The sequence below is a fragment of the Lampris incognitus genome, chromosome 10 (assembly GCF_029633865.1).
Source record: "Lampris incognitus isolate fLamInc1 chromosome 10, fLamInc1.hap2, whole genome shotgun sequence".
NCBI classification, from domain to species: Eukaryota; Metazoa; Chordata; class Actinopteri; order Lampriformes; family Lampridae; genus Lampris; species Lampris incognitus.
In genome coordinates, this window is record NC_079220.1 from 18,206,876 (window position 1) to 18,278,610 (window position 71,735).

The 71,735-nt window shown below is 46.6% G+C and overlaps 3 protein-coding genes across 3 annotated transcripts in view; 2 read left to right on the plus strand and 1 right to left on the minus strand.

Annotated features, from left to right (window-relative positions):
• The first annotated feature begins 924 nt into the window (after window positions 1-924).
• On the plus strand, window positions 925-33,835 carry prr12b (proline rich 12b). Its single transcript, XM_056288080.1, has 19 exons — window positions 925-1,007; window positions 7,921-8,078; window positions 8,966-9,127; window positions 9,334-11,652; window positions 11,761-14,138; window positions 14,350-14,562; window positions 16,057-16,131; window positions 17,087-17,927; window positions 18,137-18,491; window positions 18,624-18,882; window positions 20,735-20,851; window positions 21,428-21,561; window positions 24,050-24,709; window positions 24,983-25,095; window positions 29,680-29,799; window positions 30,311-30,408; window positions 31,100-31,231; window positions 33,004-33,099; window positions 33,701-33,835. The coding sequence occupies exons 1-19, from the start codon at window positions 925-927 to the stop codon at window positions 33,833-33,835; spliced, it is 8,448 nt and encodes a 2,815-aa protein (XP_056144055.1).
• Window positions 33,836-37,924: 4,089 nt separating this feature from the next.
• Window positions 37,925-56,427, minus strand: si:ch211-195b15.7 (synembryn-A). The gene is made up of 14 exons (XM_056288357.1): window positions 56,338-56,427; window positions 56,104-56,151; window positions 53,305-53,322; window positions 51,669-51,764; window positions 51,096-51,378; window positions 50,723-50,957; window positions 49,586-49,721; window positions 49,192-49,380; window positions 43,187-43,281; window positions 42,152-42,302; window positions 41,815-41,910; window positions 40,771-40,915; window positions 38,164-38,437; window positions 37,925-38,069 (listed from the first exon to the last, which is right to left on the minus strand). Exons 1-14 carry the CDS (start codon window positions 56,425-56,427, stop codon window positions 37,925-37,927), a joined length of 2,001 nt encoding a protein of 666 aa, XP_056144332.1.
• Window positions 56,428-68,243: 11,816 nt separating this feature from the next.
• Window positions 68,244-71,735, plus strand: part of scaf1 (SR-related CTD-associated factor 1) — a 17,301-nt gene continuing 13,809 nt past the window's right edge. Inside the window, exon 1 of the mRNA XM_056288340.1 lies at window positions 68,244-68,373. The gene's annotated coding sequence lies outside the window, so the exon portion shown is untranslated. The remainder of the gene's footprint in view (window positions 68,374-71,735) is intronic.

Sequence of the window (71,735 nt, forward strand, 5' to 3'; positions counted from 1 at the left end):
GCAGACAGGCAGCGTGTGTGTGTGTGCGCGCGCGCGCGCGCGTGTGCGCTACATGGAGAAAATGGGTACGGGAGGGAGTGCGGGAACGCGCAAGCCAGCCAGCCCAGTCATTCGCTCTTAAAAATGGCGTCTTCTGAGCAAAATGAACGAAAATAGCTTTACTAGGGCCTTCGTGGCGAAATCCTGGCAAAAAAAAAAAAAGGATTACGGATTCACCGCGAACAACACTCCTGTCATTGTTCCACTTCTCGGCCCGTGAGATGGCGGAGAAGCACAAAATCAAATTAATGACCCCTCTTTATTGACTGCGTCGTAGTTAATAAAGGGGAACAACGAGAAATGATGCGCGGAGATTCTTATAGACAATATACACAAGGGCTAGTTTTAGCCTTTTTTTGTTTGGGCTGGCCTTCCTTATTAAATCTACTAGAATGCGGGATTGGCTCGGCTACGGGGGCTATTACGTTGTAACCCTTCAATGGAATGTGGGAGCATCTAATATTTTACCCTGCAGACTGATTTACGCTCCGCCAACAGCTGAACCAGTGGCTTTGCCGAGGAAGACAATAGACATTGAAATATATAGGGGGCGAGTGGAGGGAGGGGAGGAAGAAACCGGATTTTTGTGGTAGTGGTGGTGGTGGTTGGTGTGACCCCCCCCCCTCCCTATCCAACCCCTCCTCCCCGCTCTGTATCCTCCATCTCCCCCTCCTCCTCCTTCTCCTCCTCCCCTCCATTCCTCTCCCCCTCCGCGTTGGTCCCAGTCTTGAGGACTTGCTCGTGAAACGGCAGAAATAAACAGAAACCTAGCAAGAGAGAAAAGGGACAAGAGTGAGTGATAGCGTGCGAGAATCCAAGACATATCCTCCCTCCCCTCTTTCCCCCTTCGCTATCTCTCCATCTTTATCCCCAGTCTTTTCTTTAATGGATAGAAATTATCCTGGCACAGGATTCGGTGATTTGGGCGCTGGTACGGGATGGAGTTATGAGAGATCGGCGAAAGCAAGGTAAGTATTTGTGGCCGTGCATGAGCACCCACAGTCTTCACTGGATGCATAAATATGCTTAGCTTGCTGTAACAATGCCCATGCCTGTAGAGGCAATGCAATCCGTGCTCCCTCTATCGCTCCTGCTGCATTCACGTAGTCTACACGGGTCTGTTACATTGTTAGCAAGCCTCAGGTATAGCTATCCGTATTGTCATTAGCGAGGAAGGGGGTGTCTCGAAAATGCGAGGAATGCGATCGGGGGGTTAATGCGTGATACGGAAGGTACACCGAGACAGCGGAGGAGATGGGCGAAAAGAGGGGGATGGGTTGGTGGATACCGCCTGCAAGCGTATTGTCAAAAATAAAAATAAATATCAAGATTGATTATGGCAATGAAATTTGTTCGTTTGCCTCCGTTCTTGCTTTGTCTCCATATGCACTGTTAGCTTTGGAGATTCGTTGCATGCGTGCAGTGCAAGGCTCATTGGTAGCTTATTAATTAGCTATACAAATAAAACATATTTGGCAATGCGATGCATACTGCTACTGCAATCTCGGTAGCTGGTTAGTACGGTAGCTAGCTCACTGTTTAGCAATGCAATTGCTTTATGATAGAAAATATGACCACATCGCTGCTTTCTTTTGCTGCATTGAGTCCCTTTTTCCGGTAAAAATAAGAGTACTGACGTGAAGATAAAGGAATGTACAGAGCCCGCAGAAACAACTGTTAATTTTGTTACCTAATCTTTATTAGTGAATTTAAAATTTGCCATTATTTCCAGCTGTGGTTCAAGTAATAACGATGGGTACGTTAACGTGCTAATAGAAACCAGTTGCATGAATTGAACTGATAAGACTGCCAAAATGTGGTTGCGCCCAACGAGTTATAAACTTGATTAGTCTCGAGTCCGTGTTAGCGCTGTAATCTTAGCCCAGTTGACGTTACAACAGTCAGCGGTAACACGTGTGACTTCTGATAGTATCGTAAAATTCAGAGCAATGCAAATCAGGCAGGATTTGGGCAGCCTAAAAGCGCCACATAACATTAAAGTACGGTGGTTAACGTTTGGTGGGTATGCCATGGAGACTAAAGTTAACGTTAGCCACTTGACGGTAGATGTCATTCAGCATTAGCTAACGTTAGCCAACAATCTAAACAGGCTATATTACCCAGCAGGCTGTTTGACTTTTACCTTCCAAGATGATTCTGCATATTGACCGCGGCTATACTGCAGCTCTTACACAGATAATATCTCTCTCTGTACATATTTGTGTATCACCAATAACACTTCAAACACCGTCAACCCCACTTTAACCTTTTGAGAGTGCGCCGCTACGTCGCAAGCATTAATGGACAGGCTAATTAGCGGACTAACCAACGTGAGTTAGATGACGTTAGCGTCAGTGCTAGCGGAACAGCTAGCCGCTTAAGCCGCTACCTTGAACCTAGCTTTTGTGTAGCTTAACAAATCAACGTCCATCGCACTGCTCCAACCGCCTATACAAAACGAAACGGGTGTTTAGTGTTATTTTCCATTTCAACCTAACTGTCGTGCGTGTGTTGAAATAAAGCGCGGCCTAGCCGAGCTAGCTCCACGTTAGCTGCACCTGAAAGGCGACTCTGCCGCACGGCACCAGTCGCCTTGACAACCCGTTGAAAGGACATGGACACGATGTTTAAACAGGGCAGCGTGTGCTTGCCTCTTTAGGGTATCTTGTTTTAATTAATTTCTTTGTACTATATAGCACTTAGATCTTTTTCATATATGAAAAGATATATATTTTTTTGTAATTACTATTAATAACAACAGCAGTAACAATAATAACGCCCAAATGCAAGCGCACCTCCAAGCCCAGAGATAGAAGAAAAAGGTGGATTCCACCTGTTGTCTCAGTGATATAGTCTATTTGTGTCGGTATCAGATGCCCTCAAACGCAAAATCTCAACAATTATCCCCCCCCCCGCACTGAGTCATAATGTATGGATTTTACTGCCTTTATATTGTCAGAGAACCACTTTGGTAATATTAAAAGGGATTGCCACTCATTTTTAGAGCACCGGTTGCATGCTATTACTTGCACTGTGTTAGCCCCAATATTTGAGAGTTGCTCAATGTAGATAAGAAACTCATCTACAACTAGAAGCAAAGCAATCTGTTATATTGTGTCATGCTAACATACAACTCAGAACTGACTGAATTAGACTGAACGTGAACCATACAATATATTAATGTTTTAGTGATATGTAAAATAAACTTATGTTAATCACATTCTCAACTTCCAACCAGAAAATAATCAGTCCTCAAAAAGTGGAGGACAACTGACAAATATGACTTTTCTGTGTTTGTGCATTTGTGTGTGATAACTGGAAAAGAGCATGAGAATAACCAGCCTGATCATGGACATTAAACCGGTCAGTGTTGTGGACAGTTTTCAACAGCGTCTGAAAATCATTTTGCACAGACAGGCGTATTATTGATGTCGTTGTGTTACTGTATTGTGTGTTAATTTGTTTAATATCTGGGTGTTTGCACTGACCTGTGAAATATTTTATGACATTTGCTTTGCAAAGATGCTATATGACATTTTGTCTTCCTGCTTTTACTCATTAACCACGTCAGTGCTGAAATCCAATGGTATTGTTTCTTAAAGTGGGTATTTCCACAAAAAAAATACATGAGCATGATGACAAAATATTCATATCTCATTGTGGTGGCACGATTGCCTGTTTGTGTTTAGAGAAGAGAGAAAGGGATGCCTTAAGTACCATCCTTCATTATCCTACAATAAACTGTACAGGACACACAATAGCAAATCTAATCTTAACAGACCATGAAAATTATGACAGCATAACGTGCATGATTTCATGAATACATAATGAATCAATACACAATGGAGGATGTTGCATTTTAAGCCAGATTCTTCCATCAGCACTCACTAAATAAAATTTATCGAGCCTCCAGATCCCTCGCCAGGTTTCTTCATCATCCCATTGATATGGAAGTTATTTAAATACGAGCCCTGGTACTGAACTGACTGGCAGAATTTCAAACTGAGATTGAAAGTTGATAAATTAGGGTGTCTCGCACCATCAGCATTTATCTTACCTGTTATGGCGATATCAAGAGGTGGAAAATGTTTATTCATGAGCGCTCCAGTTATTAAACAATAAATGTAGTCTCACTTCCCTATTTGAGCAAAATGTTCAACGTTTAAGACCTCAGCACCCTTTATTACCGCAGGATCTGATTGTAAAAGAGGCTTGGTTAGACTCAGGGCACCAACTGGAGCAGCAATGTGAGGAATGAGGGAGGTGGTGAAGGTAGAGTAGCAAAAAGAAGAATTGGATGGCTGCACAACAGAGAGAGAGAGAGAGAGAGAGAGAGAGAGAGAGAGAGAGAGAGAGAGAGAGAGAGAGAGAGAGAGAGAGAGAGAGAGAGAGAGAGGCAGAGGCAGCTGGATGAATGCAAGATGTCTGAGGCGTTCTCCTGATCTTCTCTCCCGGTGCTTTGTGGTACAGGGCTGAGCGGAGGAGAGATGAGAGGGAAACAAGGGAAAGGTGACGCTCAGAGGATAGGTAGGGTTAAGGAACAAACCGGGAAAAGCCTCTATTAGTTGAGCGTAAAAAGGGAAGGGAGGCAGAGAACGGAGCTGCACATGAGTCGTGACCCAGAGACGAGATGAAAACCACAGTAGAGAAGGTGTGTGCTTTGCAGATTAGACTTAAACAAAGTGCACGATGGCATTGATTCATTTTCAAAACTGATGTGCCAGTGTCAGTCAGTCAGTCAGTGCAGTGATAGGGAGAGCAGGGGCGGGGGGGGGGGGGGGTTCAAACTGATTTGACATGGATTGATTTAGTTTTGTAAATGTAATTTTCTGTATTTCAATTTGGATCCCTTTATAGACATCGGTTGAGCACCCCTTTAAATTGCCCCCCCCCATTCCATGGTCTCTCTCTCTCTCTCTGTCACTCTCTCTCTCTCTCTGTCACTCTCTCTCTCTCTCTCTCTCTCTCTCTCTCTCTCTCTCTCTCTCTCTCTCTCTCTCTCTCTCTCTCTCTCTCTCTCTCTCTGTCTCACACACACACACACACACACACACACACCGCATGTCCTGGCCAAGAGCTCCCAACAAAGAGCCCAAGGACAGGGGCAGTATTCAAGAAAATCAGGTATTATTCGGCTCTCTGCTTTTCAAGAAACAACGGCAGCCTGTCACTGTAGTTCCTCTTTTCTGAGTGCTTGTCAATTTCTTGCCTGTGCAAGTGTGGGCTCCCTTCTTCAGTAAAAAAATGTATTGACAGGCGTTCGGACAATGAATGATGACCACGTGAATTAATTTGGATCCCCGTGCTCTCATTGTGTACGAGGTAACGAAAACACATGGTTTTTGTCACCACAAAGGCTTAATCAAGACGATAAAAACCATCACCTGCCACTTAAAACACACATGGCACTGTGTGGTGTTTGTGTGTGTTACAAAGACCAGTGCACGTGTTGTGTGCTTATTTGTGTCTGAGTGGGGCGATGATCCCTTATATAGGCATGTGTGTGTGTGTGTGTTCATGCATACATGCATGTGTGTTTCTGTGAAAGAGAAAGTAAGAGAGAGAGAGAGAGAGAGAGAGAGAGAGAGAGAGAGAGAGAGACAGACAAAACGTGAGAGTCTTGAAGACTCTGATTCAGGAAACAGAGATGGTGCACATGGTCTCGCACACACACACACAAAGACACACACACACACACACACACACACACACACACAGAGGAAAAAGGCTGAGTCAGAGGGACAAGCGTCAACAGTGCTTGTGACTAAACTTAGCCCAGCTCTCGTGGCCGAGGCAGGAAACACTCACAACGTCTTCATTAATGAAAAATACCTGTGACGTCAACGCACCTCTGGCGAACACGCAAAACTACATTTTGGAAAGAGGTCAGCAAAGGTCAGAGGCTCTCGGCCGGGTGGAAGAGTTAACCGTTCCAGTCTTGTCGCCGAGGCTTTCGTGTTTATGCACGCTCCACACTCTTGCAGACAAACGCATCACGATTCAAACAACCTGTACGACCGTCTGACCGTACAACCGTCTATTTAGTGTGCGAGGTCTTCACGGCGCTGGAGGAGTTTATTGAAAACGGGCTGGACTCAGGAGGAAAATGAAATGATTGAATCGGATGCCAGCGATTCAGTTCATTATGAATATGCAGTCAAGTGTGACTCACTACTAAAGCAAACAGCAGCTCCTGTGTTGTGTTGCTGCAAATAATGGGCTTACTGCAACAGTGTAGGCACGTAGTCAGCGTAGGTCTGTAACTGATGTTACCGGAGACACGGAAATAATTGGAGCTCCGTTCGTCTACGATCTGCAGTGAAAGTGGGGAAAAAAATCCCTGTTTTGATTTCTTGTGTTGAATATTAATGTCTGAAGGCAGAATTTCCGATAACAAGGGCCTTTTAAAATCACATTTAAAATCCGTTTGCATGAACGCTTTTCTGACATTAAAATGTGTGTGTTGCATATATATACTTTGCTCACAATCTACAGACGAGAGGAAGAAACACGAAAATCTAATTTTATTAAAAAAAAACTGACAGAGACGATACCTGCTCTACTTAGGCCCCGCCTCCTCTGCTGTTGTATTGGTCATCGTGTGTGTGTGTGTGTTTGTGTGTGTGTGAGTGTGCTTTTGCATGCCTATGTATGCAGCACCTGAGCGAAACGCATATTGCGGCATACGTTTCCTAAGCAAAGGTTTTTAGTGTTATAATTTTCAAATGACCCACTCAGGTTTTTGATATAATTTTCACTTTCTGTAGCTTATTCCTTCTTCTGCAAGGCACAGGTATTGTTAAAAAAAAGAAATTAAATAAAAAATTAAAAAAAAACCTCATCTAAACCTGCCGTTATGCTTAGGGCTCATCTCGCTGCATATCTCTCGCTCTGTGGGATGCTGTTAGCCTCCCTTATTTTATGTTCCAGAGTTTGGTGAAGTAAATAAGGACCCCTTATTAAAGTGTATAGGTAGTTTAGCGAGGCAATCCATCACACGTTACTGAGAGAGCCGCTGCACTGTGGTTGTTGATACCTTGACTTCTGAACCATTTTTTTTTATCTGAATGGGATTTTAGAGAGCTGTGTTTGTATGGTTTTTGAATTACCCTCTCCTCCATGTTGTTAACGTAAGGGACAGACGTCTTATATGTCTACTCACTCGAAAGTTTATTACCACGGCCTTCCTCGATTCGACTTACGCATTATTTCTCTGGGATTCGTGATGGTGGTATAGGAAATTGGGTTGACGTAAGTCGATGAAATGCTTTGTCGTGTCTCACAAAGAGTCCTCTTTCAAAACGCACGGGCTTTGTGTCACTTTGCGTAACCAGTAGATCGGCGACGTCCCCTAAAATTAATTTTTACAGCAAACCATTCTGCAGTTGTTGCATCCCCCCGGTAATGAAGCCTGGTATGACGAATGACAAAAGAACTTTCCTATACCTTAAAATGTCCTCTTACATGCTGTCAGGAAAGAAAAAAAATGTGTCGACAAGATCACCATGTTAAATTAATGCACGACTTCGAAAACAAGTTAATTTATGCATAATCAATGATCATTTTGTATGCTCTATTTGAAAGGAAAATGAATGTTGAGAGGCTCGCTGGATACTTCCCTTGCTCATGATCTCTTCATTGGGTTCATTAATTTCTCTGTCACGTACTCTTCCGTTCTTGATAATGCATAGCTTGACTGGGAACTCTTCTGCGAAGACGTAACCTCAGCGACATATTCCACCAAAACACACCAGATTGTGTAAAATATGAACAGCCAAACTGACGTATAGCAGTCTTCTGGCCTTCAGTATGTATACTTTCAAACTTCATACGGAAATGACCCCTTTTCTCCCCCCCCCCCCCCCTCACTGGCCATCTCAGCCTGGTGTATGGGAGCTCCAGGTCCTCCCATCCAGACTCGGAGCTGCTCCATCGCCAGGCTTATGGCACACCCCACCCCCTGCAGGGCTATGCAACCAATCACCACCCAGGGAACTCTGGCCAGGGCGGAGCCTGGGGGGCAGCTGGGCGGAGTCTAGGTAAAGCTTTATAAATCTGTATTGTATCATTGGAAATACTACCTCTGATTCTTAAAGTTGTTGCCTAGTAACAGTAGCTACTGGTCTGCCAGTGTGCAGACCCCGAAAAGAGATTTATTCAAAGCTACAATAGAGAGATGTGTTACGTTGGTGCATGAGAGGTTTAACATTTTATTCTGTAAGATAAGAGGCAGGTATAGATGTTTCTCAGTATTACACCGGGCAGTATTCCAAGACATCTGAAAGCTGCATAATATCATAATAGCAGTATTGTAAATATCAAGTAGATTCAATTATGGCTGTAATTTGACTGAATGGGGATGAAAGAGTATATAGATGAAATGGTGGCTACACCAAACATATCAGTGCATGTGATCAGTGTGATGCATAGTTTCAATCGCTGGACCCCAAAAATGAATAAATGTGGTTAAATAGGAAGACAGTTACAGCTTCTTCAGTTTTGAAAAAAAAAATCAAAAGAAGAAAAGTTGTACTGATTCAAATTGTAATGTGTATTAGCCAAATTGCAATATAATTAATAATGCATGAAAAAATATTTTGAGTGGACCTGAAAATGAGACAGAAATGCTCTTTAACCGTAAATCCAAAAGGCTACATCTAGTAAATATTAAAATTAATATTTTTCTTAAGTTGTACATTTTGAAATGTACAATTTGGGTCGGTGCAAGAAATGCGGAAATACATGCAAAAAGTTATGGCCATTATAGCCCCGCCTCTTCTCCTTTATTTTATATATCTATTTATCTTTGCTTCAGGTGCAGCTGTTTTAAAATGTTTTTCTTAATCTTAATCTACTGTACGTGGGCTGTGTTAACATTAAGTAAAGGCTATTGTTTGTTGTTGCTCCTCTCCTCATCTCCCCTTAGGTTTGTCGGGACTGTTTGATGCTGGCCTGCACCATGCTAGTCCCTCAGGCCCTGACCCGTCCGTCATGAATCTGATTTCAGCACTTGAGTCCCGGGGTCCGCAACCTCCCCCCTCCGCCTCCTCCCTCCTTTCCCAGTTTCGCACCCCTTCTTGGCAGACTGGTGAGTGTGTGCATGTGGAGTGGGGGTGGGGTTCCCATTTTTCTGTCTTCGAAGAAAACATCAATATAATTTCAGGGATTTGTATAACGGTTATCAACTGGAGGTTTATTTTTCACATTTTTTTAATAGAAATCATTACAGCAATATCATCTGATACTGTAAGAAATGTTTCATTTATACCCCCTTTCTGACTCTGTGTCCTACAGCAATGCACACACCAGCCCCAGCTGAGCTCTTCATCTCGGGAGCCCTTCCGGGCTCAGGCTCCTTCCCTTCATCGTCAGCCCTATCTGCCTACCAGCATCCTGCCTCCTTCTCTGGGCGTTCATTTACTCCGTCACTTTCCCTCCAAGACACGCCCACCTTCAGCCCAACATCCAATGGCCTGCTCTCCCCTCATGATCCATTATTGCACATCAAGACGCCCTCCCAGTCTAGCCTGGGCTTTGACCGATTGCTCTCCTCACAGACTGCAGCCGCTGCCTACCGCAGCACGCAGGAGCCCACGGGCCCCCCTCAGCCCCAGGCCCAGACCACCTCCTCCAGTCGTCACCTGGGCCCGCCCCAGTTTAACCTCTTGTCCTCTCAACTCCAGGACCAGTCCTCTCAACTCTACAATGCCTCCATGTTCTCCTCTCCGCCACCCCCAGCCGCCCCTCAGCCCCAGCCCCCTCAGGAAAGGGCCATTCCGCGGCAGGACAGTGTGATAAAGCACTACCAACGCTCCTCTCCAGCCCAGTCACAGCTTTCTGCTTCAGCAGCACACCCCCTGCAGCACTACCTCAGCTGTGGGGGAGCGTCGGGCTACCAGCAGATATCTGCCACCCACCACCGGCATGCAGGAGTGTCCTGTAGTCCCCTGAGTGACCAGAGCCCCTCCTCAGACCCAAAGCCCTCCCCCCGAACTGAGACGCAGGCATATCGACCAATCATTCAACCTCCCTATAGCTCCTCCACCACTTCCTCTGCTCCCTCCTCCTCCGGCCCCAAGGGGTCCAAGAGTTCAAGCTCCAGTAGCGGCTACTCCTCTTCAGGCTCAGCATCATCCTCCTCCCGCGCGCCTCACACGCCTCCTTCAGCCTCCTCCACTTCCTCCTCCTCCTCCTCCACTTCATCCTCTTCTAATGCCAACGCTGCCACTGTCTCTTCATCTGCACCCTCCCGGCAGCAGCCTCCTCCTCAGTCGGCACCTCCTCCCCCTCCTCCTCCACCCCCACCTGTGGTGTCTTCCACGCCTGTCCAACAGGCCCCGTCCAAGCCCTGCCTCTCCACGTACAGCTCTCCAGTCTCTGCTGTCAAGTCCAGCGGTGGTCTGCCGGGCCAGACACCTCCCCAACAGCAGCAAGCCCAGTCTTACTCCCCCAACCAACCTCCATCCACACACATGGCCCAACCTTATGGAGGCTTCAACTCACCCCAGGCCCAGGACCTGAGCTCTGCAACAGGGGTTGCTGGGGGGAAGGGCTATGCAGGTTTGGGGCCTAGTGGACGCTCCTTCTCGGCTGAAGTCTATGGGGCAGACTCAAGCTTTGGCTCCCTGCCAGCTTCTCTTGGGGGAGCAGGTAGTCCCTCCTTGGGATATGCAAGTGCTGGAGGGTCGACGGGCAGTGGGGCTGGACCTGGAGCTGCTGCGACCAGCACTGGAGGTGTGTCTGCAGGATCTGGAAGTGGAGCTGCTGGTGTTGGTAATGGGGGCAGCAGTTCATACCATTTGTCTGTCTCCAGCCCCTCCCCCTCCAGCAACACCGCTATAATCCGACCAGGGCTGCATTCCCCTGCCCCTGCCCGCCCTGTACAGTCCCCTGGAGGGGCAGGGGGCAACAAATACCTCTCTTCTGTCCTATCCCCTGCTTTTATGTCCTCACCACAAGGTTATCCTGACAGCCGGACAACCCAGAGCCAGTCCTACCACCCCACACACCCCAAGCCAAAATCGGAGACCAACATGCTTGGAGTTGAGCGCTCACAAGATGAGGAGGATGATGATGATGATGATTTCCTGATCCAGCATTTATTGCACTCCCAAAGTCCTGCTCCCCACCCATCCCAACATCACCCACAGCCGCCCCCACCGCAGCCACCCCAGCCTCTTTCGCAGGCCAGGGATGGGGGGGCCAAGGGGCTGACCTATGACATGAATAAAGTCTCCGAGGAGCGTTACCATCTTCAAAGTGTCATCCGCACCAACAGTGCCACCAGCAACACAGGTCCTGGAACGTCAGCTGCTGGGGCAGGTGGCGGCTTGGACAGTCAACTGGAAATGTCACTGAAGAAACAGCAGCAAGTCAAGGCAGAGCGAGCCATACCTGGTTCAGCATCTGGAGGAGCAAGAGGGGGTGCGGATTCTCTGTCACACACGAACCCCCACTCCCATGCTGCCCACCCACACCAACAGCAGCATGACTCCTTGAGCTCAGTGGTCCATTATGGGAGGGGAGACCCCTACTCGCACCCACACTCACAACACTCCCATCACTCCTCACATGTGTCTGCACATCCCCAGCAACATGCTCAGCACTCCCAACATTCCCAGCACTCCCAGCAACACTCCCAGCACTCCCAACATCCACAGCACTCCCAGCAACATTCCCAGCACTCCCAGCAACATTCCCAGCTCTCCCAGCAACACTCACAACACTCTCAGCAGCATTCCCAGCAACACTCTCAGCACTCCCAGCACACCCAGCACTCTCAACATGGTCATACCCATTCCCACTCTCACAGCCACCCTCAAATGGAGCTCAAGAAGGCTACAGATGCATCAGACATGCCTTACCTGCGTAAGACACCTGATTTGCAGCAGCAGGCTCGACAAAGCCAGGCCTCCCTCTCCCTGATGGATTCCCCACCAGAGCAGCCACAGAAGCCCCACATGCTTCAGTCTGTCCTATCCCATACTACACGCACCAAGATGGACACCCAGCAAGCCCCCTCACAGCAACAGCAGCAGCAGCAGCAGCAGCAGCAGCACCCTATGAGCCAGCAGGCCATGATGGGTTCAGCCAGAGGCGCAGGGCCTGCCGGGGTAGACCCCCATTCCCAGAACCAGTCCTCACAGCTGCAGCTCCAGCTCCAGTCTCAAGCAATGGACACTCACTATGGCCGTGGAGCCCAATCCAGAGAACAGAACCAAAGCAGTCAGAACTCAGTGTCTCCATTGGACATGCTGGAGCGATCCCTCTCACGGGCAAACAGCAGGGACAATGGAGGGCCTTCGGAGAGAGGTGGCACGGTAGGGGTGGGGGTGGCTGTTGGAGGAGGGGATGGGGGCAGTGGAGACAGACACAGACAGCAGCAGCAGCAGCAGCAGCATAGACTTCCACCCCACCATCAGTCACATCATCCTCCACAGACAGCCTCTGAACTCCATGACTTCCTCTCTGAACCAGACTTGGGCTTATCTGCCTCATCACATCTACACCACCTAAACCAGCCTCAAACACATACACACCCCCATGCGCACCACCAACAGCAAGCACACCCCCACCACCAGCTCTCTCACTCTCATGTTTCCCACTCGCATCCCCACCAGCTGGCATCCAACTTGGGAACTCCCCAGCAGCAACAACAACAGCCCCAACCAAGGGAGCCAGAGTCCCAGCTCTCACACTCCCAACTGGACCAGCTCAAAGAGCACCAGTTTGACACTGTGAGCCCCACAGGCAAAGCCGGACAAAACCAAACTCAACAGCAGCAACAGCAGCAGCAGAGGTTTGTGCCAATGACCTCCATCTGCTTCCCAGACTCCTTGTTGCAAGAAGAAGACCGTTCTTTCTTTCCCGGGATGGAGGACATGTTCTGCTCTGACGATTACAAGTCCAGCTGCACTGGTGATGCTGGAACAGGGCAGACTAGCCAAGAAGAAATTTCCCAGGCTCGTGGGCAGGGTCAAGATAGCATTGAGGCCTTGAAAGCTGGTGGAGGCAGAGGTGGTGGTTATGATATGATGGGTCACCATGGTGATCAAGGATACGGGCAGTACTGTCACAGTCTTCAGGAAACGGGAAATGGCAACATGCACTTGGATCTTGAATCTTTGAAGACCCACGAGCTTCCCTCCACCGTGAACACAGAGCAGCTCGGTCTCATTCAATCCCAAACTTCTGGCCTGGGAATGAGTGGCTCAGGAGTTCCAGCAGATGGCTCTGTCAACAAAATGATGGGAAATACCAGTGTAGGTGGAAACTCAGGCACTAGTGGTTTGACTTCCCCTATCTTTTGCTCCTCCAGACCCAAGAAGCTCCTGAAGACCAGCTCTTTTCACTTGCTCAAACAGCGACGGGAACCACAACCACAGACAAAGAAAAACTATGCGCAGGAGTATGAGTTTGAGGATGACGAAGACAAGGCTGATGTCCCGGCTGATATTCGCCTCAACAGTCGCCGCCTTCCTGACCTGCTGCCTGACTTGGTGTCTAGTTGCAGGAAGGCTGGGGGGGCACCAGGGGTTAGCGGCCTCAGCCCAATGATGGGCGACATGGACTTCTGTCACTCTTCGGGTTACCCCTCCCTCGGACAACCACCACAGCTCCTTCCCCACGATGGTCCCAAGAAGAGGGGTCGGAAACCAACTAAACCAAAACGGGAGGGTCCACCCCGTCCACGGGGTCGACCCCGAATACGTCCTCTCCCAGAACCCCCCTACTGCAGGGGGCTGATGGGCTCAGTGGGAGGAGAAAGCCGGAGAGGCCGTGGTCGAGGTCGAGGGCGAGGCAGGAGAGAAGAAGGGATGGTGGAGATGCATCAAGACATGAATAAACTGCAGAACCTCCCGTATCATCAACAACAGCTTTCGCAGCAGCACTTCCAACAACAGCAGCACCCACACCAACACCACCAACAACAGCCACACCACCTCCAACCACTGCCACAACAACAACCACCACAACAGCAGCACCATCATCCACATCACCAACATCAACAGCAGCATGTTCCCTATCCTCACCATCAGCATCAGCAACAACAACAGCCTCCATCCCAGCAGCATCAGGAGCCTATCAGGCCAATTAAGGTAACAATGAGTGGAAACACAAAATGGGGCCCTTCGATACAAAGCATCACAAATAACTGGCTTGTCACAGATATTTTTTTGTCATGCTAGTAATGTCTTAATATTTATCTCAATTTAGTTTTTTCTGGCACTCCGCTTACGCTCCCATCTCTCTGTCTCTCTGTCTCTCTCTGTCTTTCTGTGTCTGTCTTTCTATCCTTCTGTCCTTTAGATCAAGCTGCCCATCCCCTCCTTGCCTCCATCAGACTCCTTGCTTAGGACCGATTCCCTGTCCAGTACTGAGCCGGTCCTGTCGGATGGCTCAGTGGGTTCAGCCCCATCCCTCGGTCTGAGTCCAGGCCCTACCCCTGGAATGGACATGAATAGAAATGACCTGAACCAGGCCCAAGAGAAAATGATGAACCAGCAGCAGAAACCTCAGGAGGTGAGTGGCTAAATTCTAGCTCATACTAAACAGAAAGAGGTAGACCTTGAAAAGTGAAACAGGAATTACCCAGCAAAAATTGAATTCCTTTAAATCTTTTTCTTCTTAGATGATATACTGGCTAGTCGCTCAGTGTTTATGTTAATAAGTGGTAAATATTGTCATGTGACTGTACAATATTCTCATTTTGAGGAGACACCCCCTCATTAGTTGCACTGGCATATGCTTTTGGCAGAAGCTTCCTTTTAATCTGTCGTCTCTGTGATGAATGTTGGACTCGTCTTTGCTGTGAAACAACAAACCTGTTTGAAGTGTAAATTTATTTCAGTCACATACTGCCAAGTGTTATTACTTTCAAAGTTTTGAGACGTTTGACAATAATCTCTCATGATATCATTACAAATTTTACAATGCAAATTTCAACAGACTATGACCCTAGCTGAGAGTTTTCTCATTTCCTTCATCAAATTGTACTGAGCAGCTTGATAAGAAGCACTTCTCTTTTTTTTTTATAGAGGAGACAAACTGATAAATGTCTTGCAATATCTTGTAAAAGAAAATGATTTTAAACGGGAAAATGGCGGAGAATTTTTTAAAAACTTTTTTTTAATTGAGAGAGGAAGACTTTTTAATGCCTTTGTCTGCTTGTCTTAAAAGGGCTGTTGAAGATTTTGTTTGGGGGTAGAACCTTTTATTTGAAGGTAGTGTAGAGATGTAGCATGGGGGTCATGCAGTAACTATATTGCTCACTGAACTATTTTCTCTATTCCATATGCCTTTTATTTCATCTATTCAGATCATCAGGTTGGTTCCTGTGCATTTACATTGCTCAAATTGTTCTTCAAGTACTGGTTGCTGAAAAACATGGATTAAAGTAACTGAATCTGCAGAACAGTGTAACTGAAGTCTGTAAATGCTTCTCATAAAGCACATATCTTTTTCATTGCAGTATTTCTGTTCAGTCAATTAAAAGCTATTTGCCAAACAAACAAACGCAGGATGTGCAGCTGCTAGAATTGTGGATGTTCGCAGGGCTGCAGAATATCTGAATGCTGCTGCACAAAAACCCGAGTTATGTTTTTTGAGTAAGATGGTGGTTTGTTGCCTCAGCAACAGTGAAGCATATAGTCCTGCCATCATCTTACTTTGGATTTAGAAGAGAACAGCTTACAAATTTCCTGCGAGATTTTGGCATTTCCATCAAACGAAGCTGTTGATATTTCGGTTCCTCATAGATGGAAACCAAAGAGATATGAATGATATTCATCACTCTCTGTAACCCCTCATGCATTAACCCTTTAAAAAAATAAAAATAAAAAAGGTTGATGTCTTTGCATGCCGTAAGTAAACCACACAACTTTGTTGGTGGCTCTACAAAAAGCAGCTTTTAAGACCCTACTGTCTCTCTCAGGAGACTGACATGGTCTCATCACCTTTGATCGGCCACTCCAGAAATCGGTTTATTGAAAATAGTTTTCTCTGATGTCGCCGCAGATGACTTGGGAGAGAGACATTGACGAACAACTGAATCCAGAAGCCTGGGCTGCTATGCAGAAACTCTCCAGTTCTGTAAATTCAGTAAGTCCCGCCACATAACTGAAAATAAGACAGAGGATCATATTTAATTCATGACTCATATATTCAAACTCAGGGCTGAGGTCCTCTTAGTTGTAGAGACAGAAACCCACGCCACACCTTACTCACATTTCAGGTGCCTTTAGCTGTCCCGGGCAGGGTGATTGAATAAAAACCGGAGGTAGTTGCATCTTATAAAGCTTTTTAAAAGACTAACGGGGAGTAAATCTTGCATAACCTTAAGTTCCATGAGGACAACAGACACAATGTTGATGTAATGGCTGCCCATAGAGGGCGAGATTGAGACTCTTATCTTGACTGACAGCCAGCTCTTTCTACTGACAAAAGAGAGAGAAAGGGTGAGAGGAGAGTGAAGGCTGTTGCCAGGGTAGCTGTTGCCACGGATACTCAATTTCAATGAAGGGCCCTCGGCTGCCCTCTGCTGTCTGCTTAAGTTTACTACCTCCACTGTTAAGGGATTTAAACACTCAATAGGGAGAATCCAGGAAAAAGTCATGCATAATAGGAGATGCATTAGTGATAGTATGGAACAATCAGATGAAATTAGACTTCATCATGACATGACAATCTATTGTCAAGTCAAGTCAATTTCATTTGTATAGCCCAATATCACAAATTACAAATTTGCCTCAGTGGGCTTTACAGCAACACAACATCCTGTCCTTAGACCCTCTCATCGGATAAGGAACAACTCCATAAAAAAAACCTTTAACAGGGAGAAAAAATAGGAAGAAACCTCAGGAAGAACAATAGAGGAGAGATTTCTCTCCCAAAACAGACAACGTGCAATGGATGTTGTGTTTACTCAATTTACGTCCAATTTGCTACTTAATGTTCTTTTGTTTCCTCTGCGCTCATTGTCCGGTATTTATCTGGTGTCTTATGTATTTTAATTTTCTCATCCTGTGCTGACTTTTTGCCCTTGCAGGCAGATGACAAGACTCAGGAGCTGAAACCTGGCTTCATGGCCTCTTTCCTGGACTTCCTCAAGACAGGTAAGAAAGAGTCAGGCCTCGAGACGGATGCTGAGGGAGGGGAGGATGAAGCCGTTGAGCCGTGCTCCTCTCTCAAGGGTGGGATTAGGCCGTTGTCCCCACCACCCCCACCTCCACCTCCTCCCCCACCCCCGCCTCCGCCCCAGCAGTCCAGTACAGCGACCGGCGCCTTCGGCGAGGAGGGGGAGAATGAATCGGGAAGCCTGGGGCTCAGCAACTGCCCGAGCCCCTGCAAGCGGCTGGACGAGGAGCTGAAGAGGAACCTGGAGACACTGCCGTCCTTCTCCTCTGACGAGGAGGACTCAGTCAGCAAGAACCAGGACCTGCAGAAGAGTATCTCCTCAGCCATCTCCGCCCTCTACGACACACCACACTCGCTGGCCGCTGCCGTTGCTGCCGCTGTGGCCCAAGCCCCACCCACACCGTCGCCGCCCCTTAGCCCACCCCTCTTGCCAACACCTCCTCTTGTCCCGACCAACAGGAATGAGGAGGATGCAGAGGAGGAGGCTCGTGGTTATATACACCATCACACGCGAGTGGAGGAACAACCAACAGATGGGAGCTCCCTGCAGTCAGACAAAGAATTGGGAGAGGAGAGGGGGGAGGAGGAGCAGGGAGGAGAGGAGGAGAGAGGCGGGGAGGAGGGGGAGGCTGAGAATGAAGAAAGTATGAGAGGGGAGGACAATCTACAGCAGAGAGTCCTGGAGGAGGAGGAAGAAGAAGAGGGGAGAGGAATATCTGATTTCCAGATGTTAGAAGTTCCCAAAGTTGAAGGTAATCTGATTTATGTATGTATGAACACCTGTTTAACCTTTTCATTTTGTGCAATTTATTTTTATTTACATTTGCTTCATAAAAGTCACTGCATTTAAAATTCTCCTATAATGAACCATTTTTTTATATTTTTGAACCGAAACTAGCAGTGTTTACCAGGTAACTGATCTACTCTTTAACACCTTATCCCCACGAAACCCTCCCTGCAGATTCACCATCGGGACTGCCCCTTGCCCTGGCACCTCCTTCCCTGTCACCATCCCTCTCCCCCTCATCACCCAGCTCCTCCTCTCCCTCTCCACTGCCTCCCCCACCCCTCTCTGTGCCCTCACCACCCTCTCTCCGACAGAACGAGGCCAAAGAGCATCTGGAGTCCCCGCCCCGGCAGCAGACCTCCTATCACCCACCGGCCACCACGGCCACCCCATCTGCAACCTCTCCACCCCCCTCAACTTCCCCTCCAGCCCTGCCCTCCTCACCCCTCTCCACCCTACCAGCGGCAGCGTCAGTGCCCCCTCCATCCACCACTCCTCCTCCATCCTCCTCAGATCAGGACCAGGACCAGGAACAGGACCAGGACCAGGACCCGGTTCAGGATGAGGATGAGGATGAGGAGCAGGAGCAGGAGCAGGAGCTGGAACTGGAACAGGAGCAAGAGCAGGAGCAACAGCAAGAGCAAGAGCAGGACCAGGAACCTGAGGCCGGGCAGCCCTCCCCTTCCTCCCCTTCTTCCTCATCCTCCTCTTCACCCTCATCCTCACCACCACCATCGCCCCCCACCCCAGAGGAGACCACAGCATCCCAGCGGCTCACCTCCCTGCACCTGGCTAAAAAGCAGGCAGATGCTGCAATCGCTGGCGAGAGTGAAGAGGAAGATAGTGAGAGTGGAGGGGAGGGCATCTTCCGCGAGCGTGATGAGTTTGTGGTACGAACCGAAGACATCGGAACGCTTAAGGTGAGTCAACCAACTGCTTCTGTGTCTGCTCTAAGGTTCTCAGACATTTTGGACCAAGCACCACCTCTGATCAAACCAAAACATTCAAATAGTTACCACCTTGAAGCCGCCAATTTACTAAGCCATGGAAAACATCATTAGAAAAGTAAAAAAGGGGTCCGCGGTGGTGTAGCAGTCTGAGCATCGGCTTTGTGTCGATGCAGTTGCCCACTGGGGACTGGGGTTCGCGCCCCAGTCTCGTCAGATCCGACTATGGCCGGACTCGATGAAGCTGCAATCATTGGCAACGCTGTCTTCGGGAGGGGGGCGGAGTCGGCTTGTGTTCGTCACGTGAATGCGTCTCTGTGTGTGTCGGAAAAAACAGTGGTTCGGCCTGGAGTCGCCTTGTCACGAAAGTGGGGAGGCGGTCTCCTTCGAGACTGCCGGCCGGAGAGATGCAGTTGGCGAATGCATGCAGTACGAGGGTGGGTGTTTCAATTAAAATAGGGATCGATTGGCCACGAAATTGGGAGGAAAAAGGGAAAAATCAGAAATAAATTTATTAAAAAAAAAAGAAAAGTAAAAAAGGACAAATGTAAATGGATTTCTTTGCTGGTAAATACAATCACATCTCCAACCCAGCAAGCTACAGTACTGTCTGTACTATAGTAGTATAATACTATGATTGTACTCGTTGAATAACTCACAAATTCAGAATACTTAAATATTAACAAATTTCCCTGGTCAACTGGTGTGCGTACCATTGGTGGTATGCGTACGACAGTTAAAGAACCTTGCCAAGTCACTTCCTTGCTGACAAAAAGATTAGCTTAAACGTCTTGACATTTACAGCTGGTCATGTTGGGGAGAAACTGCCGGACAAAGCTGCTGGCCTATTTCATACAGGTTGTAAGTGCTTCGGAGGAAACTGGTTTGAAATGCTCAGAAGAATCTTGAGTTTAGATTTTCTTAGCTCAAGACAGACATTCTGGTTTCATCAAACTGGAAACCAGCTTGATCAGCTTCAAGGGAAAACTCACCAATTTTCAAGCTTTCCTCTATCTGTCTGCAACAGGATAGCATATGTAAAACACCTGCAGTTGTTCGTGATCAAATCCTTATCTCTAGGGCGGCAGTGAAATATCTTTTTTCTGTCTGTCAAGTGACGTATTGCAATGTCAGATGGCGGATGAAAAAATTACAGCCTAGTTGGGTCTCTAATGTCTGTTATATTCTACTCTAAAGGTGGCGTTCACAAAACACATGTGGAAATGACATCTCGCAATATTAGTGCTGAAAATTGTATAATTGATAATGGAGAGGCTTATTTGGAATGCATGCTGGTACCTGTAGGCACTGTGGAAACATCAATTTCTCGGTCAATAAAGTACATAGTGCAGATTTTATTGCTTCAGTCGATGATGTTACCCATTGGTAGTGACTGCACATTCACAAACCCATTGGTGAACTTTTCCTTCAAACTGGTCCTGGCTGGAATTTCCTGCAGGGTTGGCATTTAGCTTTGTCATGTTGATTCCCTCAATTACCTTGCAAAATTTGCATCAAAGTAGCTAAATTTGCATCATATGACTTGTTGTTTTGTTGTTGTTGTTATAGTCATTGAAATATACATTACAGCGGATAGAATATACAATAGAATGTGTACAGGGGTGCACAGTGGATAGAATATACAGTAGAATGTGTATAGGGGTGCACCAGCTCACAGGAAGTAGAATGTAGTATGACTCAGCAGGTGTTAGCTTGAATGAACTTATGGACTGGGGGTATGGCACTGTGGTTTCCTGGCAGGATGAATGTATGACACTTTGATAACACTCTATCACTACTGATATACACTGTGTGTGTCTGTCAGATGGCTTTGCAGACTGGCCGGGAGCCCCCACCAATATGGAGAGTGCAGAAAGCCTTGCTACAGAAATTCAGCCCAGAGATCAAAGACGGGCAGAGGCAGTTTTGTGCCACCAGCAATGTGAGTGTTCTTGCTTCATCCCCCTAAAAGAGAGGAGTCATTCTACTTTGCTGCCAGGGGGAATCAAGCACTGCTATGGGCCCCTTTAATCTTGTATAACTCCGCTAAGATTAGAAGTTGCAGATGCCCACTTATTTACAGGTAGAAAGACGCTGTATGGGCATCCGGGTAACGTGGCGGTTCGAATCCCCGTGTTACCTCCGGCTTGGTTGGGCACCCCTACAGACACAGTTGGCCAGTTGGCCGTGTCTGCGGGGCAGAAGCCAAATGTGGGTATGTGTCCTGGTTGCTGCACTAGTGCCTCCTCTGGTCGGTCGGGGTGGCTGTTCAGGGGGGAGGGGGAACTGGGGGGAATGGCGTGATCCTCCCACGCGCTATGTCCCCCTGGTGATCGGAGGAAGCATGTGGTAGTCTGCAGCCCTCCCCGGATTGGCAGAGCGGGTGGAGCAGCGACCGGGACGGATCGGAAGGGTGGGGTAATTGGCCAAGTGCAGTTGGGGAGAAAAAGGGGGTGGGGTGGGGGGGAGACGCTGTATCTTTAGTGCAAATGCTCACTTTAAATTCTTTGTCCCTCAGTATCTGGGCTACTTTGGTGATGCCAAAATGCGATACCAGCGTTTGTATGTGAAGTTCTTGGAGAACGTCAACAAAAAGGATTACGTCCGAGTGTGCTCACGAAAGCCCTGGCATAGACCAGGCCTTACTCTGAGGTAAGGAACATTTTGGACATGAATTTGATTTATTCTGTCTGGCCTAGTATATAATCTGATCATCCTCACAATGAAAATGTGACTTGACAGTCACACGAAGGTTTAAAACAATATTTTTCATTTTACTTTTCCATAGTATGGGCATAAATGACTGCCGGTTCTAGTTGTACCTGTACAATAAGGTGTGTAATTGTATCATATGACTTGCAAAAGGAAATATTGATTAATATCAAACTCATTCCTTTTCCAAAACGTATTTGACATACTTGCAGATATAAGTTGCATCACCCCCATACATGCATTTTGCTCTTAAAGTTTACAGACCAGGGTGTGTCTGGGTAGCATGGCAGTCTATTCTGCTGCCTATTAACACAGGGATCGCTGGTTAGAATCCCCATGTTACCTCCGGCTTGATCGGGCATCCCTACAGACACAGTTGGCCATGTCTGTGGGGGGGAAGCCAAATGTGGGTGTGTGTCCTGGTTGCTGCACTAGCGCCTCCTCTGTTCGGTCGGGGCGCCTGTTCGGGGTGGAGGGAGAACAGGGGAGAATAGCGTGATCCTCCCACGCGCTACGTCCCCCTGGCGAAACTCCTCACTGTCAGGTGAAAAGAAGTGGCTGGCGACTCCACATGTATCGGAGGAGGCATGTGGTAGTCTGCAGCCCTCCCCGTATCGGCAAGGGGGGTGGGTGGGTGGAGCTGCGACCGGGACGGCTTGGAAGGGTGGGGTGGTTGGCCGGGTATAATTGGGGAGAAAAAGGGGGAAAAAATCCCAAGAAAAAAAAAAGTTTACAGACTGGAGTACATCTTTGTGTTTGTCTCATGAGTTTGCAAGTTAAAGTGCAATCCCATGCATTTCATAATGAAGTATGCACCTTATTATATAGGTACAGGTAGTATTGGCAGTAATTTATGCCCATACCCTTCCTTCAACAGAGTTTATTTCACTCACCGATCCACATGTCCCAAATGTATTGTAAATTAACAAGTCCTAAACGATTACCTTCCAGTATTCCCCTCAGTCTCACTTCGGCTTGAGAGAAATTGCTGCGTAACTCCGTGAAATTCCTTCCTGCTCTGCCTCTCCGTCTGACTGACCATGTAGCCTACCCATTTGTATTGTAATAGATGATAAACATTATTTGGCTCCATCAATACAGAATCTTTCAAAATGTTGACGCTATGAAGCAAAACAAGAGAGGAGGCGTGAATGGAAAAGGGAACGAGGAGAGAAAACAAAACATGTCAAAGATCAATCCCAAAGATTCCGGGTGGGTTTTTTTTTAATTTTATTTTTATGGAATACCCTTTCCAAGAGTCATGTCGACAACCCGATAAGATCGAAACTGAACACAGGGCGTTTGTCCCGCCTATCCTCTCTCGTGAACCTGACTGATAACCAAGCACGTTTGTTCTTATTGTCTCGCGTCAACGGCATTCCCGTCCATGCCGAAGACACAAAACTTTTCCAAGGGTAACAAAAAATTAACAAGCGAAAATATGTTGACTCCAATAATTTGGACCTCAAACAATGTCCTTCACTGTCGTCAGCTTAAGGTTTATGACAGCAGAGCCTCGTCTGAAAGGGCCACCCGCCGCTTGCTGGTAAAAGCTTCTCGCCAGTGTTTGAGCATCAAACACCGTGGCGGTATTTAAGTCTCAATGAAAGGTGGTTTTATTTAGTACAGCTGGCTGTTCCCTTTTCGTCCCACTATACCTTCCTTTGATTCCCTCCAGCGTTATGATTTACTCTCCAGCCTTCCCTGGTGTCGTCCAGGTGCTCTCACATCTATTCCCTCACACATGCACCTCTTTTGTTGTTATTATTATTTCTGATTTTCCCTGTTTCTCACAATATTAGTGGCCAATCGTTCCCTATTTTAGTTCAATCACCCACCCTCGTACTGTATGCGTTCGCCAACTGCATCTCTCCAGCCGGCAGTCTCGGAGGAGACGCCTCGCCACTTCCGTGACAAGGCGAATCCAGGCCGAACCACTGCTTTTTCCGACACACACAGAGACTCATTCATGTGACGAACACAAGCCGAGCCGCCCCCCCCTCCCGAAGACAGCGTTGTCAATTATTGCTGCGTCATCGAATCCGGCTATAGTCGGATCTGACGAGACCGAGGCGTGAACCCCGGTCCCCAGTGGGCAACTGCATCGACACAAAGCCAATGCTTAGACCGCTACACCACCAGGGACCCTACAGGCATCTCTTTTGAGCATAACTTTTGACTATTTGGTGCGCTGTAAAGCATTTCTGATCACCCCTGAGTAAGGATTTTCTAGAGGGGGCGTAACCTTTGCAGGGAACTTTTCTAATGAACAATTGATGATGAAATGCATGATGATGAAAAACAATGAAAATAAACTACCAAATGTCACCACATGCAAACGCCTTTGCTGTTCCACTTACACATGTAAAACACAGATGGGTAGGAGCTTCGTTCACCACCGTCGCCTTTTTGACCTTCTCCTCAACAGGCGCCAATCACTCCCTAAGCCACCGCCGCCCTCGCTCAATCAAACGCCGCCGCGAGTGGAACGGGACGAGAGGGAGAAGGAGAGACAGAGGGAGAGAGAGCAGAGAGAACGAGAGAGAGAACAGAAGGAGAGGGAGCAGAAGGAGAGAGAGGAGAGGGAGCAGAAGGAGAGAGAGCAGAGAGAGAAGGAGAAGGAGAGACAGGAGAGGGAGAGACAAGAGAAAGAGAGACAGGAGAGAGAACGGAGGGAGAAAGAGGAGAAAGAGCAAAGGGAAAAGGAGAAGGAGCGCAGAGAGAGGGAGAAGGAAAAGGAGAGGGAGCAGAAAGAGAGAGAGCGGAGGGAGAGGGAGAGAGAGCAGAAGGAGAGAGAACGGAGGGAGAAGGAGAGGAGGGAAAGGGAGCAGAAGGAGAAGGAGCAAAAGGAGAGGGAGAGGAGGGAGAAGGAGAAACAGGAGAGAGAGCAGAAAGAGAGGGAGCAGAGGGAGAAAGAGCGGCGGGAGAAAGAGCGACAGGAGAAGGAGCAGAAGGAGAGAGAGAAACAAGAGCGGGAGCAGAAGGAGAAGGAGAGGAAGGAGAAGGAGAGACAGGAGCGAGAGCGGCGAGAGAGAGAGAAGGAGCGAGAGCGGCGGGAGAAGGAGCAGAGAGAGAGAGAGAAACAGGAGCGGGAGCAGAGGGAGAAGGAGCGGCGAGAGAAAGAGAGGGAGAAGGAGCGGGAGCGGAGGGAGAGGGAAAAAGAACGGGAGAGGGAGCAGAAGGAGCGCAAGGAGAGGGAGCAGCGGGAGAGGGACAGACAGCGGGAGAGAAAGGAACGAGAGGAGAGGGAGAGGAAACGCCAAACCTCCCAGGGGAGGAACAGCGGCGGGGCAGAGCGCGGGAAGATGAGGGAGGAGAAGGGAGGAGGAGAGAAGCAGGTGGAGCGCTCCTCCAGAGGAAGGACTGTGAAGGAAAAGGCAGAGCCTCCACCCAAGAAGAGGAAGAAGTGGCTCAAGGAGGTGCCCTCCTCTTCTGACTCTGACTCCTCTCCTGACCTACCAAGTGAGGACGAAGGTGAGGCTGAGTGTGTGTGTGTGTGTGTGTGTGTGTGTGTGTGTGTGTGTGATATTCGTGGAGATGGACTTGGGTTTTGGGTACAAAATACTGGAGAATGAGGATGGAGAAACTTTGTTGAAACCGATCTTAAAGTTAGGGTTAATTTAAAGTTTGGAGACCAATGGCACCAGTGAAAAGCGAAGCTCAGACTTGTGAAGTAGTTCGAATAAACGGGATTCAAACCGAGAGCCTCAGTGTCGGGACGCTAGGCTAACGGCCTGCTGCGTCACCCGAGCATGCCTAGGATACTCCCTTGTAAAGCTGGCGTCCGTGATTTCCCCGACCTCCCCCCTCCCTTTGGCAGCGAGAACTATAAACTGGGTGTAGCAGCAGTTGTCGTTTGTGTGCCATCAGCTCAGCAGTAAACACGTCCCGCGCTTGTAAAAATGACATGCTGTGACCAAAGCTAACGCAGCTTTGGTCAATGTATTACCAACGGCATCAAACTGTATGGGAACACTGTTGTACTATAGTGCTGATGTGCAACAAAACAATCACCACATTGTCATGACATTTCACTCCCATGTGTTTGCCGCTGTATGAGTGTTTATCCTACCAGGTCAAATATGTCTTTTTTTGGGACCCCCCCCTTTTTTTTTCTCTCCAATTGTTCCCGTCCAATTACCCCACTCTTCTTAGTCATCCCGGTCGCTGCTTCACCCCCTCTGCTGATCCGAGGACGGCTGCAGACTACCACACGCCTCCTCTGATACATGTGGAGTCGCCAGCCGCTTCTTTCCACCTGACAAGTGAGGCGTTTCGCCAGGGGGACGTAGCGCGGGGGAGGATCACGCAATTCCACCCAGTGCCCCCTCCCCCACTGAACAGGCGCCCCGACTGACCAGAAGAGGCACTAGCGCAGCGACCAGGACACATATCCACATCCGGCTTCCCACCCACAGACACGGCCAATTGTGTCTGTAGGGATTTCAGACCAAGCCGGAGGTAACGGGGATTCGAACTGGTGATCCCCGTGTTGGAAGGCAATGGAATAGACCCCGCTATGCTACCCGGATGCCCCCAAATATTTCTACATTGGTGTATGGAGAGTTTCCCCAGCCATGGTAAAGATGCCAGGTAGCATTATGTAGAAACTGGACTCCATGGGCCAAGTGGATAAAATAATGGGGAAGAAATCCTGGATTCCAGCTTCAACCCAGAGTTAGAATTCATGTTTTCTTCCCGCCACTGATGCTGCAGTAATTTTTCTATTATTCTGACAAGAAATGTGACGTTCGTCTCATTCTCTGCCTCGTGTTTTGTTATTTTTGTGAAGTAAATGCTCGACTTTTAGCTATGGAGTCAACCGACTGTCACTAACAGATGCTGTTGGTATTTTGTGACAGAGACTGTGACGATGTTCTTGCCAACTATGGCTGCAGATGGATGATAGACAATCGCTGTGCACACTGTTTTATTAACCCCCCCCCCCACACACACACACACACATATTGCATCACCTTCTTCTTTCAAGCTCAAACAAGAGTCTTTCTCACTTTGGCTGGTTTACGCGGCTCAACTTCTCTCCCCACCATGTCCCCTCATTGGCATCAGGCCCCAGTCTCTGTGTCAGGCGAGAGCACACAGTTTAAATATAGATTCATTAAAATTAATGGCTCATTATCATAACTCACAGCAGGCGTGTCGACTGGGCCAGTAGAGCCACTTTCAGGCTCCCTGCCATACAAATCAAGGCCCCGCCGTCCCAGTGACGTCGTGCAGTACCTACATTAGTTTAATTTCATCGCTGTGTGGAGTGAGTTAGGAAAGACATAAACTGGACTCATTAACAGCACTGGTATGTTAGGGTCTCGTTTTGGGGTTGGACCCAAGTGCGGAAAACAGCAGACGGAAACCAGGCTTTAAACAATTATTCAGTCTTTACGTGACTTGAGAGACAAAATCAGGAACAAACAAAAGGTAGTAAACCAAATAACTAAGAATATCTAAACCAGGAAGAAGCTATAAACACTTGGGGGGAAGGTCTTAAAGACACTACTCAGACTACAAACGAGAAATGCTTGCAAGGCAAGAAAACCTATGAAATTTGCCTACGATGAAGTGCTGTTGATTTTGCTGACGTCAAATATGACAAACCAAGGGGTCGTCCGGGCGTAGCAGTCTATTCCATTGCCTACCAACACCGAGGTCTCGGTTTGAATCCCCGTATTGCCTCCGGCTTGGTCGGGCCTCCCTACAGACACAATTGGCTGTGTCTGCGGGTGGGAAGCCAGATGTGGGTATGTGTCCTGGTCACTTCACTAGCGCCTCCTCTGGTCAGTTGGGGTGCCTGTTCGCAGGGGAGGGGGAACTGGGGGGAATGGCGTGTTCTTCCCACGCGCTACGTCCCCCTGGTGAAACTCCTCACTGTCAGGTGAAAAGAAGCGGCTGGCGACTCCACATGTATCGGAGGAGGCATGTGGTAGGCTGCAGCCCTCCCCGGCTCGGAAGAGGGGGTGGTGCAGCAACCAGGACGGCTCGGAAGAGTGGGGTAATTGGTCAAGTGTAATTGGGGAGAAAAAGGGCAGGGGGAAATCCAAAAAAAAAAAAAAAAAAGACAAACCATAATTTGTCCACAACCTTGTTTCCATCCATGATGAACACGAATTGATAACTAAACAAAAGCTCACCCCCGATACTAACGGCAGTTCAGATATCAGGCAGGTATCAAATCTCAATCAACATATTAAGCCAGTGGGGAGGATGTACATGTCTGCATGTGTCCTGCTATACAGCTGCAGGTGTGGAGGGCTCCACCCACAGCTGTCTGTCCCAGTTGTGCAGGTGACTCCTGCAGCCATACTGGTGCAGGAGTCACTATTTGCAATGGTGAGACTGTTTAAAAAAAGATGGATGACACGGTGTCCCAGGTCCTTTCTGTGTGGCGTTTGCATTTTCTCTCCGTGTCTGTGTGGGTTTCCTACGGGTGCTCCGGTTTCCTCCCACCATCAAAAAGACATGCATGTTAGGGTTAATACTACTGTCTGTGCCCATGAGCAAGGCAATGGGAAGAAGAACTGGGGTTGGTCCCCGGGCGCTGCAGCTGCCCACTGCTCCTGTACAATAGGATGGGTTAATACAGAGAACAAATGTCATTGTAAGCATACAATGACAAATAAAGTGGATTTCATTCATTTCTGAAGGGACAATTGAAACCAAGAGTTTGCCTTTATGTTCGCTGCCATCTTGTCAGTTCTTTGACACATAAAATCCAAATGTGAGCAGCAGGGTTGACCATGGGTGAAGCCGGGGTGAAACCTCAGTGGCAGACAAATTGACAGACCTGTCAATCAAGGCAAAAACGCCCTCAACGTGCCACTTTTTCCTCTTTAACAATTTTTATTGATTTTCGCTATACATTTTCAAGCACATACACGTGAATATATATGGAAGTACATAACCATAAATGCATTATGCCTAATCCATATACATAGGTTAGTACACAGATTGCACATATATCTTGCCATACATATTACTCATAATACACACCTGCATAGAAAAGAGAAAAAGGAAAATAAACAGACAACAAAAAAAAGTTTTTATTGATTCCCCCCCCCCGCTTTTCTTCCCCAATTGTACTTGGCCAATTACCCCACTCTTCTGAGCCATCCTGGTCGCTGCTCCACCCCCTCTGCCGAGCCGGGGAGGGCTGCAGCCTACCACATGCCTCCTCCGATACATGTGGAGTCGCCAGCCGCTTCTTTTCACCTGACAGTGAGGGGATTCGCCAGGAGAACGTAGCGCGTGGGAGGATCACGCTATTCCCCCCAGTCTCCCCCCCCCCTACAGGCGCCCCGACTGACCAGAGGAGGCGTTAGTGCAGCAACCAGGACACATACCCACATACGGTTTCCCACCTGCAGACATGGCCAATTGTGTCTGCAGGTAAGCCCGACCAAGCCGGAGGTAACACGGGGATTTGAACCCGGATCTGCGTGTTGGTAGGCAACGGAATAGACTGCCACGCTACCCAGATTTTTACCCACTTTTTCAACCCTTAATATCTTCTTAATGGAACAATATTTTTTTCCAAATAGCCACCCTCATGCTGTGTTCCATACTCAAAATAGCAAACGAGACCCTTACTCCTTGTTGAAAAAAAAATGTATTGGCTTTGTATTTGAAGGTAAGTGTTGAGAGTTCTCTTATTGACTTACATTGGACTGGACGTTTTTTGGAGAACCGTAGTAGAACTGCAACTTCAGCCACGATGGTTGCTGCTTGGGTGGGACACATGACCCCTATTGGCTCTTCACCCAGGAGCATTGTCAGTCCAGATCCTGGTAAAAACTGGACTGAGCCAGAGGCAACACTGGGGTTCAAACTGTGAACCTCAGCATGGGAACAGTATTGCATTCATGACAGAGCTTTGATTTAGTTATTTAATTTTTTTTTAATTTAGAAAAGTTTGTTGAGCTATTTTCATTGTATTTTGTATTTTTGTTAATAAAATTAACACTGCTATGTAGTATCATCCTTACATTATGTCCATACCATAGCTGCACGTGTTTCTCTTACAACTTGTCTCTGTCTGGCCCACAGGTCCTGTGCGAGGTGGGGTCAACAGTCGGGCCATGAGGGAGATGTTCAGGAGCTATGTGGAGATGTTGGTCAGCACGGCGCTGGACCCTGACATGATCCAAGCACTGGAGGACACTGACGGTAAAAAGGGACAGGATTAGATTCTGGGACAAGGGAAAGACATATGTCAGAATGAAGGAAGAAAAGACAAAGGTCCCTTTCATGCTGGTCATAGCAGCAGAGTAACGCCATACCTTCCTTAATCACATCCCTGTGTCAAATATCTTTCGCCTGTACTTGCTTTAATAAGCTCTTGTCTTGAAGACAAATAGCCTTTGTTCCTTAGTCTGTCTTGTTTGTTTGTCTTGAAGTTTGTCTTGAAGACAAATATCCTTTGTTCCTGCCTTTGCTCCTTAGTTCATCCTCCCCTGAACTCCTCCATCATGCATCATCATTGTATGGACGGAGGAAGACTTGTTACATTTATTGTCAGTGTCGTGACTCTGATCATTTCGCCTCTTCCCAATTTATGTGTGTTGGCAGTCTAGAAATGTAGACTTCTGCTGCAGCCACTGTAAGTCACTATGGCCGACAGTATTAACTACATGTTAAACGAGTGTTAAATGAAGGCCGCGTTCCCTTTGTGTCCCAGATGAGTTATACCTGCCGCCCATGAGAAAGATTGACAGCTTGCTAAATGATCAGAAGCGGAGACTGTTGAGGAGGGTCAACATGAATGCCCAGCACCAGGTAAACGTTTGCAAAATTGTTCTGGAAAATAACTCACAGTAATCATATTGTGAGTTTCAGTGTTGGCTAACATATGCTGTCGATCATGTGGCGATAGTGGAAGGTTGTTCACAAGGGCGTCCAGGTGGCGTGGCGGTCTATTCCGTTGCCTACCAACACGGGGATCGCCGGTTCGAATCCCCATGTTACCGCCGGCTTGGTTGGGCGTCCCTACAGACACAATTGGCCGTGTCTGCGGGTGGGAAGCCGGATGCGGGTAGGGGTCCTGGTTGCTGCACTAGCACCTCCTCTGGTCGGTTGGGGTGCTTCAGGGGGGAGGGGGAACTGGGGGGAATAGTGTGATCCTCCCACGTGCTACATCCCCCTGGTGAAACTCCTCACTGTCAGGTGAAAAGAAGCAGCTGGCAACTCCACATGTATCAGAGGAGGCATGTGGTAGTCTGCAGCCTTCCCCGGATCGGCAGAGGGGGTGGAGCAGTGACTGGGACGGCTCGGAAGGTTGGGGTAGTTGGCCAAGTACAATTGGGAGAAAAAGGGGGAAGAAAAAAATCCCCCACAAAAAAAAGTTGTTCACACTTGAGGCGTTTTCATAATTTTTGCAACCATTCTGTGATCGCACAACCTCGAATAGTCAACTAAAATATGAGCCTGACTGAATTTCTTTGATTATATTCTGTCCAACTCTTGCCAGGAGGCTCTACATATATTCCCCAAAATGACAGCAGACCCCCTGGATTCTGGAGCAGTCAAAGTGCACCTCGGCGGTGAGGGTTACAATCGCAAAACCCTAAACCGGGTCAAGAGGAGCATGCCCAAGCAGCAGGTGAGAAACCCCGTGTGTCTCCCATAGCTGGAGCTGAGACTTCAGCCTGACTATTACCCATGTATCCCCACCTCCTCTTACACAAGGAGCCATAGCCAAAACAAAAAGCTGCAGGATAATCTTGCAAAAGAGTAAAAACACAGATTAGACACCCTGTAATTGTGATCAGATGCTTTTAAAGATATCGAAGACAAACTTCAGGAAATGTTTTTTTTTTCCAAAAAAAAGGTTCATATGGTATTTAAAATAGACCTCTGAAAAGTCAGAGATGGGGTTTTTTTCAGGTCTTGGCTATTTTATGATTTTAGATGCTTTTTGAGGGGTTGGCAGCCCATTCACTTCTAATGGAAATTTCCTGTTTTCCTGCTTTGCTCCCATTCTTTCCTGCCTATTTTTGTTGTCCTGATCACATCCCTGTACTCTGTAGCCAACTGAACTTGGAAGGACACATCAGCCAGTGATACTAGTTCACTAAGCAACTGGTTGTGCTGCAGGTATAATTTTGATGGAGGAATACCCTCTGCTCTGTTGACATGTGTTTGGGGAAGAGATGTGCTTTGTGTGTGACTTTTTAGTTTTTGAAGGATTCAAATTGCAAAAGTGGTTTCCCACCAAAAGCAGCTTTGGCAGGACCATGCAGTCTGAACAAAAGATCTCACAAAGCAGATCCACAGCTGTTGAGTGGAAGGCTAAACGCTTTTAGTGTTATTTTGACTTTGATGAATCGATACGGCCGCACTAGGATTAATCTCGCATTCTCCCAGAATCCCCGACCTTCTTGCTGCAAATTCACCGTCAATCAAAAGCAGAAGTTAATTGCTCATTGGTGACTCGGATAACTGCACCATAACTTACTTGTGCAGCAATGATAGCGGCCAATGGGGAAGACCTTGACAAACTCCCGAATGAGTAGGAATGAGGATTAAGTCTCTGCCTGTTTTCATTTACATTACATGTTGACTGTTTCTGTCAGTTCATGAAATAAATTGACAATCTCATTTTAAAAACACTGCATGTCTGGGGCGTCTGGGTGGCGTGGCGGTCTATTCCGTTACCCACCAACATGGGGATCGGCGGTTCGAATCCCTGTGCTACCTCCGGCTTGGTCGGGCGTCCCTACAGACACAATTGGCCGTGTCTGCGGGTGGGAAGCTGGATGTGGGTATGTGTCCTGGTCGCTGCACTAGCGCCTCTTCTGGTCGGTCAGGGTGCCTGTTCAGGGGGGAACTGGGGGGGAATAGCGCGATCCTCCCACGCGCTACATCCCCCTGGTGAAACTCCTCACTGTCAGGTGATAAGAAGCGGCTGGCGACTCCACATGTATCGGAGGAGGCATGTGGTAGTCTGCAGCCCTCCCCGGATCGGCAGAGGGGGTGGAGCGGTGACTGGGACAGCTCGGAAGAGGGGGGAATTGGCCAATTACAATTAGGGAGAAAAAAAGAAGCCCACTGCAGGTCTGTATAGTTGGGGAAAAAAACATTACTGAAGTTCATTATTCGATACCTACATGTACGATATAGAAAATAAATTCTGTGAAAATGTTATTTTAGCTTTTTTTTGCAGTCTTGACTTCCCATTCAGCTAAAATGTGCACTGCAATTGTGTTATATTTTGCATTTTTTTAATTTGGTAATTGTTATTGTTATGCTTCTCAAATGATGACTTTAATTTTTTTTTGTTTTTTGGAGGCCTGGATTTATCTTTGAATGACTTAATTTCCCCCCCCCCCCACCACTTACTCCACCCATTCCCTCTTTGGTCTTTAACCTCAGGATCTCAAGCTCTCCACGGAAACATGCCGGATCTACAGTCTTTATCATTCCCTTCACCACTACAAATATCACACCTTCCTTCATTGTAAGAAGGAGGTAAGGGCTGCCGCCGCTTTTATTAAATGACCTTCAGAAGCTTCCTTCATCACTCGCACGGCCTCTCTGCCATGCTCTCCTCTCCAAACTGCTCCTTTCCTCCATCTGTCTTTACCATCTTCATGTGTACTTGCTTTATTTTTCACAACGGGTGCATGGAGACACCCCCCCCCCCCCGGTCCATGTGAATCAGCTTAGTGCTTAACACAATGCAGAATGCAGAAGCGTATTTATGGTCCTAATGCTGGAAGGTAACCATCCTCTCTGTGATTTGCCGTCTTTGTTGTAATGTCACGTCATCATCATTTAGAGGACGGTACCGCCAACGCTCAAACCTCGAAACTGACCATAATGAAATAGACAGCAACGCATAAATTCTCTGTCTGTGGTGCATAATTGTTGGGAGTTGTCCCATTTATAAAGCCAACTAAAAGCATTTGTGTGTGCGCGCGTTGGCATATTCACAGTCCCCCTGGCCCCTTTTTAGACAAAGAGCAAGGTTGTTGTTTTTTTTTTTTGTGTCTCCATGCGCTAAAGAGCAATTTAGATGTTTGGTTTTTTTTATTTAAATGAAATCTTCATATTTCTTCCCCCTGCTCAGACGGACAGCATTGAGCAGGCAGCTGAGGACCCTGGCCAGGAGGAGGTGGTGCAGCAGTGCATGGCCAACCAAGGCTGGCTGGAAAACCTCTTCAATTCCTTTATGGAGCTGCTCACCCTCAGCGCCAAGGCCTGAAGGTGTGTGTGCGTGTGTGTGTGTGTGTGTGTGTGTGCCTGTGTGTGTGTGTGTGTGTGTGTGTGTGTGTGTGTGTGTGTGTGTGTGTGTGTGTGTGTGTGTGTGTGTGTACGTGTGTGTGTGGTGAGGGGATACAGGAGGATGAGACCGCAGCAGTGTTTGAGGAAACACAAAGATAACCACAGTATTTTGGAGTCCACAGAATCCAGCCTCAGTATTCATGAAACAAAGGAATACAAATATAATACATGACACGGGGGGTGGAGAGCCAGCGGTGGATGGATTCTCGGACCTACGCTCGTTCCTCTCCCCCAACCAGAGCAGCCAGTGTTGGGTTTTGTTTTGTTTTTTTATTTTATTTTTGTGAGGAAATGCATTTTGACTGGGGGGGAAAGAAAAAAAACCCAATGCATTGTTTCCATTATCACTGAGTTCTTTCCCTTTTGAAGCAACTCTTGGATTTGACGGGAAGGGTAGAACGGAGGGAGGGACTTAGTGAATGAACATTGTGAATGTGCTGAAAGGCGGAGAAGAAGAAGACGAAGACGAAGAAGGGGCAGCGGTATTTTTTTGGGTTGGCACTACAAAAAAAAAAAGAGAAGAGATTTCTGTCAAGAATTGTATTGACAAACGCGCGCGTGCACACACTTACACACACACAAACACACACATTTAAACACTATATATATATGTATCAATAACTAAGGTTTGTATAATTTATACAAGGACATTTTTAATAAGTACCCCCTCCCCAAGCCGGGATTGTTTGCTGTTATTATTTTTGAATAATAATGTTTTATTGGGTGTACATCAAATGGCTTGCCCGCAACCCTTTGCTTACACCACCTCTCACAGGTTGGAGGGAAAAAAAAAGAAAAGAAAAAAAAGAAGAGGAATTAAACAAGGTTTAAGTGGAGGGAAGGGTCTTCTAAAGGACGATGTGTTGTTCCCTTATTTCTTTCTGCTTTAAAAAGAAAAAGACTTGAGGGGAGACGTATTTAAAACTAAGCTAACTGTTTCTTCTGAGCTCCCTCTTTCTGTTTGCTCTTCAAAAGACGAAGACAGAGAGGACGCGAGGCCCGGGGAGAGGCCGCGCGCCACGCCGCTGTCCTTTTCTGAAAGAAAACGCGGCAGACGAAATGATTCGAAAGCATACAAGTCTGTGTTTACCGTTTGTCTGTTTGTTGTTGATTATGATAATGAATTAATTATTATTATTTGGGAGTTTTACCTCTCTGTAGTGACTCAGAGAGGTTGCAGAGATTTTTTTTTTAATTTTGATTTGTAAATACTGTACAGCTACTTCAGTCTGTAATTCCCTGTTCCTCTTCTGTACATGAAACTTCCTGTATTTGAGAAAAGGAAATAAAAACGTTAAAATGCCAAAAGTGATGATGAATAAAAAATTAAAAAAATACCTGAGTGCTCCGCTTATTTTGCAAAATATTTTTTTTCAGTAACGCGTGTTAAATCTGAATAGTTGGGATTTTAGTGAATGCGCATATCTTCTGTAGTGTTTTCAATTACTACACTGAGACTTATGAAGGACGCAGAGCGAGCCAGAAGGCATTGGGTGAAGTACATTATGAGACAGTGGTGCATGTTTCCGAAGGTGGAGGTTTTAATCCCAAAACCACATTTTTGCATCCTTCTTACTTTTGTTGTATGAAATCAGCTAGCTTGTAGAGTCGAGCTGTTTTGTGTTGTGTTTAGATATGCTGATGGTGTTTTCATATGAGCCCAGGCTGCTCTTCACTTAAAGTTTGGACTTGAGATTTCAAGGCCAGTTTAGTCACCCCTCTCCCCCCCACCCCACATTGTTGCTGTATCATAAAAGAAAAGGATTACAAGGACGGATGAGGAAGATGAAACAAGGAATAAGTTAATATTTCCTTTTTTTGTTGTTGTTGTTGATTTTTTCCACCTCTTTCCCCACAATTGTATCCGGCCACTTACCCCACCCTTCCGAGCCATCCCGGTCTCTGCTCCACCCCCTCTGCCGATCCGGGGAGGGCTGCAGACTACCACATGCCTCCCCCCGATACATATGGAGTCGCCAAACCAGCTCCTTTCACCTGACAGTGAGGAGTTTTGCCAGGGTGACATAGCATGTGGGAGGATCAAGCTATCCCCCCCCCTCTCTCCCTCTCCCTCTCCCTCTCCCTGAACAGGCGCCCCGACCGACCAGAGGAGGTGCTAGTGCAGCGACCAGGACACATACCCACATCCGACTTCCCACCCGCAGACACGGCCAATTGTGTCTGTAGGGACGCCCGACCAAGCCGGAGGCAACACAGGGATTCGAACAGCAGCTCCCCGTGTTGGTAGGCAACGGACTAAGCCGCTATGCTACCCGGACGCCACAAGTTAATATTTCTTTGAGGAAGCAGAGATGCCGCATGTAGGGAAGTGGATGCGATGGCCTGTGTAGACCGTACACGTGACGTGTTACCGACACGGTCCCTTCGAGGTAACATTACAAAAACTTAGTATTTTTATGTTTACCAAATCTCAAGAGTATTTTATAGTATATAGATGCGATATGTCATGCTAGCCTATTGGCTAGCATGATGTTAAAGGTTGTAGTGGTTATGGGGCCACATAATTCCCCTTATTGAGCTAGTAGGAACGTTAGTTTACAGCTGCTGTTCCTCGGTTCGGGTTTACAGTGACACACTTCCGCTGCGCGGGTTTTGTTGTTGTTGTAATGGTGGAAGGAATAATTGGTGCACGTTGTGTAGCCGAAAGAGAAAGTTGTCACGACTCCTGCTTGAGCTCCTCTACAAGGTCATGATTACGTGAAATTGTCTCACGGAGAAGCGATAGGCCAAAGATAAGAGGGGAATAACAGAGATAAGTTGCTGTGGTAAAAAGGGGAAAGGCATCATGGTAAATCTTCATGTCGAATGTCGCCTGTGAGGTTTCTCCTTCAGCGAATCAGACCTCAGGCCTAAAACCAAACCGCTGGCAGGGCAGATGTTTCCCGTCATGACTGTTGGGGTATAATGACGTATTTAATTCAATCACAATTTTGCTCCGCATTTGAAAAAATAAACAGAAATTATTCTCCATATTTCGGAAAACCACAGTACTAAAATCCAAAATGCTATTTATTTTTTTATTTTGCTATTTATCTTTTTTTTTCTTCCATTTCTCTCGAAATTTTATGTCTCTGTGTATTTTAGGTTCTACTCTAATGACTAAATTTCACTTGTATTTAGCCAAACCCCATAACCCTGACTACAACAGATCAGCATGGGGAATAATAGGCCACACCATGTTTTCCTCAGGGTCTGGAAGCGTTCATTACATGAGGGATTCAAATAGATTGTCAAGAGAGATAGCAGAACTACACACACACACACACACACACACACAGACACACACACACAGAGGGAAGAGTTAGAAAACACATCGAGGAGCGTGCCATGAAAAGATGATGGAATTTTCCTGAGAACAAACATAAAAGGAACCAAAGAAGGCCTTCCGCATGCGCCCCCTCCCACACACATACACACACACACACACACATACACATAATCCGTCTCCCTCCTTGAAGTAAATCGCAACACACCCTTGAATGTGAGTGGTAGTGTTTATTCATTTTCAGAAGCAGGCGGGTTCCTGGGAAATAAAAGAGTCGGGGAGCGATGCTGCGGTTGCCATGGTGAGGAGAAAATAGTACATCCTATGCTCTTGCTTCCTCGCTGCTTGCTTGCTGCATTATGGTTCTGCTTTGTTGCAGAGTCTGCCTTGTTGGATTGAGTGTGAGTCTGTGCAACTGAACAATTTTATGACTATTAAGAGAGAGACACGGTAGCTAGCAGGGGAAAGAAAAAAGATTATTCATGCTAGGTAATGGTACTGAAAATAAAATGTGCTTTCAGTCCCCCCATTGCTTTGTCTGTGTCTCCCATCACCGTTTTGGTCTCTAACCGCCTCACCTAATGTTATTCGGCTGTTACTCATTTTTCATGTTTTCACCCTCACCGTTTGACACTTCTGGCACTGTTCTCCTTCCCAACATTTCTGCCCTCCTCCTTTCTTCCTCTGCTATACTCCCTCCCTCATATTCACTATACCCCCCCTTTACTGATCCATGTCGTCCTCACTCTCCCCTTCCTCTTCCTCCTCCTCCTCGTCCTCCTCTTCCAGGGTGCTGCCCCTCATTTGGCCACACAGTGGAGCCAGTCTCCCCTCTGCTGTCACACCCATTGGCTGAATGATCTTATCCCTGGAGGGAGAGAGAGAGAGAGAGAATTGAGTACTACCACTAATTAGTCTGTGATTCATTCTTCAGAGTCCTTAGCACACACACAAACACACACCGGGACAGTCTGTTGAACATGCTGATGAGGCGACGTGCTTCCTGCTCCTTCTCCTCTTCCGACATGCCCTCCATGGGGTCAGGCTGCTCCTCCTCTACCCGGCCTGTCACCGGGTTGATCTGCCCCTTGGCTTCCCGGTACTCCTCCGTGTCCGAGTCTGAGTCGCTGGAGTACTGAGTGTGGGTGGCCACACCATGGCCACCGCTTAGCAGCCCGCGAGCTGCCAGCAAGCCGGCAGCGTTGCCGTAACCAGTGTACTTGACAAAGCGGCTCACTGTAAGAGGGGGACAAGCTGCGTGAATTGTCAATTCTCTTCAGAGCAATGTTTCAAGTGGGACAGTGGGAGCTGGATACAATTACTTTAATAGTCAGCAGGGGGGGGGAGTATCCCAGACCCTGCTGTCGCTTGCTTTCATTTTGGTTACAGCTTTGGCTGGCTTAAAGCAGATGACAGTGCTGTCACACGTGATAAAATACAGCTGAAAATATCAGTCCCCATCACAACAATAAAAGGCAGCCTGTCAGAGTAACATGGGCCTGGATGCATATATTGATGGGAGAGGTAGCTGAAGAGCTAGGCAAGCTCACATGCTGCACAGACTAGAAAGTGCTGTGTAATGTAGAACATTTTACACAGTCCTAATACTAATTCCCCCAGTGGGGATAATTAAATTACATCTCATCTAAGCTATGTGTAAGAAGTGTGTACATGCAATGTGAAACTATCTATCTATCTATCTATCTATCTATCTATCTATCTATCTATCTATCTATCTATCTATCTATCTATCTATCTATCTATCTATCTATCTATCTATCTATCTATCTATCTATCTCTGGTTCTGTAAATAATGGAGAGGAGCAAAAGGTTTGTGTGTCCTGATCAGGGACTTCCCTGAAATGTGTTGAAATAACAGTAAATCAGGAAAAATAAACTTAATCCATGAATAAGTCACTAAGAAAAAATTGAATTATTTTATATAAGTTATAATTAATGGGGGAAAATAACTCAACCCCTACATATAGTCTCATTATGATAATTTAGGGATGTATCAAAATATTGAATGCATTGATTTGGGGAAATTATTTCAGGCCTCTTAATACAACAATGGAAAGGTTTGTCTAAAATGTGAAAAATGCTGTATGATTATCATAAAAAAAACAGGAATTTCTTAAAATGCGCTCTGTCTTTACTGCGAAACGTGTTACTATGGAGACGTTTTGGAATCTCGTCTTCTGCAGGGATGGGGCTTTGGATGTGTGTAACTTCATGATGACGCCCAATGTATTTTAACGTGTCAGTGCCAAGTTTAATAAAGTTTTTATTTCTTCATGAAAGTCCCCCTGCACTTCAACTTCTTACTGTGGATCTAGCCCACAAAAACTCACACTGTGCAATGTGATTCCAAACAAGGTCACGCTTTCAAAAATTAAAAGAAAGAGGCATTTCAGGGCTATATCTGTAAAAGACTGTTTTTTTTAATTAGGTTTTGTATTAGTATAAAGTAATTACAGGACCTGAAGCCAGAAGGAAATGTAATGTTTTAACTTATTTCTGCAATGACCTTCAAGCTTTAAATTGGTAAAATGAAAAAAAAAATTGTAATAATATTTCAGTTGCACTGGAGCTAGCCCGCCTGTGGGAGTTGAGAAGCGCCCGTTTTAAACTGTAAATGTCAATACAACGTTTATATGAGGTGGAAGCTGCACATGTGCTACCCTAAGTTGCAGCTGTCAGATGGGAACTGAGCACATTCAGAAGTGCATACCTCATTTGAGAGAGGATTACAGCAGACTGAAGTTAGGTTATATCATTTTCTGTATGTCTTTTTTTTTAAATTTTGATTTCCCTCTCTTTTTCCCCCCAATTGTAAGAGTCCAATTACCCAACTCTTTCGAGCTGTCCCGGTCGCTGCTCCACCCCCTCTGCCGATCCGGGGAGGGCTGCAGACTACCACATGTCTCCTCCCATACACGTGGAGTCACCAGCTGCTTCTTTTCTCCTGACAGTGAGCAGTTTCGCCAGGGGGACGTGTAGGAGGATCACGCTATTCCCTCAGTTCCCACCCCCCCGACAGGTGCCCCGATTGACCAGAGGAGGTGCTAGTGCAGCGACCAGGATAGCCACATCTGGCTTCCCACCCGCAGACACGGCAAATTGTGTCTGTAGGGACGCCAGACCAAGCCAGAGGTGACACGGGGATTCGAACCGGCGATCCCCATGTTGGTAGGCAACGGAATGGACCGCTACGCCACCCGGACATCACATTTTCTCTATGTTAACCTACATAATTACGCTCAACAAGCTAGATGTTGTGGATGACTGTAATCTTACATATATTACAGGAAGAACGTTGGTACCAAGACAGACTACTACTACTACTTTCAGCTTCTCCTGTTAGGGGTCGCCACAGCGGATCATCCGTTGTGGCGACACCTAACGGGAGTCACGGTACCAAGACAGAATCATTTGTTAATGTTTGCGTAAAAATCTGCACCTGGTCTCTTCCATGGCTGTAAAATGGCCTGATGTGACCCGCCGCAGCATACAGCCGTAAAGCACGGTATACAGGGTTATAGATACTGTGTACATTTGTGATGGCGTACCGTTCTCTTTGCACAGCACAAAGAGCAGCTCTGCAGCACAGTGCTTGATGTCAGTGTCCACGTGGGTCATCAAACAGACCAGACGCCCCCTCAGTGTGGCCCCCTGCTCGGGCCTGAGAGTCACATCCCTCAGCGGGGGCAAGATCTAGAGATTGGGGACAGGGATCAGAAGCAGGGACCCCCATGTTGCAATCACATACATTCAGGAGAGTCCCTATACTTAATAATAAATAACAATAATAATCATCATCATCATTACATTAATATAGCACTTTTCTAGACACCCAGAGCACTTCATGGTGAAAGGGGTAACTCACTTGGCTGCCGTGCACAGCAGCCATTTTGTGCCAGAACGCTCACCACACATCAGCTTGAGGTATGAGAAGGAGGAATCATACAGTGAATTAAATGGGGGGATGATCAGGTGGCCAGAAGGACAGAGCTAGGTTGAGAATTATGCCAGGACATTGGGGAACCCCCTACTCTTTTCAAAAAGTGCCATGAGGTCTTTAATGACCACAGTGAGTCAGGACCTCAATTTAACAGCGCATCCGAAGGACGGCATATCGTAAAGTTCAATGTCCCTGTCACTGCACTGGGGCATGAATTTTTTTAATTTTTATTAAGACCCGAGGGAAGACTGCCCCTTACTGGTCCACCAACACCACTTCTGGCAGCAACTCATTTTCCTGTGAGGTCTCCCATCCAAGTACTAGCTAAGCCCATACCCGCTTAGCTTCTGTCATTTGGCAGAGCCAGGGAACATAGTGGTATGGCTGCCAGCACTCCAAATTTATCCAGGGAGTGGTCTATAGTATCAAACACTGAGTTTGTGGTAGGTTTTATGGGCCTGTGGACACTTGTTCCACTGTAAAAGTCAAACATCAATGATCTTAAGAGGTGCTGCTGCCGGTTGCGTGTTTCCAACGAGCGGTGATTCACTTCAAAATCACCACGCCTGATGCAACAGGGCTAAGTCAAGAATATGACTCAAAGTTTTCGAGGAATAGACACATTTTTACACCGTCTGTTGCAGAAATGTACCTGCTGACGGAGATAGTGACGTGTCTCTCTGTGTGCTTTGCAACTTTCAGTCAGCAGATTCAGAACCGGGGTCAGTTTCTCTTTCAGCTTTTGACCCTGTGAGAACATATAACAGGTCAGCTTCAGTAACAAGCCACGAACTTCAGCATGTACCACGGGTGTTCATGCTACGCTGTCATCACACTTAGGTTACAGCTTGTTTATCACCTCACGTAGCGTGTTAAGTCATCTAGATCTCACTATGTGGATGCCAGCCTAAAACTGATTTCAATAATGTAACAAACAATCACACGCACACACATGCAAAATACACACACACACATACACACACGCTCACCCTGTCCAACCGTTTCTCCATGAAGAGCAGCAGCGTATGGACACAGTCCATGTTGACACCTTCCCATTCGCGCGAGCCCTCGTCCATACGAACAGACAGCAGGACATCCAGACATTTCAGGGGCAGCGCCGAAAGGACGTTCACTGTGTGACTACAGAAGCAGATGACAAGTGGATGGGTGATTCAAATGGTTAAGGAACTAATACAACTCAGCTGTTGATCACATCTGCCAGGTGAAATCTTTATGATTAAAGCCAAAGACTTTCCCTTTCTCCCTTTTACTTTACCGACAGATGGATCACACGTTAAAGGAAAAGCCAACATAAATTGTCTTAGTAAGATGTTGGTCCACCAGGAGCCTCCAGAACAGCTTCGGTGCTCCTTGTCATAGATTCTACAAGTCTCTGAACTCTACTGGAGGGATGGACGCCATTCTTCCAGGAGATATTCCCTCATTTGGTGTTTTGATGATGGTGGTGGAGAGCGCTGTCTAACACATCAGTCCAAATTCTCCCATAGGTGTTCAACTGGGTTGAGATCTGGTGACTGTGAGGGCCATATGTAGCCTATGATTTACATAATTCTCATACTCAGCAAACCATTCAGTGAGCCCTCGTACCCTGTGGATTGGGGCATTGTCATCCTGGAAGAGACCACTCCCATCAGGATAGAAATGTCTCGTCATAGTGTAAAGGTGATCCCTCAGAATAACTTTGTATTGATTTGCAGTGACCCTTCCCTCCGAGGGGACAAGTGGACCCAAACATTGCCAGGAAAATGCCCCCACAGCATAACAGAGACCCCGGACGCCCTCACTGTAGGGGTCAAGCATTCAAGTTTTTTCCTTTAGTTTGTCACCTGTCTGTATCTTTATTCAACTCTGTAGAAATGAACTGCTGCCCAGAAATGTAGCAATATTGCTTTGTCAGTTTCTCGCCCCATTTTAGATTTAACAGGTACCCCAGCCCTCCACTGGATCAGTGCTGCAGATGAAATGCTATCAGTGTATAAACAGTAAAGGTGCAGTTCTCTGACCCTTGGATTTCCTCCAGGAGGTTTTCCTCATCGCAGGTCAGCAGTAGGCAGTGGCGAAGTATGGCCGCTAGGTGGCGATAAAGTGCAGCATCCTCCTGTAGGGGTGGGACCGTGAAAATTACACACTTTCTCAGTTCTCCTCGACTGACGGGCTGCTGATGCGTTGGACATGTTTTACATTCATTTACACAGTTTAGATGATACCCACTCGCACTTTTCCAGTTAATTGGTGGTTAAATGGCTATTGTTAAAAGACGGTCATTATGACCGTTTTGAATGTTCAAGGTTTAACAATTTTGTGGGGGGGGGATACAGCCCTGCAGCTCCCTGAATTCTCCTAAAATTGCATATATTTGCATTTAAAACGAGTTTTAGATCAATTGCACACAAAAAGTTATGATAAGATCTACCTAAAACGACCATGAGCGGTCAACATGACCGTCTCGTAATTTGCTCGTGACCGTGCCAGTTATGTCACTATTTCTGACGTGTTTTGGTCGCATCATTTCCTTCGCGAATTTCATTGCGCTGTCCTAGAAACACACTAGCGTTCTCCAGTGCAGAGAAATGGTTTAAATTTGATTTTTGCCCACATGTCTGGTTACAGACGCCGTTACAGACGCACCATGAGTACCACCGACGCGTTGCAGTATTTACAGGCGTTGGACAGCGGCGATTTTAAATTGTGTGAAAAATAGTATTAAAAGTTGTTAAAGTGTTAATTTTAGTGTCAGTTTCTTAACAGACATACTGTGGTGACCCACATATATATAACGAGAGACATTCACCTAAGAGGACGGTGTACCTTTAAGGGAAGAGGCGAGGGGTCAGATAATGCACTTCCGCTTCACAGTTCAGCGTCGTTGTCGAATGTATGACATGCTAAGTTGGAGCTAGTAAACTACCTCGACTACGTCTACTCTCACGTCTCCTGTCTTGTTGTTTTCTAACTCCACATTGGTGACCCCGACGTGATCGGACTACTAATACGAGTATGTCTGACAACGAAGACGCCGAGAATAATGCTGCCGCGGTACCCGCTGCCGACGCCGGTGCTAACAACATGGCTATTGCTAACGCTAGCATTTACGCCGCTACTGTGAAGCTACCCGACTTTTGGCAGCATAATCCACGGCCGTGGTTTCAACATGTGGAAGCCCAGTTCCAGCTGAGAGGGATAACGCAGGATGCAACGCAGTACTTCCACGTAGTGGCGGCGTTAGACGCATCGACAACGGCGCGAGCAATGACACTGTTGGAAGCTCCGCCAGCTGCTGGCAAGTACGATGCTATAAAGACATTCCTCCTGAAACTATTTGAACTGTCGGAGCTGGAGAAGGCAGACCGTTTACTGTCCCCGAATGGCCTCGGCGACGGCAAACCGTCTGGGTTAATGGGAAAAATGCTGTCTGTGCTGGGATCGGCTGATCTGGCCTTTCTTTTCACACACATTTTTCTGAGGCAGCTCCCCGCACCTGTACGCACAGCACTGGCCAGTTCTCCTCTCGCCGCCTCCAAGGACTACCGTTCTCTGGCTGCTGAAGCAGACAGGGTTTTCCTGGCCAACCGGCAACAGTTTGTGCATGCCCTGCTACCCCACAAGACCGCCCCACCACCACCTGTGTACGACTATATGGACACCGCGGCTGCGGTGACAGCCCGCCGCTAACCTGACGACGGGCTCTGTTATTACCATGCCAGGTTTGGGGCAAAAGCAAAACAGTGTCGCAAACCCTGCAGTTACAGGGTTCAGGGAAACGCCAAGGCCGGCGCTCGTTAACGGCTATGGGCGCCGGCCGTGACTGCAAGCTGTTGTTCATCAGAGACTCCTTGTCGGGCCGACGGCTGCTGGTTGACTCTGGCGCTCAACGCAGCATACTACCAGCACAAGCTGTGGACACGATGACCGACAGTCACGCCCCCCAGATGGACGCCGCCAACGGCACGTCCATTCGGACGTACGGTATCAGACATGTGGACGTGTGTTTTGGCGGCCGACGTTTCGGCTGGTACTTTGTGATGGCTGCTGTATCCACCCCGCTCCTAGGTGCGGATTTCCTCTGTGCTTTCAACCTGCTGGTGGAGGTTAAAAACTGTCGCGTGATTGATGCCGTCTCTTTTGCGTCATACCCCTGCACGCTTGGGGGGGCTGGAGCGCTGTGCCTCGCTAACACACTCTCCACCGGGATCCATACCAACGCCTGCTCGCAAATTTCCCCGAGCTCACCACACCCACCTTCTCCTCGGCGGTGGCCAAGCACGGCGTGGAACATCATATCAACACAGTGGGCCCATCAGTTTAGGCCCGGGCCCGACGCCTCGACTCGGCCAAGCTCGCAATAGCCAGGGAGGAGTTTTCGACTATGGAGCGCCTCGGCATTGTCCGCCGTTCTGACAGCCCGTGGGCTTCCCCTCTTCACATGGTTACTAAGGCCGACAGGGGTTGGCGCCCGTGCGGGGACTACAGTCGCCTAAACAATGCCACGACCCCCGACCGGTACCCCATACCGCACATACAAGATTTCTCTACCCACCTGGCGGGCGCTGCCATCTATTCCAAAATCGACTTAGTGCGGGGGTATCACCAAGTGCCGGTCCACCCACTGGATGTCCCAAAAACGGCTGTCATCACACCCTTTGGGCTCTTTGAGTTCTTACGTATGCCTTTCGGCCTTAAAGGGGCGGCGCAGACGTTTCAGCGCCTTATGGATTCTGTGCTCCGCGACATGCCATTTTTGTTTGTGTACTTAGACGACATCCTCGTGGCCAGCGCGTCGGCGGAGGAACACATGACGCACCTCAGACAGCTGTTCGACAGGCTCAGCGAACACGGCCTCATCATCAACCCAGCTAAGTGTCAGTTCGGGGAGTCGTCCATCACCTTCCTCGGGCACCACATCACTCCACAGGGGGCCGTTCCCCTCCCTGCCAGGGTTGAGGCTGTCACCATGTTCCCCCGCCCCCGCACTGTACAGTCGCTGCAGGAATTCCTGGGCATGGTGAACTTTTATAACCGTTTCCTGCCCCGTGCCACCCACATCATGCGTCCCCTGTATGAGGCCCTGCGGGGTAAGAAGTCTAATGACGAGCTGGAGTGGTCTTCGGGGATGGACGAGGCTTTTGTGGCCGCCAAGACCGCGCTGGCCAACGCTGCGCTGCTAGCTCACCCGTCGCCTGCCGCCCCCATAGCCCTTACAACGGATGCCTCCGACTACGCCGTGGGGGCCGTGTGTGAGCAGTGGGTGGGGGGGGGGGGGCTGGCAGCCGTTGGCGTTCTTCAGTAAACAACTCCGTGAGAGCGAGCGCAAATACAGCACCTTTGATAGGGAACTACTGGGTCTCTTCCTCGCAACCAGACACTTTAGGTTCCTATTGGAGGGCCGACAGTTCACTGCTTTCGTGAACCACAAACCGCTGACGTTCTGTATGGCCAAAACCTCAGAACCGTGGTCTGGGCGTCAGCAGCGCCATCTCGCGGCGGTTTCCGAGTTTACCACGGACATACAACACGTGTCGGGCAAGGATAACTTCGTCGCCGACTGCCTTTCATGGGCGGTTGTTAACGCAGTTCACTTGGGACTCGACTACGCCGCTATGGCAGCGGACCACGCCAAGGACGCGACCGTTCAAGACTACCGGTCGACCCCTACGACGCTACGGCTGGAGGACGTGACGTTCGACGCGGCCAACACCACCCTCCTCTGTGACATCTCCACCGGTCAACCGCGCCCCCTGGTGCCTACTTCCTGGCGGCGCCGAGTTTTCGACACCGTCCACGGCCTTTCCCACCCGGGAGTGAAGGCCTCGACCGAGCTGGTGAGCGTCAAGTTCGTTTGGCCTGGGCTCCGTAAGGATGTTAGAGCCTGGGCCGGCTCGTGTGTGGCGTGCCAAAGCGCCAAGGTGCACCGCCATACCAAGGCCCCTTTGGCGCCGTTTGTGGTTCCAGAGAGGCGGTTTGACCACGTCAATGTTGACCTGGTGGGTCCCCTGCCCCCCTCCCGTGGTTATACGTTCCTCCTCACTATTGTGGACAGGGCCACCAGGTGGCCAGAGGCTATTCCCTTGTCCTCCACGACGGCAGCAGAGGTAGCACGGGCGTTCATCGGCTGCTGGGTGGCCCGTTTCGGCACGCCTGGTGACATCACGAGCGACCGGGGCTCCCAGTTTACCTCGGAGCTCTGGACGGCGGTCGCTGAGCACCTGGGGATGAAGGTCCACCGCACTACGGCGTACAACCCGCAGAGCAACGGACTTTGTGAGCGGTTCCATCAGGACATGAAAGCCGCTCTGCGGGCAAGCCTCACTGGCTGCGACTGGATGGACCGGCTCCCGTGGGTCATGCTCGGCCTGCGTTCGGCCCCGAAGGAAGACCTCCAGACCTCCTCCGCTGAGCTGGTGTATGGCCAGCCCCTGCGGGTTCCGGGGGAGTTTCTTCCGGATGCTACGGCTCCCTGGTCGGCCGCCTCTCACCTCAGTGCGTCCCGGAGCGCTGAGGTGAGAGGCGGCCTATGCGCCTATGGCCCGGGTTTCGGCCCCATCTGTTTCTCCTCCTGTGAAGCGCAGCCGTTATGGCCGCAGGGTCCGCCCCCCGACTCGTCACCTGTTTTCCCCGTGACTTTGCACTATGTCATTGACTGTTCTGTTGTAGAGTCTATTTTTATGTTCATGACTTGCGCTTTTGCTGTTTTGCATTGTTTTGTGTAGGTGAATTCTGGGGGGGCCTGTGTGGTGACCCACATATATATAACGAGAGACATTCACCTAAGAGGACGGTGTACCTTTAAGGGAAGAGGGGAGGGGTCAGATAATGCACTTCCGCTTCCGGTTCAGTGTCGTTGTCGAATGTATGACATGCTAAGTTGGAGCTAGTAAACTACCTCGACTACGTCTACTCTCACGTCTCCTGTCTTGTTGTTTTCTAACTCCACAATACTAACATATGTAATGCATTACTACCTCAACTGCGTATTTATCTTGATAGAATATAGAGTTTAAAAACTGTGGCGGTCAAACTGACTGCCCATGGTCGTTCTAGTAGGTTTTACATTTCGCGTTTTGTAGGCCTTGTTACATTTGTTAGATTAGCAACATGTGTTTTCCATTTAGTTTTTCAGGTAATATTTTCACTTTTTCAATTTTGCTATTCAAGTTCGACCATGTCTCTCTGAAGTTTAAATTGTTTAAAAATACTATTATAGCTGTTAAAATGTTAATTTTGGTGTCAGTCGTTTCCTAACCGACATACTAACATATGCAATGCATTAACATCTCATTGGGTATTTATCTTGACAGAATACACAGTTTAAAAACTGGTGGTCATTTTGACTGCCCATGGTCGTTTTAGGTAGGAGGGAAATCCTCGGTCTTTACAAGCCCATCCTCATCCCACGGTGACATACATTGACACAGTTGACAAAGTGTTGATTATATGATACACAAGGTAACCTACCGCAGCCCAACCTGTGCGTCATTCATATTCATTAATCAGGGTGGAGGTTTTATGTGGAAGTCTATGGAAAAACTGCCACATCTCTTCAGAGATGCAGAAGAATGCCTTGCACGTCATATATTGACGTATATAGGAAAAGGCATGACCTATCTAACCCAGCCCCTAAACAGGAGGCTCTGTGTTTGTGGTATGACATCATCATTCATATGCTATGACCAACTGATGTCACATAGATGGGGTGATGTAAAGGAGCAACGAGGACCATCCTCCTTTAGAGGACAAATTACATCTCTATGTTAAATACAATTCATAGCTTGATGGAAAAGAACTCTGGTCGACCACTTCGGTCATTTATTAGTTATATGAATAGAAAATTCATAGTTTGTTTCCACGCTGCCATTTCCGCAAAAATTCTAGTGACACATCATCAGATTGAAAGAAAAGCTACACTTTGCTTGCACATCACGAGTTAAGACTTACCAATAACTACGACTGACAGCCTGTCTCCTGTCAGTCCTCGCCTGATAGAAACCTGAGCTGCTCTCTGGCTGCTTACCTCGTCTGGCTCCTGCCTGTGGAAGCTGTAGGTGATGTTGAAGAGCGTCTTGAGGATTTCGATGGCTCTCTGAGATGCCTCCCTGCAAACACGAGGTGCCCACTGGTCGCTAAGCGCCTCATACCTGTCTGCCCACTGCATGGCCAGACACTGCTCGAGGGCCGTGGTCAGCATAGACACACCATGCTCCTGAGAGAGAGAGAGGGAGAGAGAGAGAGGCATTATGAAGGGATATCAGCCCAGATTTACTCTCTCTGATCCCACCACAGTGGACAATAACAACACTTTGACTGACCCAAATGGGGAAATCCAAAGGGAAATTATAAACTCATCTGCATGATGGCACTGAAGACCTGGGTCTCAGGCTTTTATTTGCATCTTTTTTTTTTTTTACCTGCTGTAGCTGTCGTCTGAGCTCAGGCCTCAGGGCTGTCAGTAGAAACAGCAGCCGCAGTTCATAAAACTGCCCGCTGCACTGCACCCTGCTCTCATTCCCCAGCTTCAGCCTCCTTATCAGGCCAGAGAGGAGGCTGCTGGGAAAACAGGGGAGGGGTGGCACGAGGTGAGACAACAGACGGTATAACAACTAAGGGTTGGTCAGCGTGTTAACAAGTCATGTCCACTGGTGACAGGCATTTAAATATCACTCTGTTTGCTGTACGGACGTGAAGATGACATTCATTACACTCATGCATAGGCAGCAGCTCTGTGGGTGCAGCACCCCAAACATTTTGGCCGCCATGTTAATCTGTTTCTTTCTTCTTTTCTTTTTTTTACATGAGGATGCTGGTCGTGTGGCTCAGGCCCCGGGCTGGTCCGGTGGCATCTGGACACTGCTTGGCATCCTGCGCATCATATTCTTCATACATTTTGTAACTCCATTATCATTCTGTTACCCTCTTTCAATGTTGTATTGTGTAAATTGTGTAAACACAACATCCATCGCATGTTGTCCATCTTGGGAGAGAGATCCCTCCTCTGTTGCTCTCCCTGAGGTTTCTTCCTATTTTTTCTCCCTGTTAAAGGGTTTTTTTAGGGAGTTGCTCCTTATCCGATGAGAGGGTCTAAGGGCAGCGTGTTGTGTTGCTGTTAAGCCCACTGAGGCAAATTTGTAATTTGTGATATTGGGCTATACAAATAAAACTGACTTGATTTAAGAACTGGAAGGAGAGGTTGTATTACCAAGATTCAAATTAAAAACAAAAAACAAAAAACAAAACATAATAGATGATTTTAACTTCGTGACTTTACCAGATATGTGACTTTAACCAATGCCACACGAATACTCAGACCTTACAGATTTACCTAAAACTCTGATATACATCAGTATTGTAACTTGTGTGCACCTTATATGAATAACATCCAAAACTACTCTGTATTGTGAAAGCATCAGAAATACAAGTTATTCATACTTGTATGTCTGTCCTTTAAGATCAGAACCCCAAATCCTTTTCATAAGGGGGTGCCTATGCTGTCATTAACTGAAAAAACAAAGCGAGTGTTGATGTAGCCATTGAAAAAAAAGTTTCACCTTAGTTTGCCGGCCCTCTCCTGCGCCCTCTGGCTGTTGTAGATGACATTACACAAAGCTTTCATGGCTTCCTTCCTACACAAGTCCCCGTCCTCCTCTTTCTCCTCCTCTTCACTCCTTTCTTCCCTCACATCCCTTTTACCACGGGCCAACACACTGTTTCCTCCTGAACTCCTTGAATCGTAGCAGTGTTGGACCCCCAAGGTGCCCGCGTTACCGTGTTGGGTCCCCAAAGCTACATTGATGGTGCAGGGCAGCCCCTCTCCCCAGCTCTCGGGGTTTGGTGGTGGGGGGCAGGGCTGACCAGCTGTCTGAAGAGAGCTGGCCACGGAGAGGCCGCCTCCGCCTCCGCCTGCCTCCACGGCCACCTTACAGCTATTCACTGCGCTCCCGTGGGTCTGGTGGTGACACTCGCCCACACAACCGTTGCCCTCTTTCTCCCTCTCCTTCTTCTCCTCCTCTACCCCACGGTGCTGGTGCAGTGGCAGGGAGCTGATGCCCCCGAGGTGTGCCAAGGTGAGAATGGAGCTGTCAGTGATCAAGGGCCCCAGCGCCTGCCGGTCACGGGAGAGGATACGCAGGGTGCGAAGGCACACCCGCAACACCCCCGGCTGAAGATGGCTCTGGATGAAGCACAACAGTGCCGTGGCCAACCTCTGTGGGGAAGAAACAGCCACCAGGAAAGAAGAGGAGGTGAAAGAAACCGGAGTCAAATTCCATGTTTGTACAACCCCACATGGCTAATAAATGTGATTCTGATTCTGGTAATAAACAGGGAATGTGGGGGGGGGGTATGTGTGAAAGGATGCAAGGTGTAGAGGAATAAAAGGATAGCTTTCAGTTTGTGATGTGTGTACCAGAGTAGAGTCAAGAAGATTACAACCCTGTTCACTTTGCTTCGGTGACCACGACACAGAGAAGCCCTCATCGACACACACTGACCTACCCGGCGGAGAAGGAGATCGGGGTCATCGTCCTCTGAGCACGAGTCAAAATCCGAATCAGAGTCAGGAACAAACTCCCTGACTTTGTTCTTCCTGAACTGAGATCAAGATCAGGGGAAAATTAGTCATTGGAAACTTGTCACTGCATATTTTGTGAGCCGTAATAGTGTCATAATGTAAAAATGCTTTGTATTTCATGGCCCGATGACGTTTCAACACACAGTGTGGCTCCCATCTTTCAACCATATCACTATTCCAACAGGCTGCCAACCAGACATACGTTTGGTGTCTCCACCTATAACAAGTTTGTGCTGGACATAGCTAAGGTTGGCCCTTCACAACACCTCACCTAGATGAGGTGAGGAATATATTGATTTATCACCTGATATGGAAACACAGGTGATGTAGCAGCAGCTCATATGTTTCTCTGACTGAGATATTTGAGACACCACAATACTGCTTGATTAATTTGGTAACACAATCTTTATCGAAAGACTAGCATAGATGGAAATCCAGCTAAATACAATTCAGTGAACATACTGCAGTACATACTATTGCTATTTGGTAAATGCCTCAACGGGGCTGAATGAGTCTGAAAAAACGTATTAGGAGTTAACAATGTTTGAGCTTAGATTTGTGCAATATGGATGGCTGTGTGAGTTGGCTTATTGTACTGGTTGTGAGATTTGTGAATTCAAACACAATGAAGCAATAAGATCCTTGGTCATAATGTACACATCCAATCTTGGAACAACAGTCCTACTTCTGTAGAAAAACACAAATTTAAGCTTAGTGTATTGTAAACCCCAATTTCAAAAAAGCTGGGACAGTATGGAAAGTGCTGATAAAAACAAAACGGAGTGACTTACTTGGACTTGTATTCAATCAAAAACAGTATAAGGGAAAGGCCTTTCATGGTTTACCTCACTTCATGGTGACAAGTTGAAATAACGAGGTGATGTGAAACAGGCAATGCAATCGTGTTATAGTATATAAGGAGTCTCCAAAAAAGACTGAGTCCTTCAAGTGCAAGGATGGGTCGAGGCTCGCCAATTTGCCAACAGATATGTCAGCGATCAACACGGGGATCACCGGTTTGAATCCCGTGTTACCTCCTGCTCGATCGGGTGTCCCTACAGACAGAACTGGCCGTGTCTGCGGGTGGGAAGCCGGATGTGGGTATGTGTCCTGGTCGCTGCACTCGCACCTCCTCCGGTTGCTCGGGGCGCCTGTTCGAGGGGGAGGGGGAACTGGGGGGAATAGCGTGATCGTCCAACGCGCTACGTCCCCGTGGCAAAACTTCTCAGTCAGGTGAAAAGAAGCGGCTGGTGACTCCACTTGTATCAGAGGAGGCATGTGGTAGTCTGCAGCCCTCCCCAGATCAGCAGAGGAGGTGGTGCAGCGACCGGGACGGCTCAGAAGAGTGGGGTTATTGGCCAAGTACAATTGAGGAGAAAAGGGGATGGGGGGGGGGTCTGCATAATGGATGAATGGGGGAGATAAAACATCAAATAATGTTTTCAATATAGTAAAGGGTGAATAGAATATACAAATCAATCCTTTTTGTTTTTATTAGCATTTTCCATACCGTCCCAACTTTTATGGAATTGGGAATGTAGACTCTTCGCTATACTTTACCTCCTCCAGTTCTCGCTGCTGCAATCATTTTGTCCACAGACAGCAATGAAATGTCCCGGGTGCAGAGGAAGGAACACAAAAGGTAACTTTAATGACTCTGTCAATGTCACAGCATGGCCGAATAAGAAGAGAAAAGAGCAAAGTAAGAATCAGACAGATGCGGGGGGAGAGAGAGAGCGAGAGCGAGAGAGAAAGAGAGCAGGAAAACAATAGAATAAAAGCCATCTTGATAAAACATTACTGTTGAGAAATAAGGTGCCATTACAAAACTGAAGTAATGTATGGTAAAATAGCCCACTGAAAGTTTGATACGCGCGATTTCCAGGATGCTTTGATGCAAAGCTCCATACACCATCTGAAGAAAATGAACGTGTTCAGGGTGGGTGGTCAAACTGAGAATTATACCCGTACCGCTCGCTCTATATAGCCTCAGACATCTGAGAAACAATGCTTTCTATCAACACAGAATAGTTATTAGTAATACAGAAAATATTCCAGACTTTTTGTAAACTGTCTTATCTATGAAGGAAGCTATTTGTATCTAGTTGTACAGAAACAGTTGGGTGAGACTGTGTCTGTTTGTTCCATTCCATTATCCAAACCACTTATCCCACTCAGGGTCATGGGGATGCTGGAGCCTATCCCAGCAGTCATTGGGCGCCAGGCAGGGAGACATCACAGGGCCCCACACACACACACACACACACACACACACACACACACACACACACACACACACACACACACACACACACACACACACCTAGGGTCAATTTAGTACGACCAAGTCACCTGCATGTCTTTGGACTGTGGGAGAAAACCGGAGCACCCGGAGGAAACCCACACAGACACTGGGAGAACATGCAAACTCCACACAGAGGATGATCCGGGACGACCCCTAAGGTTGACTACCCCGGGTCTTGAACCCGGGACCTTCTTGTTGTGAGACGACCGCGCTAACCATTGCGCCACCATGCCGCCAAAGACTGTCTCTCTGATTATGCATAATTTGATTATACATGTGCAAATTTTTCAAATCTTTAATGCTTATAGATGTGATTAACCCAAATAAATAAATAATTGAATGCCCATGAACAGTATCCCTTATAAAGGACATTTCCCTCCGATAGATGAATACACATTCCACTGGACCAGGCAGTGCCCATATCATTTTGTTTTACCAAGATGATCAATTTTGCAGTCTCCCTGGCAATTTGCTACATTTTTACTGCCTGAATGGGGTTTTCTCTATAGGAAAACAACTCATTGGGAGAGGGTGTTTTAGTATCTCTCGAATATCACGTGTATGAAGATGTGAGGGTCTGCTCTGCTCCTGCTGCCTGCCTCCAGTAGTGACAGAGAAAGCACTTAATGAACTGTGACTGTCCACCGGAGGACTCTCACACCCAGAGCTGTATGTTCAGAAACAGAGAGCACCTAAGATGAATTCTGATCTAAATGAACAAAACCACTGTCCTTGTTGTCGAAAGTCATGACGAACAAGTGAGCACGTCTGCCCTTCATAAGGGAAATTAGAAAATGGGAAAAACGCAGATGTAACTTAGCGACCATGGCATTACAGGAAATAAGTGCAGCCATGGCAACCCATCCTCCTACTGAACTGCAAGAAGTGCAGATAACTGATGCAATCCACTTGCTGGTACTTTGGATTGGTCAAAAGAATAAATTATTGGGGTGCACGAGAAAAATAATAACAGAAGGCATTTTAATTCATAGGGATGCAGCCTCATCCTCTTAGTTTGCAGTCGTCTTGGAATTACATTTTATCATAGCGAGTGAGTCATCATCATCATCATCATAATTGGCGGTCGCTCGAAGCGAGTATGACTAAGAGAGAGTAAGTGCTCTCTAGAGACCAACAGGGTGCCTTGACCTATAAGTGTAATTGTGGCTTTTTGCAAAGATGGGGATAAATCTTAACAAGTGATTAAGTGTGAGCTCTAAACAGAGCCTGGTCCATTTTGATTATTGCATGCCTGGTGAGGACATGTTTTTCATTTATTTATTGGTCGTTTTTTTGGATAAAAGCCCCTAAGTTTTCTTCGGTGAGGAATTGCACTATCCACTACGCAGTTCACAGATAGTTGTTTCAAATGATATCATGACCGTTGCTTGCAAAACTGAAATGGCAAAACCCATCAATTTGATCAAAATATGTATTTTCCTAAAATAGGTATTAAAATACTATCTAATACTAAAAGACTTTAGCGATTAACCATTGAAAAATTATGTAAAAATAATCAAACAGCAGCCAATCTGGAAGAAGAAGAACAACAACAAAAAGAAGAAGATGAAGAAGAAGATGATGAAGAAGAAGAAGAAGTAGTAGTAGTAGTGGGGGAAATAAGAGCGAAAGGAAGAAATGGGGCCTGGTGGGCGCAGAGAGGGGGAATGGAGAAGATTGGCAGGTGGATGATGGGGCTTTACACTTATCAGCAGCTTATTCTGAGCCACTGTTGTCTTAGTCAACAGAGAACAAGAGGATCAAGGTCAACAGAGCTACAGGAGAGACAGAGCAAGAGAGAGAGAGAGAGAGAGAGAGAGAGAGAGAGAGAGAGAGAGAGAGACAGACAGACAGACAGACAGCGAGAGAAGTGGAAGGAAAAAAGAGGAAGAAGTGAGAGGAAAGGAAAAAGGCAGCATAAACCAGAAATTTAAGGAAAAACCATGAAGGGAAGAGGGAACATGGAGAAAAGACAATGAACAAACAGACAAACGAAGACAAAGAAAGCAAGAAAGTCAAACTGGAAGAAACAAATTTTTTTTTTCTCTGCTGACCTTTCTTCTCTCCCTCTCCTCGACATTAAAGAAGAAGCAGTCGGCATACTGCGGAGACAAAAACTAGGGTCAGTGGAGGAAAAGGTCAGGGAGATGAAGAAACATAGCACTGTTTTTCTACGTAAAACGGAGTTGTCATGGTAACCAAGGCAGAGCAAGGCTGCCATAAGAACAGACATTATGTTGGAGTGGTGGTTACAGATTGATAAAGCAGTAATAGCAACATGCGGTTACTTTGGTATTGTAGCTGTCCAGTTGCACCTGGACGCTGTCCTGGTCCCCTTGCTTGATGCACTCAATGATCCTCTCCACATTCAGTGCCATGCCTGCAACACATGTAAACCGGTTGCACAACAGTACCAATACAACATTATCTAAAGACATCAGCAAATTTGTCATGATGTACAAACCTGTGGGTGTTTTTAAGTTTGGCACTGTCCTCCTGTCCCTCCCCAGGTGCAAGTTTCTCTCTCTTCTCCCTGATAATGGATTAGTTCTGCAACGTTATTCACCTCAATTGTTCTACTACTCTCTCCCTCATCTGTCAGTCGGTAAGCCTTGGATTTACGTTGACCATCTAGATTGAAACCTCTCCTATCACAGACTCTGTAATGCCCATCATTAGTCCTATTCAGCCGGAGTGTATCAGTGTGCCTTGCAGCAGCATGAGTTTGCCTGGTCCAAACCGTGACAAGCTTATCAATAATATCTGAGTCATTTAATCTGGCTTAAAATAGCTCAGCGACCACTAAAGTTATGTAATGTCAGGGATCCAAATAATTTTTCAAGGTGGTAACATACTCTTCAACAGCCTGACATTATTTGGGATGCTCAAATGTTCTGCTTTTGATTTGGCACATGTAAATACTACATACTGCTTAAAATTACCTGGATGAGCTCATATCCCCATTATAAGAGACCTCAATATGGGATTGAGGTCTCTTAGCTGGGGTGTGCTAACATTGCCCAGGATATTGGGGCAGATATACAACTCATTCATTCATTCATTCATTCATTTATTCATTCACTCATTCAATCACCTTCAGCCACTTCTTTGGGGTCGGGTCGTGGTGGCAGCAAGCTAGGCAGGGCACTCCAGATGTCCCTCTCCCCAGCAATGCCAGCCAGCTCCTCCTGGGGGATCCCAAGGTGTTCTCAGGCCAGATTGGACACGTAGTCCCTTCAGTGAATCAATCAATCAAGTTGCATTTTTTTATAGCACGAGTCTACCCCGGGGTCTCCCCCCAGCTGACCGTGCCCGGTTAACCCCCAAAGGAAGGTGCCCAGGTGGCATCCTAATCAGATGCCTGAACCACCTCAACTGGCTCCTTTCGATGTGAAGGAGCAGCGGCTCTACTCCGAGCTCCCTCCAGATGTCCGAACTCCTCACCCTATCTCTAAGGCTGAGCCCAGACACCCTATGGAGGAAACTCATTTCAGCTGCTTGTATCCACGATCGCACCCTTTCGGTCATTACCCAAAGCTCATGACCATAGGTGAGGATTGGAACGAAGATTGACCGGTAAATTGAGAGCTTTGCCTTCCAGCTCAGCTCCCTCTTCACTACAATGGTCCAGTACAACATTCGCATTACTGCTGATGCTGCACCAATCTGCCTGTCAATCTCCTGCTCCATCCTACCCTCACTCATGAACTAGACCCCGATATACTTGAACTCCTTCACTTGAGGCAACAACTCATCCCCAACCCGGAGGGGGCAATGCCCCATTTTCCGGTAGAGAACCATGGTCTCAGACTTGGAGGTACTGACTCTCATCCCGGCCATTTCACATTCAGCTGAAAACCACCCCAGTGCATGCTGGAGGTTGCGTTCTGATGAAGCCAACAAAACCACATCATCTGCAAAGAGCAGCGATGCAATTCTGAGGTTCCCAAAACGGACACACTCCTCACCTTGGTTGTGCCTTGAGATCCTGTCCATGAATATCACAAACAGAATTGGAGACAAGGGACAACCTTGGCAGAGTCCGACACCCACCAAAAGCTTGTTTGACTTTGTGCTGAGAATGTGGACACAGCTCTCATTTTGGTTATACAAGGACCAGATGGCTTGTAGCAACTGCCCCGGTACCCCATACTTCTGCAGTACCCCCCACAGAGTGCCCCAGGATACATGGTTTTAAGCCTTCTCCAAGTCCACAAAACACATGTAGACTGGCTGGTCAAACTCCCATGCCCCCCTCAGCACTTCCACAAGGGTAAAGAGTTGATCCGTTGTTCCACGGCCAGGACGGAATCCGCATTGTTCCTCCTGGATCTGAGGTTTGACAATTGGTCGGAGCCTCCTTTTGAGCAACCTAGAGTAGACTTTCCCTGTGAGGCTGAGCAATGTGATGCCCCGATAATTGGAGCACACCCTCCATATATACAGTACATCCGGAAAGTATTCACACCCCTTCACTTTCCCCACATTTTGTTATGTTACAGCCTTATTCCAAAATGGATTAAATTCCTTTTTTCCTCATCAATCTACATACTATACCCCATAATGACAAAGCGTGTACATAAGTATTCACACCCTTTACTCAGTACTTGGTTGAGGCACCCTTGGCAGCGATTACAGCCTCAAGTCTTCTTGGATACGAAGCTACAAGCTTGGCACACCTATATTTGGGGTATTTCTGCCATTCTTCTCTGCAGATCCTCTCGAGCTATGTAAGGTTAGATAGGGAGCATCGCTGCACAGCTATTTTCAGGTCTTTCCAGAGATGTTCAATGGGGTTCAAGTCTGGGCTCTGGCTGGGCCACTCAAGGACATTCACAGACTTGTCCCGAAGTCACTCCTTTGTTGTCTTGGCTGTGTGCTTAGGGTTGTTGTCGCGTTGAAAGGTAAACCTTCGCCCCAGTCTGAAGTCCTGAGCACTCTGCAGCAGGTTTTCATCAAGGATCTCTCTGTACATTGCTCCATTCATCTTTCCCTCGATCCTGACTAGTCTCCCAGTTCCTGCCGCTGAAAAACATCCCCACAGCATGATGCTGCCACCACCATGCTTCACTGTAGGGATGGTATTAGCAAGGTGATGAGAGGTGCCTGGTTTCCTCCAGATGTGACGTTTGGCATGCAGGCAAAAGAGTTCAATCTTGGTTTCTTCAGACCAGAGAATCTTGTTTCTCATGGTCTGAGAGTCCTTTAGGTGCTTTCTGGCAGACTCCGAGCGGGCTGTCATGTGCCTTTTACTGAGCAGAGGCTTCCGTCTGGCCACTCTACTATAAAGGCCTGATTGGTGGAGTGCTGCAGAGATGGTTGTCCTTTTGGAAGGTTCTCCCATCTCCCCAGAGGAATGCTGGAGCTCTGTCAGAGTGACCATCGGGTTCTTGGTCACCTCCCTGACCAAGGCCCTTCTCCCCTGATTGCTCAGTTTGGCTGGGCGGCCAGCTCTAGGAAGAATCCTGGTGGATCCAAACTTCTTCCATTTACGAACGATGGTGACCACTGTGCTCTTCGGGACCTTCAAAGCTGTAGAAATTTTTTTGTACCCTTCCCCAGATCTGTGCCTCGATACAATCCTGTCTCGGAGGTCCACAGACAATTCCTTTGACTTCATGACTTGGTTTCTGCTCTGACATGCACTGTCAACAGTGGGACTTTATATAGACAGGTGTGTGCCTTTCCAAATCATGTCCGATCAATTGAATTTACTACACGTGGACTCCAGTCAAGATGTAGAAACATCTCAAGGATGATCAGTGGAAACAGGATGAACCTGAGCTCAATTTTGAGTGTCATAGCAAAGGGTGTGAATACTTACGTATACATGCAATATTTCAGTTTTTTATTTTTAATAAATTTGCAAAAATTTCTACAAAACCTTTTTCACTTTGTCATTATGGGGTATTGTGTGTAGATTGATGAGGAAAAAAAGGAATTTAATCAATTTTGGAATAAGGCTGTAACATAACAAAATGTGAGGAAAGTGAAGGGGTGTGAATATTTTCCGGATGCACTGTATATGAGATATTCAACTCATCTAATTTAATGTTTGAATTCACTATCTGCACAAGTCAGTTGCCCTGGCAATTTTCAGTACATCCCCTTTGATAAACAGATACATTCACCAAGATATGAAGGTGCACATTAAAAGCTTATTACTTGATCCAAAATGGATCCAAACCTCCAGAGGAATTGAATTGTGAAATGTGCTGTGAATAATTCTTCTTGAATTCCACCGCGAATAAATAACAAGAAATCACAGCAAGCATAACAAATAAATTCAAATAGAAATGTATTAAGCAGCGACCCCTGCTGATATTTACTAGTTATACTATTCTCAAGGAAATTAGAAATACCTTTAACACAGGTAATCAAAATCAAGATGATGACTTATAGAGAGCAAATAAGACAACTTTTGCATTAGCAGACCAGTTGGAGTATGCGATCATTTGAGGGCAGACTCCCAAAAGTATATGGATTTGTCTTATTATTCAACTCCATTTCAGCTGCCTATGCAGGGAAGAAAGAAAAAAAAGAGAGAAAGGAACAGGTAACCAAAGATGTTAAAGTGGGTAAACTTTCTTTCTTCAGGCGTGACTGCAGGATGGCATGGAGGCTTAGTGGTTATAGCATGGCTGCCTCACAGCAAGACGGCCCTTGGTTTAACTCCAGACCGTATGTGTGGGGTTTGTATGTTCTTGCGGTATTTGCATGGGTTTCCTCCCACAGTCCAAAGACATGCAGGTAAGGTGAATTGGAGTCTCTAGATTGTCCATATGTGTGAATGACGTGTCAGTGACTTTATGCATGCCCTGAACTGGTGACCTGTCCAGGGTTTTTCCCTGGTTTCTGTCCAATGTAATAGCCCTGATGACCCTCATTTGGCTTAAATATGTTGGCATATATGATCTATTAATTTATTTATTGCTTAAACTTTATCCATCCAGGAAACTCACCCGAGATTCAGAATCTCTTCTGCAAGGGAGACCTGATATGACCTGGCAAGATAATGGACAGACGGCATGACTGCATTACAGAACCTGACACCTTTTTACCTGGGAAAGCTATCAACAACCATGCTGAGACAAACACTTATTGCCTCCCTGATGTAACAGTCACATTCTCTGTGTGCTTGTGTGAATGTGCCATCTGACTGAATTCATCATGCACTTGGAGGACTATTACGCACGAACTCACCTGTTCGTTAATTTGTTCACATTCGGATTTCCTATTTTGTGGTGAATTGCCACTGTTAATGAATCTAAGGTAAATGATAAACATTATTACAAAGAGAAACTAGGTTTATACTCTCTAGTGAGGAATGTTCAGTCACTTATCTGTCACTTTCAGTTGCACTAACAAACAATTAATGTACTCATGCAGGTATCAAAATGTAAGCAGGTCACGGTCCTTACTTCACTGTTCCCCACTTCTGTTTACAGATAAAATGAAATTTTCAAGAATGTGAGAAAAAACTGTTTTAATTCTCATTTTAGTTATTTAATCATTCATCTTCGACGGGAGCTTTGAGCCAATTATACACCGCCGTCATTGAATCTGACCTGTGCACATCCGTCACGTTCTCGTTCGAAGCAGCAACAAAACAGGATAAGAACAGACTGCAGTAAGGACAGCAAAAAAAAAAAAAATCATTGGCACTCCCCTGCCCACCCTGAAGGACCTGTACACCTCTAGAGACTGGAAACGGGTGAGCAGAATCAGCACAGACCCCCCAGGACACAGTCTGTTTTAACTCCTACCCTCTGGTAAGCACTACAGAGCAATGTGCACCAAACCCACCAGACATAGGACCAGTTTTTTTCCCCCACAGGCCACCTCTCTCATGAACACTTAAGAGCATGGTGCAGGGATAGACACTTATTATGTAAATATGACACTTTGTAAATAGCCCCCTCTGGTCAAGATGTCTCACCTACAAAGCTGCAATGTGCACTACCGCTTTAAACCAGATGTGCAATACAAATGTTTGTGAAATACAAATGTACAATTGTAAATACACATTCAACTGCTGTATACTGGTTACAGATTATTGCCGTTATTGTTGTGGTTGTAACATAGGTATATCATATAGTATGTAGTTGTGTGGTGGATGGTAGGTGAACATATAGTGTATACTTCTGGTACATAAGATAATATAGTGTAATATAGTGGGAGCAGTTGAAAGTAGTAGCAGTAGAAGATAGTGGGAGCATATATTATTATTTATGGGCATGATGGGTTGTGGAGTTGTGGTATGGTATATGGTATCCCATAGCAGAAAAGCAGCCTTTGTTAGACGCGTAGGTAAAATCCTCGCCAGTTCATAGTCAAAGTCATCGCCAGTGCCTCCAACCAGCGCCTTCACCGCCACTTCATATTGTCTGGCCCAGCAGGGGAAACTTTGTTTTTCCTCCCCGGAAAATGGCGGCGGGAGTTCAATCCTCACGTTGCTGGCGAACGGCTTTTCTCCACGTCGCTCTCTGTCATTATAGTCCAGCGGATCCTCGTATTTCCACATGTTGCTCCTCAATTATCTCAGAAGACAGCAGCAAGATGAGTGAAGTCTTCGTGCACACACCGCGTAGGGTTTCCGACACGACGAAGCTCTGCCGTTGCTAGCTGAGGCTAACTGAGAAGCTAACTGACTCTCCGAACCTTTCTTTTCGGTAATTTAAACGTCTTTTGCGGGACGTTGGCACAAGCATCCCACCGCTGCCACCAATGTAACCGATTATTTTCTTGCCCGTTGCGGGATGCGATACGGCGTGTACTGCACCACAAAGCGACATCACTAACCGCTCGGCTAAAGGGTCAGACCTGTTAGCTAGGGACTAACGTGTCTTATTAGTAGTTTACAGTCGTCATCCTCCCCGGAAGCGCGCCCTCGCGCTTTGTTATTCCCGCGCTCTGAAGAGACTTCTGAGGATCTGCACACTTCCGGATCCCACCGCTGCCACCAATGTAACCGAGGGTTTGTAGATGTCGCCTATACTGTATGAAACTATAAAATAACAAATTGCAGGAGGCTTTCGGACAAAGACATTTTCTTGACTGTTTCAGAGCAAACCTCTCTGCCCGCCTCCGTGCTGCCAGAGAGAGTCTGGAAGTATATGCAGCAGAAATAAGCAAGCTAGTTCAAGAGGCATTCCCAGGCTATGGTGATATAGCTCAGCAAGAGGAGAAATTTCGCAGATTTCTGGCTGGACTTGACCCGGCGCTGAGAGCTAAATGTCACGAGCAGGGAGCTACTGATTTGGCTGAGGCCCTGACCATTGCTGGCCGGTGTGAGATGGCCCGAGAGGCCCTAAAGATGGACTATGTCAACACCCACGTACGCCAGCCTCCCACTGAAAGCAGTGCAGTGGCTATGGTGCACTCCATATCTGATGGGGGTGGTTTGTACAGAGCTATGGATAGACTTACTGCGGATATGAGGGAAGGCATGCACCTGGGGGAGTTTTTCTCTGTGGATGAGTCCGAAATCGTGTTACTCCCACAGGTTCCGACGGAGACTGTCTCTGCCATTTCATCCAGTGATGTGCCTTTTGTGTCACCGGAGGAGTCTCCCGCTAGTCAGCAACAGAAAGCACAACTGGCTGCACTGCTGGCAGAGCATCAGGAGATATTCAGCACATCAAAAGTAGGGACTGGCAAATGCACAGTTATCCAACATCACATCAAGACCGGTGATCATCCTCCTCTACGGCAGTGGTTCTCAACCTTTTTGGGGTCCTGGACCTCCTGCGTATTTTTGATCTACCCTGAGGACCCCTCCACCTGATCTTGGGGGAGGGGGGTTGCAATTTGATAGAAACAGTAGAAACTGCATTTTAAATTGCATTATAGCATTTATTCACTCTTTGGGGCAAAAATAAGAGCTTTCAGTTGTAACTTAGATATAGTTAACAAAACAGAATTCTTATGCAGTAACTTTCAGATATATGTAACAAAACAGAATATGTATTCAGTAACTTTCAGATATATGTAACAACAGAATTTTTATGCAGTAACTTTTAACAATGCAAACGGGAGCGAGATCTCTTATTAAAATACAATAAATTACACTTGTGAAACAGATGTAATTAGAGAAAAAAGTCCTGTTACCCTTTATAGTTTAGGTAGATAAAGGTCTCAGTCACATTTGAGTAAAATAATCCTATTTCTATAAATGTCATAGGATCTTTTTTTTAAAGATATTTTATTTTCACGGACCCCTTGCAATTACACCACGGACCACTAGGGGTCCGCGGACCCCCGGTTGAGAAACACTGCTCTACGGCAGCGCGCCTACCGGACTTCACCAGAAAAATAGGTTACAATTGTAACCCATCCTATACTAGGAGCAGTGGGCAACCGCCATGCAGTGCCCGGGGACCAACTCCAGTCTTTCTTGCCATGCCTCGGTCAGGGGCACAGACAGGAGTATTATCCCTAACATACCTGTGGACCATACATATTTGCCTCCAATGTCCTGCTGTTGTTCCATTTCTTTCTTCTTTTTTTTCTGCGTAAGTGACGTCAGCAAGTGCTAGAACTGGTGCCAAATTCCTCGTGTGCATAGGCACACTTGGCCAGTAAAGTTGATCCTGATTACGATTAAGTGGTTGGTCCTTCAGCCCATGGCAAATGTTTTTCTTAGACAGCCTTTCTGCTACTTATGCAAAATAATGTTAATTCTCTCCTAAACAGACCCTACATCTATCCTTGGTCAAATATATAGCAGTGTGAAGAAAAAGAGAAAATAGAAATCCAGTCCTTGGCTTTATGAAATGAACAAGGCAGGTAACAGAGGAAAAGTAAAACCCTTCAACAAAATGCAAACTTCAGAATGATTTATTTATTTATTTTACAAAATTCAAGTACAAACCTCTGTGGCATATTTCAATAATCAAAGCCGTGCATTTGGTGTTTGTTGAGACAATTATTTAATTCCACTCTGACATTAAATGAGGAGCAAGACAAAAAACTCTTACAGTATTGTCACACTTTAATATTGTAGCAACCAGGGAGGGTGGTCGCTGGAATATTGACAGCTATGCGCTGGGGGAGCACAGGGGATTTTGATACTGTTAACATTCATGTTCAGATTATTGTTTTAGTAATGTTGTGTTTATGTTTTGATTATTGTGTTGTTTGTTTGGGGGTTCGACTCGGACTGGGTAGATGCTGCAGGACCGTGACTAAGTCTGGTGTTCTCAATAGTGACCTCGTTGGGGGAAGCCATTGTTTGACAACCACTGGGGAGGGGCAAAATAAAAGAGCACTCCTGGGGTCGTGCAGTGTATGGGACACAGGAGCTGCCATTCAGATGAAATCCCTGCCTCGCCTCTCTTTCCCGCCAGCTCGCCACAATATGCTCATGAACAGACGCACAAGCCTAGATACTTAAGTGCACCCCAACCAGTACAGTACAGTCTCTATTTGTGGTGTTCCCAACACAGAATATTAACCAGTGTGGTTTTGTGGGTTTTGAATGTGCACAGATCAATGTGATTGGTGCTGAATGAGGTGGAGGTCATCTATTGGTTGTTCCTGAATAGTATATATGGCAGAATCGCCACCAGGGCGTTCTCTTGGTACTCCGCTCTACTCTGGATAGCTAGGTTGTTACAGTGTAATAATAAATATACTACGTTACTGTCATAAGTCTGCCGTGTGTGTAACGACCCTCACTTGTGCAGGTGTTCGTGATAGAGATTCAGACCAGGGGTTCCTAACAGTGGCTTTTATTGCCTGCATTCACAAATAAAACAGCAATCCATGGGATTTCTGCTGCAACGCGACTGCATACAAGCCTCCAGCGGAAATGGTCTAGCTCTCTCGTGCATGAGCTAGCAAACAATGTTTCTCTTGGCTAACCTCGTGCGTTGCATAGCATGCTAAACTTACATGGAAATCAAAATGCACAACTCATCAATCTTCGTGTAAACAAAAGTACAAACCAAACCAAACAAAAGGACAGACAGCACTGGCATAGCGCACTGAGTGATCGTATAGTTTTAACATAGAAATTCTGGACTCTTGCAATATTCATAACCAAGTTCTTACACATTTACATTATACATAAACCACGTACCTGCATTCACAAATAAAACAACAATCCATGAGATTTCTGCTGCAACGCGACTGCATACAAGTCTAAAATAGCATAAAAACCAAAATAAGAACAATGCTCTCCATAACGCACAGCGCAGCGTGGTTGCCGCCAAAATTATACTTTAACTCGGTTAAAACACTTACAGATCACTTTCTATCGTTACTTTTCGAGAGCATTAGTTAGTACAACTTATATACATTTATATCCAACCCATAGTTTGCAAAGAAAAACATGTTCATTTATTGAAATATCAAATTATTCACGGAGCGCTCCCAAAGCCTGCTTACCTCCAGCGGAAATGGGCTAGCTCTAAGGTACGGATAGCGCAAATGCCCAAAATGTGTCAAAGCGAAAGTAAATAGACAAACAGTCGCGCAGCCTCATATTTAACCTTAGTGAATGTGGTACAACATCTGGGGTTTACACAAACCATCAAAAAGCATTGGATTACAATAACATGTTAAAATACAAATTTTGGGAGAATTCACTTTATCTGAGTGAGGTCATTTTCAACTCTGTTACATGTGCCCTTTCCAGTTATCTGCTTAAACAGCTTAGAACATTATTAGTGTTTCATACACGACACTATTCTCTATCTATTATTGGCTTTACTATTGTAATGCACTTTATTCTTATATTACATTACAGTCATTTAGCCGACGCTTTTATCCAAAGCGACTTACAATAAGTGCATTTAACGTAGGAAATCAGGAGAACTACAAGTCATCAGAGGCCATAAGTGCATCTTCTTTCTAAACAGCATCTAAGATCAAAACCAGTGCTAAAGTAAAAGCTCAAGAAAGAGTTTTTTTAAAATGAGTGAATACAATACGTGCTAAGAACAAGTAACAGGGTAGTAGTTCTTGAAGAGGTTAGTTTTCAACCTGCGCCGAAAGATGGGCAGCGACCCCGCTATCCTGACATCAGTGGGGAGTTCATTCTACCACTGTGGGACCAGGACAGAAAAGAGCCGACGGGGCAACCAGGCGTCCCGAGGCAGCAGAGCGAAGTGGCCGGGCGGGGGTGTAGGGCTTGACCATGGCCTGGACATAGGAAGGAGCTTGTTAGGGTTTGTGGAAGACCACAAGCGCACGACACCAGACAGAGATGGGGTTAGCCGAAAGCTGGCGTACTTTATTCAAACATAGGAAGGCAATGAGCGACAAAGAAATCTCAGGGTCGTGGGAATGCTGGAGCCTATCCCAGCAGTCATTGGACGGCAGGCGGGGAGGCGACAGGCTGCCAGTCTATCACAGTGCCAGCGCCACCGTGCTGCCCCCAAGTGGTAGCTTTTACAAGTAAATTCTGTCTAAAGGACAGAACTGTTAAGTGCTCGTGATTTATGAGCATATTTTGAATACTGCAGGGAAACAAGTAGGCCACTTTAACTAAGCTGGTGATCAGCTAACAGCACTCCATTGCTGTACAGTTTATGAAGGGCTCGTGTCGCCAATGCCGTTTTTCTAGACATAGCAAAAAACCATGCATAACAGACAGGCAGCCATCAGCGGGTGGAGGCACAAGTGAAAAAATACACCCATGCCGGATTCAAGCTCCCAAGAATTTGCTTCGGTGTTTAGAGCAGTGGTCATGTCATTAAGGGCCATGACTCTGCAGACTTGCATTCAAACCAAACTCTACACCAGCTGCATTCACTGATAAGTCCCCTCTCCCCAGCTGAAATTGTGCCATTTAGCAAAATCAGCTCTAAAATGGTACGAATATATATATATATATATATATATATATATATATATATATATATATATATATATATATATATATATATATATATATATATACTCTTGGCATTCAGTGGCAAATGAGTGAAATGTTGCAAGTAAGTATTGCAGCCCATTTCTGTCTGCCATGTATTGAAGACATTTTGCATAATAGCTTCAGAGGGAAATTGATGAAGTAGGCCGAGGCCCGGATTACTGTCTATGTGGACAGTAGTAGTAGTAGTAGTAGTAGTAGTAGTACTAGTAGTAGTACTAGTTGTTGGACAACTGCTTAAAAAAACACATTTCCCATCATCCCTTGCCGGCCGGTTTGAGGGGAAGTAAAATGGCGGCTCTTAATGGGATGGGCCTCATTTGTGTTTTTGAAAAGGAAAAGATACCATGAGACCCTGTATTTCAATTTTTTAATCTACGTTGTGAAAGAATATCCGCTGGAGGAGTACCGTCTTATTCTCACTCGACAAATAAAAGAATCAAAGGTAATAGCATACACACTGATTAGCCTTGAGCCGAACGCTACATCAGCTTGTGTTGGTTAGCATTACACTGGCTAATGCTAGCTGGGTAGGTTGCAAAAATATTTTGCTGATGTCGCAAACCTTTATAGAATAAAATGTGCTTATACAACGCATGTGATTTACGGGTTTGTGGAGTATGAAGACTATCTGGTTGGCTTGCGGTCAACACAGTTATCTAAAACAGATGGCTTAGGTTTCACCAGTCCGCGTCAGTTTGTCTCACCGGTCTGGTAGGAGCCGGCCTCGCAAGTCTGCCAACAAATGACATGGAAGACTGGATTTAACTAGAAAATAAATATTTACTGAAGACACACCTAAGCTTTGTGTGGTGAATGTCAGGGACGTAGTTATCTGCAAATTAGCCCGCGATCTGAATGTACCTGTCTATAGAGTATCTCTCACCCAACGACACATGAAAAGGTTATGAAACCCATAGCAAGATCAGTGAGGCGTTGGTCACTCAGTCTTGTATGCCAACTATGATGTGTTGAATGGTGACCATCTGATTTTAAACAGACTGAGGAGAAAGTGAGGTAAGAGCCTGCTCCCCTGATCTGACGGTACGAGGGGAAGTCTGGCTTTTTGAGTCTCCCTTGTATGTCTAACTTAGAAGGTCTGCGACCATTCTATACCGATCATGTGTCATCTGATGTTGATGGATTGATTATTGAGGGGGGGGGTCGCTTCATTTTTTTCCCCAGAGGAGAATGTGTATGACGAATAGAGGCGTAAATAAGGGAGGCTGGTGCTATCGTAGTGATTGATGGAGAGCACTGGAGATGAGTCATGTTAGCTGGTGTGTGGAAAAATCTCTGCGCTTTTTGCCTTTTGCAAGGACCAAGTGTAATACCAAGGGCATTAGATCAACTCTTTTTCTTTTGCACTAGGCGTGGTGGCAAAACAAGATTACCATCTCAATTTCAAGCTTTCAGGTAGCTTTTAGAGTAGTAATTGCAGACAACCTGTTTGAAGCTGGCTACCTGCTGAAGTTGCTAAAACAATACAAGGCACAACCACGATTTATTAGCATTTAGCTGATGGTATTTAATGATGGAGTCCTGTACACACCAAACACTTATTGTTTAACTGCATTGTCAAGCACTTTGAGATTGTCTATGACAATGAAAATTGCTGTACAAATAAAATTTATTATTATTATTAAGGTCCATTCCAGTGAAAAACATGATTTTCCAGCTATTTGAGTGGTTTCGGACATTAGGGGTGGGTTTTATCAGTGGGAGTACAACTCCCAACTTTTTCAGATATTGTTTATAGATGTGCTGTCAGAATATTCACCATGACAATGCAGCTCGATATTGTCATTGATTTGGGTAAACAGGTGTTTTACAGGTTCAACATTAAGGTTGGGCAAATGGGTCAGAAATCTACTTGCCCAAAGTCAATTTTTACTTGCCCCTATACAAATTGTTTATTAGTTGTTATCGAATAACAACAAAGCCTATAGTTACCCGTCATGTTTAATCTTTATTTAAGTAAATGAAACATAACAAGGACAGTGTGTCATAGATGCGTAACAACAAACATTCTTGTATATCGAAAATGTTATAACACTTCCCCCGTCCATCTGTCCATCCTTCTCCCCAGAGATGGACTCATTAACTGTGAGTGATCGAGCGAGTGAGCTTAACCTTGTGTGAGTGAGTATAGAACAGGCTATAGCAGATGCTTCACATCTAAAAACCTAATGAAACCATACCAATCTTAATTACACCGATGTGCTCTCTGTCCTACTGACAGCCATCTTTGTACAACACGCTCTGCATCAAAATTGGCAACTGCTGGCCCCTCAATGCTAATGTATAGCAGTCTCCACAATATTTCAACTGAAAGGTTGCTCCGCCAATCTGTTTTAATGTGCTTCATGTCACTGAAGCCCCGCTCACAGGCAGCGGTTGATAGTGGGAGCAGGAGGATCAGCTCAACCACCATCAGCAGGTTGGGGAAGCTCTGCAGCCTACCAGGGTCTGTTAAAAACTCTGCCCATACCTTGCTTTATTGGACCTGGGGCAGCGCTTTGATCAACACTTTTGTGCTTGACCACTCCTGGTGCTTTACCTGACGCCTGTCACTGACCCCTGTCACAACGCACCCTACCCAGTATGTCAGCAAAGTGGTTTGTGATAACACGGAGATGGTCTGCTCCGTAACTGGCCAGGTCTACGTCCTCTGCAGGCCACTGCCTTGGGTCCAACAAACTTGCAACTGCCTCAAGAATCTTGTCACTCTCCAGGTCCTTGAAGTAGCTCCTCATGCTTTTGATGACTGCATCAAGGAGTTGACTCTTCACTCTATCAACATATAATAAATAAATTTAAAAAATCCCAGTCTGTCACTCACAACATTTAATCAAAATTTATTCCCACCTTTGCTTTTAAATCATAGCCATACAACATTTATAGCATAGTACAGAAGTTGATCAGACCTAAGCACTTTAAATGAAATAAAGTGCAACACTGTTTAATATGTGGCGTGTAAAACTCACGACCACAGGCAGGAAACATAACCCTGGGCAAAATTCAAATGCTTGATAATGTTAAAAGAAAAATACTGTCAGACATACCCAGTGTTCCCCTCCTACAAAAAAAAAAAAAATCATCTTGGGTCGAACAATCCTCTGGCCAGGACTTGTAGTTTGGCCTTCTTGGCCTCTTGCTTTGTTCAAGTCTTGTGCACACTTTCGCTTGCATCAAAGTCTTCCAAGTTTGGCCCCTCGATACTTATTCCGATCATGTTCCCCACTGTGTCTTGGTGAAGAGATGGTCGCATATCTGACTTGATTCTCATTTGGACAGAGAAGCCTCTCGCAAACAGCTGAAGACACAGGGAGTACAAGCATGATATGGGCCAGTTGAAGGATGTCCTGAAAAGACAAAAAAGACAGTTAAAAGAACACTTTTTTGATAACAGTAATTGTTGGATGACATTCATAATTTGTAGTCAGAGGAGTATGGCTCCTTGGTCAACATGGTCTGCAATAGTCCCTGGTATCACAAAGTTGAATTAGTTCATTTGGACACAACGTTTAATGAGAGAGAAACGTTTCATCACTCATCTAAGTGACCTCTTCCATCTCAACTGACTGCAGGTATCCCCACCCTTATAAACAGTGGCATAACGACTGAAAAATGATCGGTTTCATATGCAAATTGCCGTGAGTATTAACTGGAGTTACAATGGCCATGTGTACTATTTACAGAGGATTGGAGAATAGTTGCAACCACGACATCGTAAGATGGCTCTGTCAAACAGAGTATTACACTGTGGAGTGATGAAACTTTTTTTTTTCAATAAATGTTGTGTCC

What these genes read in the sequence shown, in the direction of transcription:
- prr12b (XM_056288080.1), top strand. Translation starts at nt 925, where the DNA reads ATGGATAGAAATTATCCTGGCACAGGATTCGGTGATTTGGGCGCTGGT. An exon ending in AAGACATCGGAACGCTTAAG is followed by an intron (nt 18,883 to 20,734) that starts GTGAGTCAACCA and finishes TGTGTCTGTCAG; the next exon opens with ATGGCTTTGCAGACTGGCCG. An exon ending in AGCACTGGAGGACACTGACG is followed by an intron (nt 29,800 to 30,310) that starts GTAAAAAGGGAC and finishes TTTGTGTCCCAG; the next exon opens with ATGAGTTATACCTGCCGCCC.
- si:ch211-195b15.7 (XM_056288357.1), bottom strand. Translation starts at nt 56,427, where the DNA reads ATGGCACTGAATGTGGAGAGGATCATTGAGTGCATCAAGCAAGGGGAC. An exon ending in TGTGCTGTGCAAAGAGAACG is followed by an intron (nt 38,438 to 40,770) that starts GTACGCCATCAC and finishes CCCCTCTTACAG; the next exon opens with TGAGCCGCTTTGTCAAGTAC. An exon ending in ATGTTCAACAGACTGTCCCG is followed by an intron (nt 38,070 to 38,163) that starts GTGTGTGTTTGT and finishes CTCTCCCTCCAG; the next exon opens with GGATAAGATCATTCAGCCAA.